Below are 72089 nucleotides of genomic sequence, written 5' to 3' on the forward strand. Positions count from 1 at the left end.
AGATCTCAAGCTGACTCATCCTCTCTCCAAACATCTATATATGGATCTCTCCTCCATGAGATCTAAGGGCTGGAATTTTGTTATTGCAAAGAATTGATGTTGGTTTAAGATTGGAATCATTGGGTGCTTAATGCTTTGAAGGGGGTGAAGATAAGAATTCCATTCACTGGGAAGGAGATGCTGGATTGGAGCCCTCTGGGTTGTATCTCTTCCTGAACCTTGTTATTCATCAATAAAGCTATCTTCACCCTCTTCCTGAACAAACTTATCACGAGCAGTGTTACTGTAGGGTTCAAGCTCATTAAAAAATAAACCCGCCATGAGCAGTGTTACCGCAGGGTTCAATCTCGTTAAAAAATAAACCTGCATTGAGCAGTTTTAACACATAGTTCATGCTCGTTAAAAAATAAACATAAGATCGAGCAAATGTTTCCACCAGCGTTTAAGCTCATTTTAAAATTAAAAATGAACCACTACCCGGTAAATAACCACTGTGAATGTAACCTTATCAGCCATTAAAGCCTTGGTCGTGTTTGCACCGTCACCTCCACTTTTCCATTGGCTGATCCTTCACCTCCATATGTTTGTTTACCCATTTTGAGGAACAGCTGCGAAGAGTGATTTCACTAGCCATCCTTGTGACACTGCCGTGATTGGAAAATTCGAACCTGTGCCTGGAATCAGTTGCTAACCTGTTTTATCACTCGTTCCTCAAAAGACGAGACTTCTTTAAGCTCTTTTCATCTGACTCGTAAAATATGAAAAGATTGCCGAGTCCTTGGCCTTCCAGCTCGTCAAAGGAACAGGAAGTGCTATCCCTCCTCTAGATTTTAATTTTTTAGACCTAAGGGATTATTGCACAAAAAGATCGAGCGCTTGTTTTATTCGGCTCGTTAAAACTATCGAAAACTCATCCCTTCTGTATTGTTTCATACTTTTTCGGACCTAAGGGATTAGATGACGAAAAAGGACTTTTGGAGTTAACTTTATGTACCTTTTCAGACTCTCTAAAAATGAAAAGGACCGAGTTATCCTTGTCTTTAGACTCGTTAAAATCATTAAATAGCGACAAACTTGTCTTTAGACGAGAACGAGTTTCACTATCGCTAGGCTCGTTAAAACATAGCGATGGGCTTGCCCGAAGGGCAGGTTATAGAACAAGCATATGCTATCCTCCTCAAGCTTGACAAAAATAAAGAGGTACTGGTCAGCAATGACTGGGCAAAAATTGGGAGAAACTCAACAAAACTTTGATGGTAGCAAGTCGCTCTTGAACATGACACTTTTCCTCCGTACCACAATCGGGTTGGGTTGTTTCATTCACCGGTCACATCCATGGTCTCGCCATACCATCCATATTTGGGGTAATGCTACTGATCCATCGCATCAGTGTCGCCATATGTTCAAGAGAAGTCGTTAAGAAAAGTCAACCGTGTCCCATCCACTGCCGTACATTACCTTTCATCCTTTCATGACCGCCACCCTGAGTCATATGTCACAGATCATTTTCACCTCCATCAAAATCATTAGCTCCGTTCCGTGTCACTGATGTGGGATTCATTAAGGCCCTCCTTTGACGGATCGCTTCTTGTCGACATCAACTCATTATCCAAGAAGTTGATCTAGGAACAACCCCTTCAGTACTTTGAAGCTTGCATGCCTCAATGGCAAGTTTCTCACTTCCGACGACAGGTATACATCAATGATCTTCGACCGAAAGATTTTGTGTGGTGTTCGACGCCAAGTCCTTTATTCACACCACGTGAATTGTACTGCGGTACCTTGAGGGTCATTATCATTATCGGTGATTCCTCTCGTGCTTGTTAACGGTTTACCTCATTGACCGGTAATCAAGCGATGTCTTTCCATGTTCGACTTCAGAACATTTCTCACATGGATCGACTTGTACTTAGAGTGAAGATCAAACGAGTTTGAAGACCTCGGATCTAGTTTCATCCATCCGGGCTGCGATATATATTCAGGAAAAATAAAGACATTGACATGTACATCATTGCAGCAGATAATCATCCTACCCAAAGGATGATAATTTCATCAAAATTATCAGTCTACCAACAGACGATTGTCTGTTCTATGTACAGGAAAATGAATTTATAAAGCTGAGCATGGGAATGCCCGCCTCAGCTAGATCATGAAAGCAGTATGAAAAATAATGTATTGTATTGTATCTTATTACAGGTCTCCGCCCAGCATTGGATGAACTTCGGATCCCCCTGATAAAGCATTTCACTCGATAAACGACCTCATACTTTAGGGGGAAACTGTTATATACATTTTTGTGCCTTACAGCATTGAGCATGAAATGTCCATAATCTAAGGGATCCAAAGTCCCTAAACATGTTGTTCCTACCCCTAGAGGAACAAGGCTAACAAACCACAACAATTCACAGAAGTTCTCCACCAGAAACTGCTCAAAAACAAGTCAATTCAGGATCAATTCAGTGGCTCCACTAGCTGTCTGCGCTGAATGTCAAAGCCAACACTGGCTACCTGCGCTGAATGTTAAAGCCAACACTGACTACCTACGCTGAGCGAGAGTTGACATGTGGCAAGTTCATTCCACGAGGTGTCAAAACCCAGGAAGCTCCCAAAATCTTCCTCAATGACACTTGCCTCAGGGAATTCGACTGGTGATGAGTAAGAGGTTCCTAATCTCCAAGTGGAAGCAAGAACCTCCAAGTGGAATCAAGAACTGACAGAGGGAGAGGACACTAGTCAGATCTCAAGCTGACTCATCCTCTCTCCAAACATCTATATATGGATCTCTCCTCCATGAGATCTAGGAGGCTGGAATTTTGTTATTGCAAAGAATTGTTGTTGGTTTGAGATTGGAATCATTGGGTGCTTAATGCTTTGAAGGGTGTGAAGATAGGAATTCCATTTGCTGGGAAGGGGATGCTGGATTGGAGCCCTCTGGGTTGTATCTCTTCCTGAACCTTGTTATTCATCAATAAAGCTATCTTGGTTTCCCCTATATACTGATGTGTTATTGATGTATGATTGCATTAGTATGTTTAGTTTATTTCTAATCCTGAACTAGTTATGAATATGAATCCATGTCTTGTGTAGTGTTCTCTTCTTGTGATCTTGCAGAAACCTCTTGAAGCTGGGCGAGCGAGAAGGCAAGTAGCTGGGAACTCTCCAAGAGAAGAGAAACCGGATCGAGGGACAAACGGAAGACACCGGTTAGTCCATCCATCTCTCTTCATTCTTAATTCATAAAGGAAGAATACTAGAATAGTTGTCTCTGTTTGTTGCTAAGGCACTGTCACACCTTAGGTGGATAGGATCATCCTGCATAAGCATTTTTCCCCACAACACTTTTGAAATCTTATTCAAATCTAAAACTGGTCTACCTCTTCCAAATTGGAGTACATTTGTTAGTGGTTTGCAAAGCCCAAATAGTCCTTTCTGTAAAACACCTTATCCTCTGTGTCTACTAGTCGTAGTGGTTCTCAAACTCCAGGAAATCCGCCTCATATCAATTCTGTTTCCTCTGTCCTTTCAATACCTGTTATCACTGTTCCTCTATTAACCATGGCCATACCCGCTAGGTATGCTCCATTAGCACTCCCTTCTGTTTTACATGACCTTCCTAGCAAATATGCTGCTAGAATTCCAACATGGGGTGGGGATGAAGAAATCACAGCCGAAGAACATGTACACATATTTAATGATTTTGTGGACAGAGAGGAAGTTGATGATGATGATGTGAAACTAAGATTGTTTGCACAAACCTTCATTGGAGAAGTTAGAAAATGGTTTAAAGCTCTTACAACCGGAAGCATTCACAGTTGGACAGAGTTTGAAGATAGTTTTCTAAGAAAATGGGGAAACAGAACTAATCCCGTCCAAGCTCTTACTGAATACAATAATCTTAGAAGAGCACCTGATGAAACCGTCCAAAACTTCTCCAAAAGGTTTAATAAAGTGTATAATTCCATCCCAACCCATTTGAAACCTCCTCAGGCCTTGGCACAACTGAGATACGCCGAATCATTTGATTTTGACTTCTCTCTGTTACTCAGAGAAAGAGATTCTGCTACTCTTGCTAGCATGAAAAATGATGCAATTAAAGTAGAGCTGAATATGATCACTACTAAAAAGTCAAAGATGGGAAAAGCCAAACTGAAAGAGGAAGAGAAACCTTCTTCTTCAGCTCCAGAAGATAAAATTGATTCAATGATGAAGACCATGGAGAAGCTAATGGATCGGTTGGCTCTTGGAAATACCTCTGCTCCTCTAGCACAGCAGGAGCCTTAGTTTAGAAATCATTAGTTCAAAAGACCTCAAAATCAACAAAGGCTAAGAGAGAATAGGAATCAACAGCCTGATCCTCCAGTAAGACCTCCTTTCCAGCAAAACTTAGTTGATGAAGAAAATGAGCCTGAAATTCCTGAAGAGTCCATCCATTGTCTTGATGAAGAGGAGTTAGGGATTTTCTTGACTAAGGAAGAACATGACGAATCCAGTATGAACAAACAAGGAGAGGAACCTTCAGACTATTTAAAGGGTTATCAGCACGCTATCTTTGAAATGCAAAAACAGTACAAACTAAGGAATAGAAATGTACCAATTATAGCAAGCAAAGCACATCCTAAGAAGGATGCTTCAAAGGGTGTTGAAGACAATAAGGACAACCTAAAGGTTGCTGAGGGTAAAGTTGATTCTCCATCTGGTAAAAGAGACATTCAAACTCCATCTCCTACTAAAGAAATTGAGAAAACTATGTTTTTTTTTAACCTTGAGAATGAAATTGCAAAATTCAAAATATCAATCCCCTTTAGTGAAATCCTCAAGGTAGATAAATACAGAAGTAAAATTGTTGAAATGCTTAATTCGCAACAAGGAGTAGCTGATATCTTAAATGTGCAAGAAGATAATGCTATTATTTACTTGGGTCCAAGACTTGAAGATGAACAGAATGAAGAGTTTCCTCCTTTCTACATAAGCATTAGCATTCATGATATGACCTTACATAATGCTATGTTAGACTTAGGGGCATCTCATAATCTTATGCCCAAGGTAATCATGGAAAGGTTGGGGTTGCAGGTGACCAGACCATATAAGGATTTATTTTCTTTCGATTCAAAAAGAGTTCAATGCATTGGTTTGATTAAAGATGTTGTTGTGGGGCTAACACAAATTCCAGCAAAGACAATTGTCATGGACATTGTTGTGGCCGACATTCCACCGAAGTTTGGGATGTTGCTTTCAAGATCATGGGCAGCAAAGATCAAAGGCACGATGCAGATGGATCTTACCTATGCTACTATTCATGTTTTTGGTGAGCAAAGGAGGTTGTATCGGGAAACCAGAATGGCTTATATGGTAAGCAGCAAAGACAAACCTCAAAATTTTCCTATTTATTCATTTGATACTGGCCTAGGATCAACCATTCTTTTCAATGAGTCAGTTGGAGATGAATCAGAGAAGAGGTTTTCAAAAAATCAATGCCAAAGAGATCAGCAAGAAGATGAAAAAGAGACAATAGGCTGGTGGTCATTATACTTTGATGGATCAGCAGGAAGAGAAGGGGTAGGAGCTGGGATTTGGATCACAAGTCCTAATAATGAAAGTAAGTTTCTCTCCTACAAACTAAATTTTGATTGCACTAATAATATGGCCGAGTACGAATCTCTGATTTTGGGCTTAGAAGCTTTGTTAAAGTTGAAGGCTAGAAACATTGCTGTTTGTGGAGATTCTGAATTGGTAATTAAACAAGTGGAAGGTGCTTATCAAACCAAGGATATAAGGATGAGGGCATATAGAAATTTAGTGTTGGATATGTTGGAAAAGTTTCAGGCTTATTCTTTTACTATCAAAACTAGAGACCAAAACTCTATTGCAGACTCTCTTGCTATTTCTGCCAGTCTTTTTATTATTCCTATGCACTCTTCTGAAAAGTATGAGGTGGAGGTTCGTCATCAACCAGTTATACCAGATAACATCACTAATTGGTAGGTCTTTGAGGATGATCAGCAGGTAAATAATTTCAATAAATTAAAGGAAGAATTTGAGAGCACTCAAATGGATTAGCAAAATATGTTTATGGAATCAAAGGAAAAGTCTGAAGTCTTACAATTAAAAAACAAATTAATTCCAAAGGGTCTCATTCCCCTTGAGAAATTGTTTGATCAAAATGATGTGTTCAAAGCTCCAAAATTACAAGCTGATGAGGAGGAAGTAGAAAGCTGCAATTTGGGGGATTCAGTTGTACCTAAGATGGTTAAGATTTCGAAATTTCTTTCAGCTAATATGAAGGCTAAATATGTTGAGATGATGAAAAGGTTCATTGATGTTTTTGCATGGAGCTATGCTCATTTGAAACAATATGATTCTTCTATTATTCAGCATACCATTCCTATTAAGGAGAATGAAAAACCTTTCAAGCTGAAGTTAAGAAAAATTAATCCTCTCCTTATGCCATTGATTGAAAAGGAAGTGAAAAAACTTTTCGATGCTAAAATTATTGTTCCAATCAGATTCTCAAATTGGCTTGCTAATTTGGTCCCAGTTAGAAAAAAGAATGGAGGGAGATCAGGATTTGTATAGACTTCAAAATTTTGAATAAAGCTTCATTGAAAGATAATTATCCTCTTCCCAAGATGGATTTAATTCTACAAAACATTGTTGGTTCACAAGGGATGTATATGCTTGATGGTTTCTCAGGGTACAATCAGATTCTTGTGCATCCAAATGGTCAAGAGAAGACAACCTTCACAACGCCATGGGGAACATTCATGTACGCCAAGATGCCTTTCGGTCTCATGAATGCAGGGGCCACTTTCCAAAGAGCAATGGATATTGCCTTTGCTAAGGAAAAGGACAAATCATTGGTTGTCTGTCATGGTGACATCACAGTTTTTTCAAAGAGAGAGGAAGATCATTTGAAACACCTTGAAAGAATTTTCCTGAAATGTAGAAGGTTTGGTATCTCTCTTAATCCCACTAAAAGTATTTTTGCTCTAACATCGGGAAAACTTCTTGGTCATATCATTTCTTAAGAAGGAATTAGGATTAATCCTAATAGAGTTATTGAAATTCAAAAGTTAGATCTGCCAAGAAGTAGGAAAGAGATTCAATCCTTTCTTGGAAAAGTTAACTTTGTTAGACACTTCATTCCTAACTTTCCTGAGCTTGTCAAGAATATAACAAAGATGTTGAAGAAGGGAGTGGACTTTAGGTGGACAGCTGAAGCAAAGAAATATTTTGAGGAGATCAAGAAGGCACTCACACAAGCACCAGTACTTATCAGCCCATATTTTACCAAGAAATTTCTTATTTTTAAATTTGCTTCTGAGGATACAATTGTTGGAGTTTTGCTGCAAAAGGGAAATCAAGGTACTAAACAACCTATTTCTTTCTTTAGTAAGACATTAGCAAATGCTGAACTGAAGTACAATATCCTAGAGAAGCAAGCTTATGCCTTGGTAAAAGCTATAAAGGATTTCAGAATCTATGTTTTGCATTCTCACATTGTTGCTTATGTTCCAAATGCTGTTATAAAGGATATCCTAACACAGGCTAATCCGGATGGAAAAAGGGGCAAGTGGATAGCAAAATTGTTACAGTATTACATTGACATCAAACCAACGAAATTGGTTAAGGGTCAAGGCTTAGCCAAGCTGCTGACACAGTCAAATTTGGACTGTCTTCACATTAACTTGAGTACAGAGATCTCAGAAATCTCTGAAAATGAAGAGGAGTTGGTCCAAATAAATGAAAAATTCTTGGTTTCAGAATGGTACATGGACGTAGCATTTGTTCTACAGCATAATAAAGCCCCTACCAATCTTTCAAAATCCAAAGCTCAGTTTGTCAAGTTGAAATCTTTAAGATACTTTGCATATGACCAAAATTTATTTTGGAAAGATGTAGGAGGGATATTGTTAAATTGTCTCCTTGAAGAAGAAGCTGATAAAGTAATCGATGAATTTCATAAAGGAGATTGTGGAGGACATCACTATTGGAAAGCTATTGCAAACAAGGTCCTAAGGGCTAGATATTTTTGGCCAACTATGTTCAGAGACATCTATAAAAAGGTAGCTACATGTCATGAATGCCAAATATTTGAAGGAAAGAGGAAGCTTGTGCCTTTGCCTTTGGTTCCTATATATGTTGAAGCGCCCTTCCAGCAATGGGGATTGGATTTTATAGGAGAAATTCATCCTCCTTCATCAGGTCAACATCGTTGGATTCTCACAGCCATCGATTACTTTACCAAATGGATAGAAGCAGCTCCAACAAGGAAAGCAAATGATTCAGTGATTATCTCTTTCCTAGAAAATAATATATTATCTAGATTTGGTTGCCCAATGAAGGTTATAACTAACAATGCACAAGCTTTTAAGTCCAAGAAAATGATCAATTTTTGTCACCAATATCACATTACTCTTGGGAATTCTACTGCTTATTATCTGCAAGGAAATGGCCTTGCTGAATCATCAAATAAAAGCATTGTAAGGATCATTAAGAAGCTATTGCAGGAAAACAAGAAAGCTTGGCATTTGAAATTGAAGTATGCTTTGTGGGCTGATAGGATTTGTACTAAGAGATCTATTGGGAACATCGCCATATGAGTTGGTATATGGTGCTAAATCTATATTTCCAACATCACTTGGAGTACGTGTAATGAAGCTAATTCAAGGATTAGAGGAGGAACCAAATGTTGTACAAAGGAGAATCAATCAACTGATAACCTTACAGGAGAAAAGAAATGAAGTGTATGACAGTCATCAACAAAGTCAGAACAGAATCAAGAGAACATTTGATAAGAAGATCAAGGAAGTTACTTTTTAGATCCATGACAGAGTGCTGAAATGGGAAGCCGGAATCGAAGAGAAAGGTAAGCACGATAAATTTGAAAATTTTTGGAAAGGCCAATATCAAATCGCTGCTTTTCATGGAAACAACATTTACATTTTGCAAGAAATTGATGGAGAACCATATGTTGGAGGACCTGTTAATGGCAGGGTCCTAAAGCATTATCATTGATTAAAATACTATCAGTTTCCCACAACATTGTATATACCCGTTTTTATCAGTTTTTCTTTTTTGTTGCAAATAATTAAAAGTTGAAACAGAAGGCTTAAGCCTAAGGTGAAGGCCCAAGAAGCTGTAAAGGGATGCTTGTCAAGAAAATCTTTGTTTTTCATAAAATGGAAAAAGCACTGGACCTATGAGTTCTTAGTGTACTACAGGAGCACACTATCCCAAGTGGAGCCACTGTTACCACTTAAGAAGCGATTACTAAATTGTTCACATCAGTTTGATTGTGAAGGTTAGGTATTAGTCCAAGTTCAGTTTTTCCATGTTCAATGTAGTGTCTAGGTCTTTAGAATCTTGGTGGTGTGGTTAAATAAAGGTCAATAATCCGTTCTAATTCATCACTAGTCCCACAACCTGCATAGATTCCTTGTATCAAGTTCGTTTTAAGGTTCTTATGTGTTACAAAGTAGTTTAGGTGTTTTCATAGTGTGGAAACAATTCTAGGTGTTTTCGTAGCGCAAAACCCAGATTTTACACTGGCTGCACTACGAAATCGAGGATTCGTGCGGATCCGTAGCAAATCTAGCTCAACTGTCATATCTATCAAGATCCGTTATGTTTACATCATCAATTGTCAATTTATACATTCTGTCTATCATGTCCAACCGCTTATCCTCATCATTAGAGTCGTTAGGCACCTTGGTACGCTCAAATTTCAAGTTTCAAGAAAAGCCAAGCACTCACAGTCATGATTTGTGGTTAGATTCATATGTAAGGAATAAATTGTCAAGCATTCAATTTGAATTCCTTGGAAATCAGGCGAGCCAGCTATCAGGCGAGGCAATTTTCAAGCAAGGCAGTGATAAAAGTGTGAGACAGTGCCAATCTTTCAAATTTTCATACTGCTGGAGTTTCATGGAGGGATCTACAGAGAAAAAAGAGCATAGGTCGGGCAGATGTTTGAGGAATGAACCTGAGGGTTTAGACAACATCCTAAAGAATGATGAAGTTGCACAAGCCTTCAAACAGGTTGGGTGTTGGAGGTTTTGCGAAAAACTTCAAGGAGGCCATATACAAGTGACTAAGGAGTTCGCTTTAAATTTCATATGATTGAATTCAAAGGTTGGGGTACTTGAGTTGCCAATCTCTCCAGAAGTTATATCGATAGTCACTAAGATTCCAAGGGGACATGAAAAATGGTTTAAAAACTTCAAGTTTGACATGGCCCCCTGCAAGGAATTTCTAAAACCGGAGTTCATCAATTCAGACTTAAACAAGTCCATGCCCAGAAGTTCTGTCAAAGATTCATATGCTAATTTGCTTACCTGCATACAGAGGTACTTCACCTGCGAAGGGAGGTATCATAAGGTGTGTCCTTATCACTTCAAGCTACTTATTCATTTCACTTTAAAGATCTCTATTGATTTACCCTTCTAGTTGTTTCGTAGCCTAGGAAAAATGTGTGATAAGGTCCAGTTAAAGAAGGAAGCCTGTGAGACCTCGTTATTTCATCACGGCTTAATCAAGTTGTTAATTCTGCATGAGCTCCAGAAAATAAATAAAGAATGGTCTGTGTTCATGTTTATGTCTGGCTTCAAGACTGAAACTGGTCTTAGCCCTCAGGCTACAAAAAGCTCTCCACCAGTAATCAGTCATCGTGCGGAAACAAGATCAAGAAGATTCACAACACTGAAGGAAAGGAAATAGGTAAAGGAGCCCACAACACCACTGGTAATCCAAGACACACCCCAGCAGTCCCAGAAACAGAATACCCAGCTCAAAGAGGGTGTACGTGAATCATCTATAGGTGAATCAATCCATAGAAGAATGACCAAGAGTCAATTAGCTAAAGGAAAAGGGAAGAGAGTAGCTGCTGAGCAAAGCCCACCTTCAAAGGGAAGTCTGAACGACTTGTTGCAAGCTATTGATATTGAAGAATCTCCCTTGGTTCGAGCAGACTTGATAGAATCAGGTAAGAACAAAACCAAAGGGATCAAAGCCTCGAAAAAGCTTAAATTTGATGATTAGGTGTCTAAGTTTGTCTTTAAACCAAGAAGACCTGTAATGAGGCATTCAAAGGAGATACCAGAGGAGTTGCGACAGTCAAGTGAAACAGAGGAGTTAGCCAAAGCTCATGAAGAACCTGTGAATACATCAGAAACACCATCTCAGCTGCATAAAAACGATAAAGGTAAGGCAATTATCCCTCAAGAGGAACATAGTGTTGAAGAGTTGAAAAAGAAGTTGAAATTAGCAAACCATGAAATTGCTAGGCTGAAGAAAACCTCAAGGGAACATGCGATCAAGGAAGCTCATTTTAACAAAATGGAGGCTCTGTGGGAAGACAAAACAATTCAAATACCTGAGGTGGTTGACTGTCATGCTTAATACTACACATGGTCAGTTCCCGCAATAAAAGAAGAAAAATTCATCAGAAGAGTTAATATGAAACTGAGAGTTGGGATCAGAGTTATGAAGTGGCAAATTGAGGATTTGAAGATACAGCTAAGCCAATAGGAAAGATTTCCTTAAGGAAATCAAACAGCAATTAAGGTTATATCCCAAGTTTTGAAGATTTACCTTGTTGCAAGTTTTTTGAAGAATGATACATCTCCATTCAGTTTTGAATAGCTTCAGGGCAGCTGAAAGGGACATTTCAATATAAAAGAGGCTCAAGACAGTCTAATTTTGGCATTTAAACTGTGTTTTTGTGAGTACACAGTAGTTTCGTAGCGCGCTACGAAACTGCTGTAGTTGCATAATTAAACTCAGTCGACCAATTTTGGGTAATCAAGGGGAAACCTTTTTGAAAAGGAATCTCTTCAAAGGATCATTTAAAGGGTGTCAACATTCAGCAAGAGCAAAACAAGTGGGGAAAACATATATATGAACTCTAAACCATTTGTTATAAAATGATCACAGTTACTATGGTTCATGATATTTCAAACAGCTTTGAAGAGGTTTTGTCTTCACACATGGGAACGGTCTACAGCACATAAAGAATGTGGCACTCCAACACATTTTTGTGTAATCAAAGAAGAACAACATGATTAATTGGTTTCGAATATCCTTGAGGAAACCAAAAGCAGAAAAACAGGGGCAATTTCCTACTTTCGAGCAGTAGTTGAGAAATGTGTCATTAAGGGCCAACAAGCAGCTTCAAACATCCATCAAAGTTAAACTGAAGGGAACCATTTATCAGAGAACGAGTTTTTATTGTAATAAATGCTATTATCAGCATGATGTGGAGTTAGACTCCTAATTGTCTTAGGTTTCTAAAAATTCCAGTTAGCAATTGTTGTATTAATAGTTAGTTAAAGTTTGAATAGGTGTCATAGCAAGCAGAATTCGAGTTCCCCTCATGCTGGAGGAGGAATCTTAGCCTTGTAAGGAATTCTATATATAGGAGAAAGAGCAATGTACTTGGGGTTGGAAATTTATTGAGAAAAGCTCTTATATTTGGCTTTATGTAAAAGACTCTGTTTTTAGTAATACAATATTGGCTTTGCTTCTCAGGAATCAGAAATAATTCAATGTGATGAATGTCTTGTGTTGTCTTTTCCTATTATCTACAGTGTTATGAATATGTGATTACTTAGAAATCACTAACATTGCTCTAATTTCCTTCATATGTTCGTAAACTGTGCTGGCCTTCTATGTGTTTGGTGTGTTCTACATATGTTGGATTATGAATGCCTTGACTTCTATGCAAAGCTAACCTTACTGTTACTACTGAAGCATATCTAACTCCATAAGCCCAATGGATACTTTCTAATTGTGTTTCAACCTCTTATAATTGTTCATTTTGTTTCATAGAGTTAGCCAACTTATTCATTATCCAAATCTTTAATCTTGTGAGAGATCCCTCTCAGGTTGAGGAGGCTAAGCCTCAGCCTAAAGTAGGTTTGAAAGAGTTACTTGAAGTCTACATGATCAGCAGGCTGTCAGGGTCTGGTTTTGAGATAACATGAGGAAAGGAAAAATTTTCATTTCAATGAAAGATAAACTAATCAAGGGAAGAAATTTCAATCAATAATGCATAAAACAAAATGCATCATGCAAAATGCCTTCTACTAACTTTCACTTTTGTCTTCCAAACACAACGCCAAAAGTAAAAATTATTTCCACTTCTGACTATCCTAAATGGAACTTTTTCAAAAGAAAAATGATTTTACTTTACAAAGATGCACTTATATGAATTACTCTTTTCTTTTCGTTTTGAATGATTTGATGCACTTAATACAAATTTTAGCTTTCAATCACTGAAAATGTGATCTATTTTCAATGATGAATCTAAAAAAATAACTTTTTAGTGCAAATAATCTAATGCATTTTCACGAAAAGTAAATTTTGAAAAACAAGCGAAAACAAATGCACAATGATGTTTTCAATGATTTCTACAGAAAACAACACACAATAAATTAGAAAAACCAACATCTCAATGATACCAACAAGCAACAAGCAATGACCAATTGACCAGAAACCCTAGAACTCAATCAGATTCCACTTTGAAGCCAATGAGACAAATTTTGCAAATTAATCAAGACAATAAATCAAAGAACTAACAAATCCAAGCATACAAGATGGGAAAGACCTCAGAGGCCAAGACACATTGGATTCTAAGGCATAAACCCTAAAAATTCACACATTCAAGGATCAACGCTACTTTATATACCAAAACCCGTGATGATTGGGTTATTAGTGCTACATTGCATAGCCAAACCCATGTTGGTTGAGGTCATCAGCACTACGTTATATAGAAATAGTTGTGATGATTTTCAACGTGAGAAAACAATGAAGAAAATTGTTTTTAGTGCGAATGTAAAGCTAAAAACAAGCACTGGAAGTGGGACTATCACTAGTAAAATGCACTTTGAGCGAGGAATATGGAAAAGACAAAAACAATTCCAAGAAACAATCTATACTTAGCACTCTAAGGGAGTAATCAGTGATTGTGTAGACCTATACTGACTCAATCTAACTAAGAACTGGACGATTGGTCAAACTAATCAAAGGATTAGATGGCAGGAATGAATGGAAAGGGTCATAGCTTCCCCAGTGGAGTCGCCATTTTGTTGTCTAGGAAAATCCTCTCTGTGGATAGAGATGATCCCTTTAGCCCAATGAGTGGGGCAAGCATCCTACGTGACAATTTACAAGACACATTCCTAAATTACAATCAAAATGAGAGAAGAGGAAGATGGCCTACCTTGCTCTGATGCTATAATGTCCTCCTTTGTTGAAGACCTCGAATCACTTATGCCTTAGGCTCAGTCCTATTGTTCACAGCATTTGAATGCCTACACAAGAACTCAAAGATACAACAAAACATATGAATACAAATAACATAATCAAAAGTAATCTACTTAACAGATCAAGGAGCATTAAGATAAATGATGCATTAACACACACATTTATGGAAAGTGAACTAGTAGTTGTATATATTAATAGAATAAAAGAGGAAGCATACAACCAAGCCTTGATTTCAATAATCTTTCCTTGAGTGAATGTCCAAGTCCAAGCTTAAGCTCTCCAAGCACTCCTTCTCTAAGACAAATGAGTAGCATGTAGGCACTATCTCAGCATAAGGGCGCAAATAGCCAAAGACCAATCGTATGAGAATGGGAGAGGATGAATAGATAGGCAGGGAAAGGGAGTTAGGATCTCTCCAAAGAGAGGAGAAGGCACTCATCTCAAGGAGGTAGATCATAGGAATAATACCAAAGGGCCAAGTTTAGAGAACTCAGTCTCATCCACACCGAACAACCTCCATCTCATCATTTTGGAAGCCTATAAATCACAAAGCTTCTTGTCTTCTTTGGGGAAATTTTCTTTTAGGGATCATCATGGGTATCCAAGCCAAAAGTGAACTGCATCACGAGGCTAGTATGGTGCAACTAGCAACTAGCACGGGTTCCTAGTGTCAGGGTCACGTTGGTCCTCAAATTAGGGTTTTAGAGCTTGGTTCTTTAGGGAAGGCTCAATACATGTTTCCATCAGTGTTTCTGGGAGGATCTGAGCTATACATCAAGATGGGTACACTGCATGACTTCTAAGTTTCAGGCACTTTGAGGTATGACACAAGAAAGTGCAGGAGGCATGACAAAGTAATGTATAACAAGGAGACAAGTCAGCCACTTAGACAACCTATCCCTAGGTCCCACTGTTGTTTGAGAGACTTAGGGCAGAATAATGCTCCCCAGAAACTACCTAGTTGAGTTAGTCTCTAAACTAATGCTCTATTTTGCTGGCATTATAGGATTTGAGCCACCTTTTTTGGCCCAAAGCCCGAGACACTACCCATAATGGAATGATCACTTAAAATTGGTAAGAATAAAAGGAAACAAAGATGCAAAACAAATAATCTAAACAAGACCATAACCAGAACCCTACTATCCATGAAAGAAATTTCATCAAACATATCATCAACATGTAACCTATAGGTGTAAACAACAGAATTAAGTGTAGTGATCTCATACTTATCTGAGAATCACTATGAACCATTTTTCCGTCATGCCATTTGCTACATTATCCTCCATTAATTCATAGACACATTATCCATTCACATACAAGTAAAAACATGTTGAGAGCCATACATAGTTGTTGTCATAAAATGTGCATATAACCAACATAATAGGAATACAAATACAATAAACATATTAGCCATCAAATCCTTCAATACATCAATACCTTTACACATGAAAATCAAGGGAATGGATTTCTCATTAATGAATGCAATGAACCAACCAGAGATGGGACTACCACATTCCACCCGACCGTAGAATGGTTGAGCCAAATCTCTCTTCAACCATTCACCCTCATGCCATATTCCAAACATGAATGTGGGATCTCATAGAACACATCAATCAAAACCCATCCAGGGATTCCAAAGGCCATCCACCTCAACCCATCAAATAGTGATTCCACATCATGGTTGGACATCATAAAACCATCATCAGATTGGTCTCTATCTCATCTTTCCGGGGCTCAATAGCATTTGTTCCAACCCGGCTCCCAGGACTAGTAACCCAACCCACGGTTGTCGTCGGGCTCCAGAGCATTTGTCCAACTAAGGCTTCTATGGATAGTAACTCAACCCACAACTTTTACCAGGTGTCTAGAGAATTTGTCCAACCAGGGCTTCCAAGACTAGTAACTCAACCAACCTAGGGCTTCTAGAGAGTTTGTCCAACAAAGGCTTCAAGGACTAGTAACTCAACCCAAATCGTTATAGGGCTTCCAGAGCACTTGTCCAACCAAGGCTACGGGACTAGTAACTCAACCCAAGCAGTTACAGGACTTCCAACCTAGGCTTCCAGGAACTAGTAGCTCAATCCAAGCTAAGGAAACATTAGAACCAACCAAACTAAACAACGCAATGAACCTACAATATCCATGGCTATCTACGAAATGGAAAGGCTACGCAAATCCACTTTCGATTCAGGGAATCCTCGATGCGAGTGACAAATCATCACCAAGAAACCACATGGATATGCCATGCATGCAAAAAATAGTGAGGAAAACATACATGCAACTCGGTACCTGCAAGAAAATTTGATGTAGCTTTTGATGTCGATGCCTTCTTGTGACTTCGGGCTCTTCCTTTTTCTTCTTGATCCAAGAATCGAAGTATGTCACACCCACCAAGAGTGCTCCAAGAAAACTCTAAGTCTCTAAGAGTATGAGAGAGAGAGAGAATAGTGAGAGAGGTCCAAAACTAAAGTGAAAAAAGGTTCACACTGCCCAAGCCTTGCTCACTGATCCTCAGAAGCCTTTTTATTAATGAGGCCTTTATTTTTTTCATTTGCCATTATTTTCCTTCAATTTCCTCCTCACATGCAACTTGTGACCTTTCACCTTCCTTTTCTCCTAATTTCCATTATTTTCATAAACAATTGTGCCAAAATACCTTTTCACCTATTTAATGCCTTAGCCATTGCCTTTTCCATTTTTCTTAGCCATAAAGAACCAAATGAACATGCCATAGGATGTCTTGCCCACCATTCATCTTGGAATACATGTCCCATCATCCATGGTATTTATATATTTTTACATGGAATTTTCACCAGGACTGGTACAGTATTGTTATACCCGCACCATTATTTTTAACATATGGTTCCTATCCAAAGTCATAGAAATTATGCAGTGTTCAACTCGTGGCATAACATTGAAATTTGGTTAAAACCATAACCGATGGTGACATACAAATAAAACTTATAACATATGGTTGGATTCCCGTGCAAACTTTGGTGTATGACAGTTGTCACATAATCAATACGTTGGTGGTGGTATGATTGGAACATTAATCTGGCGGCGGTATCAGTGCTAACCGTGATTTTACAACTGTTGTAACAAATGTTTAAACGTTATACTTGTGGTCAAATATGTGCACCATATTTGACATATGGATTATAACAAATGTCTCTAACATAGTATATATACTAAATCGACAGATATACATACTCCCCATGGCATCATATATGGTTTAACCATAACATTAAATTTGCGCCCTATTGGCATAACATTAACCAGGGGAATAACTTCAATACCCATGGCATTTGTTGTCAACTGTAACCCGACGGTGACCCCTGTCATATTTGTTACAACCACAAACCGTTGACAAATATCAATCCTTCATGATTTATGGAGGGGTTCCATGCCGACTATGGTGCCATATTACCATCGACACATGGTTTGACTACGCACCAAGTTGTAGACTCTACACTGTAACTATGGTGCTATCTTCAGTGTGCTAATTTTGTAGGTCGATAGCCTTTTAGCATTGGCACTAGTATTTGTTTAAATTAATCCACGAGTTTGGTGGACCAGATGATATGGCGGGCTCCACCAACCCATCCCCCATTATACAACATAAAAACTATTCAATTATAATAATGTGCCCATGTTATATAAAGCAATAGCTATGGGCTATTGGTAATGTTTTGTGATGTTGTTGTGGAGGTCATGGGTTTGACCCACACGTTGGAGGTTTGACCTTTTTTCTAAGATTAACTTTGAACTGCCATATGTGTTGACCCTACCACTTATCCTGTTCTTTGATTGCCACGTGTCTGGCTGAGAGACTTCCACTTGGCCTTCTCCCACACCTTTTTTTCTCTTGTTGGAGAAAAATTTCATAGTGCATTTTCTCCCTCATATAAAGGCCATTTTGGCAACCAAATATACCATTAGAATCAACATGATGAGATCTTCATCTTGGAACTGGTCTTGTGAGAATACGAGACTGTAAAATTATGAGCATGTCAAGAATTGTTGCTATTTATGACCATCTTGGTCTCAAACATTACATAGTCAACATGATTAGACTCAATCAAGATCCATCTTGGATCATTCCTCCCAACTAAAAGACTTTTGGTCCTCCAAAAGTTTATTACAATAAGGAATTTATTACATCAATCATTAGTACAAAAAATTGTAGACCTTATTACAAACTTCACTAGACTTACTAATGTGATGACAAATCATAGACACACAATTGACAATTTACACATAAGGCGTGAAATCTACCCAGTTCCAAGTAAGCGACTTTTTTGGAGACTTACATTCTTCCTTGCCAATTTTCTTTTCTTCCCCTTGTCTTGATTGTTCTACTGTCAATTCATGTGGTATCATTGGACATGTGATGTTCGAATTTCATTTCAACTTACATTGTGAACAAACCCTCTCTTCTAAGGCCACAACAATTGTCTTCTTGCTCAATTTCTTTGAGCTCTGTTTTGATGGTGTCGATTCCTTCGATGACTGTTTCAAAGTATTTCCTAGAATTTTCTTTATTTGTAGTGTTGTGTCATCCTTCCTCGAAATACTCCTTGTAGCATGTACTTTCTTACTGTAAACCTTCTGTTTCAAGCATTCAACTACACAATGGTTGTTACTTCCAAAGAAAGTACATGGATAAGTCTTTTTAATAACATTCATAATAGAATTTTATTTATAAGACTCACCTTCCTAATCACTGCTAGAATGAATTGTCTCCTTACCTTTATGATCATGTAACTTCTTCGGCATTTTCTTAGGATTTTAATGACCAAAAATGATATGCTATGCGACCTTTCTTTCTAGACTAGTCACATATTGAATGGTCGAATCCAAATCCTTTGTATTGGGGTCTTTCCTAAACTGATATTAGTTAGAGTCTACCTTGGCCATGCTTGCGAAGGACATTACCTAGCTGATATCCCATTCTATTCATTAGCTTAATACCAATTCCTTTGGTATGTTTCTTGAAAGCTATAATCTCATGTTCACTTGAAGCCTCTTCCTTCTCTATTTTTGAATCAATTTCCTGAGATGATGGTACATAAGAAAGCTCCTCAAAAGGTGAGGAAAAAGTACCAATCGCTTCTTCCACTGACTTTGATTTTGGAGAAGAAGATGGATATGAGCTTTCTTCATCTAACTGATGAAGTGGATATACTTCATTGTTTCCAATAATGGATGGAATTTGATCTGAGATACTTCCCCTCTTTCATTTTCCCTGCATGGATTCGACCTTCACTTGCAGTATTTGATTTTCTTTCTGCAATGCTTTCACCATGTGTAGCAATGTAGCATTCTCCTGTTGATATTGCTAATTGAATTCTTCTAATTCTTGAAACCGACGTTGCTTCACACTTTTATCGATCCTTGCAACCTAGTCAGAACCTGCTATGATACCAAAAATGATATGAAAATGTGTGATTGTCCTCTGACACTTTGAAAGATTTTAAAATTATGTCTTTAGTTCATAATTTATTTACCTATGAATAATCTAATTTTAATGAAATTAAAGATCCAAAATATTCAAAGCATAAATTGACATAAAGCAGGAGACTCAACTAGTTGATGACGTAGTTCACCCCTCCTAGGCTACGTCTCTAAGCCCTGCTCAAAAGGCTAGGTCACTTTATTGATCTTCCTGCAAAGTGAGTACATCCATAATCTTTGTATTTTAGAGTCAAGTTGATGATGGAGTGGAAATGTTTCCTGAAGGGAAACATCCTCTTATAGAGAACTCTCACCCTTGAACTGACTCAATTCTACAAAGAGGAAATTGCGCCAGGACAAGCAGGACTAAGCAACAATGATCCTCGTACTCAACACAAGATCAAAAATAAATATGTCTGCTTCGAAAAGTATCCTACATCAACTTCACCATTTTGGAACATGCTCATAGGGATCAATGGCTACTGTCAGAAGATAAGCCTCTGTTTCAGTTTTCCAATGCAACTTACAGTGTTCGAAAAGGCTCAGTATTAGCCAACTTATGCCTCCAAAGGCATACTAAAGGCATTATTCAAAATCAATTACAGAGCTTCACTTTCCAACTCTCTGACCAATGGCGCAATGGAAATACATTTTATAACCCACAAGCAGGTCTCAGTTAACACCCTTGGACCTCTCAGGATTCGGTTGACAAAACATGGCAATACGTAGCAACCAAATGGTAATACATAGCAATATTAAATTGTATTGTTATACTCGCACCATTATTTTTAACATATGGTTCCTATCCAAAGTCATAGAATCAGACCGATGGGTATGCATTGTTCGACCCGTGGCATAACATTAAAGTTTCGTTAAAACCATAACCGACGGTGATATACCAATACCATTTATAACATATGGTTGGAGTGTTATGCCAACTTTATTGTATGACTGTTGTCACATAATCAATACTCCAATGGTGGTATGACATTACAACCCGTGGCATGTAATTGGAATGTTAATCCGGTGGTGGAGTTGGCACTAAACGTGATTGTATGGTTGTTGTAACAAATGTTTAAACATTAGACTTGCAGCCATATCTACATGCCATATTTGACATATGGATTAAAAAAAATGTTTTTAACATAGTATATATACCGAACCAATGGATATACGTACTCCCCGTGGCATCATATATGTTTGAGCCATAACATTAACTCCACGCCTTGTTGGCACAACATTAACTGGCGGAATATCTTCAATTCCCGTGGCATTTCTTGTCAAGTGTAACTCAACGGTGGTATGAAAATTTGACCCCTATCATATTTTTTACAACCACAAATCGTTAACATACATTTATCTCGTATGATTTGCGGAGGGGCTCTGAATCGACCGTGGTTCCATATTACCGTTGACACGTGGTTTGACTACGTGCCGAGTTGGAGACTCTGTGTCATAACTGTGGTGCTATCTTCTATGTGGTAACTTTGGAGGTCGATAACTGTTTGGCATTGTTGCTTGTATTTGTTTAAACTGATCCACAGGTTTGGCGGACCGCCTGATATGGCGGGCTCCGCCAACCTGTTTCCCATTATAGAAAAGAACAACTATTCAATTATAATAATGTGCCCATGTTATATAAAGCATTTGCTGTGGGCTATTGGTAAATGGTTGTGATGTTTCTGTGGAAATCATGTGTTTGACCCACACCTTGGAGGTTTGACATTTTTGCTGAGTTTAACTTTGATTTGCAACATGTGTTTACCCTACCATGTGTCCTATTGTTTGACTGCCAAATGTCTTGCTGAGAGACTTCCACTTGGCCTACCTTACCATGCGTCCTATTGTTTGACTTCCAAATGTCTTACTGAGAGACTTCTACTTGGCCTACTCTAGGCCCTTTTTTTTCCTCTTGGAACAAAACTTCAGAGTGCATATTTCCCTCATATGAAGGCCATTTCGGAAACCGAATATACCATTAGAATCAGTGCGACGAGCTCTTCGACTTGGTGCTAGTCTCCTGAGCATATAAAACTATAAAATTATGAGAATGTCGGGAATTGTTGCTATCTATGACCATCTTGGTCTCAAACATTACATAGCCAACATGACTAGACTCACTCAAGATCCATCCTAGATCACCTCATCAGCCCATGAGTCAAACTTTCCATGATTTTTGTCATTCCTTTTGATAAAAAAAATTTCTCCCAGACATCTTAAAGTGTTTAACTGATGCAGGTATTCCCTTCCTGTTATAGACATTTTTGTGCCTTACAGCATGAAGCATGAAATGTCCATAATCTAAGGGATCCAAAGTCCCTAAACATGTTGTTCCTACCCCTAGAGGAACAAGGTCAGCAAACCACAACACTAAATATCAGTTCTCCACCTGAAAACACTCAAAAACAAGCTAATTCTGGATCATGTCAACTGCTCCACTGAGCATCTGCGCTGAATGTCAACTGCTCCACTGTGTACCTGCGCTGTATGTCAACTTCAAAGAAGGCTACCTGCGCTGGGCGAGTTTGGACAAGTGGCATAGTCATTCCTCAAGGTGTCAATGCCCAGGAAGCTTCCAAAATGACACTTGGATCAGGGAATTCGACTGGTGATGAGTAAGAGGGTCTAGATCTCCAAGTGGAAGCAAGAACCTCCAAGTGGACTCAAGAACTGAAGAATAACTGAAGTGAGAGAGGACACTAGTCAGCTTCATCCAGCCTCAAGCTGACTCATCCTTTCTCCAAAACTCCTATATATAGAGCTCTCTCATGAGGTCTAGGGAGGCTGGAATCTTGTGAATGTAAGGAAGTGCTGTTGTTTTGAGTATAGAACTATTGGGTGATTTGCTTTGAAGGAGGTGAAGAGGAGATTTCTTTCTGCTGGGAGGTGATGTTGGATTGGGCCTCTTATGGTTGTATCACTTCCTGAACTTTACTTCTTCCATTAATAAAGCATTTGAGGTTCTTCTATATGCATGTGTCTCAATGGTGTATTGTTATACTTGTGTATTTGATTTATTCTAATCCTTGAATCAATTATGAATGTATGCTTCTTGTAGTTTCCCTCTCTTGCCATTTTGCAGGATCTTGGTGTAGCTGGGCCAGTGAAAGAGCAAGGAGCTGGGAGCAAGCAGCAAGGAGAGAAGATTGGATCAATCATTAGCGAAAGACATCGGTTAGTGGATCTCTTTCTCCCCTCTTTTACATCTCATAAAGAAGTAATCTCAAATAGCTTTGCTTTGATTGTTGCTGAGGTACTATCACCCTTAGAGTGGGATAGGGTCATTTCGTATTGGATACTTTTCCCAACAACAAATTGGCGACTCCACTGGGGATCGTATCTTGTTGGTTGTTTGTGTTTTTTGCTATTCATTTCATAAACAAAGGGAGTACCGAATCGAACTGCATTTGAATCTTTCAAATGTAAAGTAGAGGGCAGCTACTCTAGCTCAGTTTCTGGGCATGTTTATGATTTGAAGAGCTGATCCACAAGGACTCTGAACAGCTCTTAGTGATAGCTTTTCATCCTCCTTTTCATCCCTTAGTGTGTACTTGATTGATAGCTTCTGATTTGGCCAAAAACTGTTGATTTTTGAGCAATCTGTAACCCGGAAACTGAGAAAAACGAAAGTTTATCTCTTCATTGCAGGCACTGTGAAGGCAGTCTGCATTTCAGCGCAGATCCCGAAGGGGCTACCTGCGCTGAATGTCAAACTGACAGTGTACTACCTACGCTGAACCAGTTTTGCCTTGTGCTACTGGGGTTCCCTGTTGTTTATTGCCCTGTTTTCATCCTTGTTTTTGCAGCCTGTTATCAGTCAATGTGCCTATCTGAAACCACCTTTCCTTGCCACTATTCCGCCTCGGTTGTATAAAGAAACTGTATTTGTTCTTTGTGTATTTCTTATATCATTTGCAGTTTCCCATAACGAAAGTGAACTAGTCTTGCTGTGACCTCTTAGATCTAGACCTGTGATAAGTGTCGTTCTGATCTTAAGAGTTAGTTTGTTTGCTGTTCATAGCTGATTGAGCTTTTGCTTTTGTCATATGGTTTGAATTTATACATTTCTAGTGTCGAAACAAGTAAATCTTAAGGTGTCTTTTGATTTTGGACAAGCTTGTTTGCTTTCACTTGAAATTGAATTCAAAATTATACAACAGCTTTCTTTTTGTATTACATCAACATTAAGAAAGAGAAAAGAAATACCTGCATTGTGCATGTGCATTTTGACAGCTTGTATGTTGATTTAGGAAAAAGTGCATTAGTGTGTGCTCTATGATCTGTGTGAAAAGATGATGTCTTTCTTTTCCCTCAGTAGTTAAGATTTTCAAAGTTGAAAGATTGAAAAGCTTGCTTATCATCTTAGACTGCATTTAGGAAGTTGTATTATACATCTCGTGGTGATCCATAAAGGAAAACTGCTAAACAAGATCAACATTAAAATAAATTGAATTTACATAACAACGCATTGAAACATAACGCAAACACATAGAGGTCTAAGCTAGAGACGTGTTCCGGCGTCGTTAAACGTGATATCTTAGCGTTGAGTGGTTGGGTGATTCCTCCACGGTGAAGCGATAAGTATCAATACGGACTTGTGCTCCCACATACCGTCGCGTATATATTGGGAGACCCCTATAGGAATAAAGCCTTTATCCTTAGGAAGCCGTGTCGGCCGCCCTACTGATCGCAATGCAGTGAACACAACATTCACGAAGATCGACCACCCGTACCGTAAAACGTATTCTGTGGTTTTGTGAAACGTTTGGCACACCCTCTGCCTAGAAATCCAGAGTAGTTTCTTTTGGCCTTTTTCAAACTCTATAACTGAAAAAGTCCATCCGAGCATTTGTCACTTCGGGCTCGTTAAAACATCGAAGGAGACTAGAGTCATCTTTAGCTTTTTCTCGACTCTTAAAAAGTGAAAAAGCAAGTTGTGTCTAAAGCGTCGTTATAAAATTTATTTTAAACGGAACATAATCACCTCCTATTCCTGCGTTGATCTGTAAGTTGAGAACATGGAACGCCCCAACCAAGGAATTCCACATGATGGAAATCCTAGTCCTTTCTCCTCTTGGGGAGAAGTTGGTGCGCCCCACATGGCCACATTGTCACTTCCAGGACTGACAATTGGCCTGCCAATTTGGCTATTATCAACCAATGTAGTTCAGAACACCATGGTTCCTGAACAGTAGAGTCAACAGTTAGATCAGTCTAGAGCTGCCCACCAGCCTTCTACTTCCTATAACTCTTCCTCCAATCCTTCATCTTCGCAAGGTAGAGCCGGCAAAAGCCAAGCTCCCATGGAGAAGAAGGAGAAGAAGAAGGGAGAAAAGAAGAAGAAGGAGCTTAAGGCAACTGGGGGCAAGCAAAAGACATCTGACAAAAATCCACACACAGCACAGACCGGGCCATAATCGCCATGTGTCATATGTAGAGGAGACCACTTCCATAGAGATTGTCCCTGTATTCCCCGGATACTAAGGGACTGGTCCCCTCGTTTGCACAATTCGGGAGCATCAACCTCTGATAGCCATGTTGATTGCTTACCGTCAACCAGCGAAAGTGAAGGTTCAAGACAAAGAAGGGGAGCAAGATCCCCCTGCAGACTGTGTGAAGGTGATCACGCCATCCACCGTTGTCCCTTCTTAGATGAAGCAAAGAGAGTTTTGGAAGATCGTCCGGTTTCACCGTTGAAACTTCCTCCTGGATACAAAAAACTCGTGCCAAGTCCTTCGTTGGTTGAGAATACAGCCGGCCCACTCAAGTGGTCAGCTGAAGCGTCAGTCATTGAAAATGAACCTACTGAATCCAGACCGGACGAAAGTCCAAAGGTCGAAACGGCAGTTGACCCGGTTCCGCCTTCAGAGGTTTCATCTTCAAATGACACCGTCACTGAAGATTCATCTTCAAATGACACCCTCACTGAAGAGAATAAGGATGACACCATCCAGATTCTTTTCATCAACACAGACTCTGATGAGCATCAGGGAAATGCGCCCATTCCTTTATCGCAGGGAGGAACATCATCAGGGTCGTATCCGGCCGTGTATTCGGTCCCACCACCAAGCAACCTGGTTGTGTCCTTTGATTGGAACCAACTAGGCAGACCCCGGTTACCAGCCAGTATACCATTCAGAATCATCGTCCAAATATACAGAATGGTAATGGCTGGGACTATCATTGATGAAGGGGCATCTGTGAGTATCCTTTCCACTATTGCTTGGAAAGCACTGGGTTCCCCGGCGCTTTTGCCTGAGATAAGAAATCTCTCGGGTTTCGATAAAGGAACCAGTCGACCATTAGGGATCCTCCCCAATGTGCCTGTTACATTGAAAGGGAAGACCGTTCAAATGAACGTGATGGTCGTTCAAGGACCCTTGGATTATAACCTACTCCTTGGATGAGACTATATATATTGCATGGGAGCAATAGTCTCCTCACTCTTTAGAGTAATGTGTTTTCCACACGAAGGAAGAATGGTCAAGCTCATAGACCAACTTTCATTTCCGGGATCACGCATCGCAAATAGTCACATACCAACCCTGAATGGTCTATTCAATCAAGAAATGTCTCCACCCCCAGTCCTCCTTCCCGATGAGTGCGAGTGATTCGGAAAGATGGGACTGGAACCCAGGGGGCATGCATCCTGGTCTGCTTCGGGCAGAGAAAACCTTGGGTATAAGATAGAATTTCCGCGAAAGAATATGACTAGTCCGTACCCCGTCCGTGGATGGAAGAGGGGTTGTTCTGGAATAGGATTCTTTTGTCAAGGTTACGTGTTTGACAAAGAGTCATTCACCCTTGTCTATTTCGGTAGACAGTGCCGAGGAAATGTTTTGTTTGAAAGATTAATGAAACAATCTTTGGGTAACCAGAAAGAGGCAAGCCTCACCCTTTAAAACAAATGTTTTGATGGATAAGTAGGGGCAGCCTTGAAATTGTATTTTATACCTGGGGGCATGCAAACCTTTTGGATTGCAAGCTAAGAGCGGTTATTTATCTATTTTTTGGATTAGCCGTTTCCGAACTTGCATAAAGAAAGGATATGGAGCATAGCTTCGTGAGATAAAGCTCCATAAAAAATAGCTATCTCACAGGAGACATTCTTATCTTATGACTGGTATAATCGAGCAGTTTTACCGCGGAATTTATGCTCGTTAAAAAATAGAAAAGCGAGATTCGAGCAGTTTTACCGCGGAATTTATGCTCGTTAAAAAATAGAAAAGCGAGATCCGAGCAGTTTTAGTACATAGTTCATGCTCGTTAAAAAATAAACATAAGATTGAGCAGTGTTTTGGCGCATTCAAGCTCTTTAAAATATGAACCCAGTACCGGTAAATAACCATTTGAGACCGAAATTCATCAGCCATAAAAGCCTTGGTCATGTTTGCACCTGCCACCTCCACCGTCATTTGGCCGATCGTTCACCTCCATATGATTGTTTACCCATTTTGAGGAACAACTGCGAAGAGTGATTTCACCTAGCCATCCTTGTGACACTGCCGTGATTGGAAAATTCCAACCTGTACCTGGAATCTGCTGCTATCCCTGTTTATCACTCGTTCCACAAAAGACGAGTCTTCTTTGAGCTCTTTTGAACTGACTCGTAAAATATGAAAAGTTTGCCGAGTTTTGGCCTTCCAGCTCGTTAAAAGGACCGGAAGAGCTATCCCTCCTCTATATTTTAATCTTTTTGGACCTGAGGGATTATTGCACAAAAAGGTCGAGCGCTTGTTTTATTCGGCTCGTTAAAGTTATCGAAAATTCATCCCTTCTGTATTGTTTTATACTTTTTCGGACTTAAGGGATTAGATGACGAAAAAGGAATTTTGGAGTTAACTTTCTGTACCTTTTTAGACTCTCTAAAAATGAAAAGGACCGAGTTTTCCTTGTCGTTAGACTCGTTAAAATGATTAAATAGCGACAAACTTGTCTTTAGACGAGAACGAGTTTCCCTATCACTAGGCTCGTTAAAACATAGCGATGGGCTTGCCCGAAGGGCAGGTTATAGAACAAGCATATGTTATCCTCCTCAAGCTTGACAAAAATAAAGAGGTACTGGTCAGAAATGACTGGGATAAAATTGGGAGAACCTCAAAGCTGTAATGGTAGCAAGTCGCTCTTGAACATGACACTTTTCCTCCGTATCACATCGGGTTGGGTTGTTTCATTCACCGGTCTCATCACCATGGTCTCGCCAAACCATCCACATTTGGGGTAATACTATCGATCCATCGCATCAGTGTCGTTATATGTTCAAGAGATGTTGTTCAGAAAGAGTCAACCGTGTCCCATCCACTGCCATACATTATCCTTCATCCATCCATGATCGCCACCCTGAATCATATGTCACAGATTGTTTTCACCTCCATTAAAAACATTAGCTCCGCTCCGTGTCACTGATGTGGGATTCATTAAGGCCCTCCTTTGATGGATCGCTTCTTGTCGACTTCAGCTCATTATCCAAGAAGTTGATCTAGGAACACCCCCCAGTACTTTGAAGCTTGCATGCCTCAATGGCAAGTTTCTCACTTCCGACGACAGGTATACATCAATGACCTTCGACCAGAAGATTTTGCGTGGTGTTCGATGCTAAGTCCTATATTCACACCACGTGAATTGTACTGCAATACCTTGAGGGTCATTATCATTATCGGTGATTCCTCTCGCGCTTGTTAACGGTTTACATCATTGACCGGTAATCAAGCGATGTCTTTCCATGTTCGACTTTAGCGCAATTCTCACATGGATCGACTTGTACTTAGAGTGAAGATCGAACGAGTCTGAAGACCCCGGATCTAGTTTCATCCATCTGGGCTGCGATATATATTCAGGAAATATAAAGACATTTGACATGTACATCATTGCAGCAGATGATCATCCTACTCAAAGGATGGTAATTTCAGCAGAGAATTATCAGTCTATCATCAGACGATCGTCTGTTCTATGTACCAAAATGAATTTATAAAGCTGAGCATGGGAATGCCCGCCTCAGCTAGATCATGAAAGCATAATGAATCATAATGTATTGTATTGTATTTTATTACAGGTCACCTCTCAGCGATTGAATGAACTTCAGATCCTCCTGATAAAGCATTTCACCCGATAAACGGCCTCACACTTTAGGGGGCAACTGTTATAGACATTTTTGTGCCTTACAGCATGAAGCATGAAATGTCCATAATCTAAGGGATCCAAAGTCCCTAAACATGTTGTTCCTACCCCTAGAGGAACAAGGTCAGCAAACCACAGCACTAAATATCAGTTCTCCACCTGAAAACACTCAAAAACAAGCTAATTCTGGATCATGTCAACTGCTCCACTGAGCATCTGCGCTGAATGTCAATTGCTCCACTGTGTACCTGCGCTGAATTTCAACTGCAAAGAAGGCTACCTGCGCTGGGCGAGTTTGGACAAGTGGCACAGTCATTCCTCAAGGTGTCAATGCTCAGGAAGCTTCCAAAATGACACTTGGATCAGGGAATTCGACTGGTGATGAGTAAGAGGGTCTAGATCTCCAAGTGGAAGCAAGAACCTCCAAGTGGACTCAAGAACTAAAGAATAACTGAAGTGAGAGAGGACACTAGTCAGCTTCATCCAGCCTCAAGCTGACTCATCCTTTCTCCGAAACTCCTATATATAGAGCTCTCTCATGAGGTCTAGGGAGGCTGGAATCTTGTGAATGTAAGGAAGTGCTGTTGGTTTGAGTATAGAACTATTGGGTGATTTTCTTTGAAGGAGGTGAAGAGGAGATTTCTTTCTGCTGGGAGGTGATGTTGGATTGGGCCTCTTATGGTTGTATCACTTCCTGAACTTTACTTCTTCCATTAATAAATCATTTGAGGTTCTTCTATATGCATGTGTCTCAATGGTGTATTGTTATACTTGTGTATTTGATTTATTCTAATCCTTGAATCAATTATGAATGTATGCTTCTTGTAGTTTCCCTCTCTTGCCATTTTGCAGGATCTTGGTGTAGCTGGGCCAATGAAAGAGCAAGGAGCTGGGAGCAAGCAGCAAGGAGAGAAGATTGGATCAATCATTAGCGAAAGACATCGGTTAGTGGATCTCTTTCTCCCCTCTTTTACATCTCATAAAGAAGTAATCTCAAATAGCTTTGCTTTGATTGTTGCTGAGGTACTATCACCCTTAGAGTGGGATAGGGTCATTCCGTATTGGATACTTTTCCCAACAACACTTCCAGAAATCATAGGGAGTTTTATTACTATTAGGCATGAGTTGAGTTCTATTTGATAGGTACACTGATTTTTGTGTTGCCTCTCCCCAAAAGATATGGGATACATCTACTTCATCCAACATTGCTCTGGCCATTTCCTAGATTATTCTGTTTTTTCTCTCAAATACTCATTTTGTATTGAAGTTGTAGCAACTGAAAATATTGCATCCTAATGCCATGCTCTTCACATAATTCTTCAAACTCTCTTGAAGTGTATTCTCCTCCTCTCTTTAATCTTAAGCATTTGATCTTTAATTCTTTTTCATTTTCTACTCGAGCTTTAAATTTTTTAAATTGCTGAAATGCTTATGATTTTCTTTTAAGAGCACGATCCAACTGGCCCTAGTAAAATCATCAATGAGCAACATAAAATACATTTCCCCTTTGAGGTTTTTTCTCTAGTTGGGCCACAAATATTTGTGTGAATTAGATCTAGTGGTCTAGATGAAGAGAACTCTTTTCACTTGAAGTGATTCCTAGTATGGTTTCCAAATTGACATGATTTACAGATTGAATTATTAGGCCTTGACAATCTTGGAAAACCTCTCACTGCTCCCATCTTTCTGGGTCTTATCAAACTGTCAAAATTCATATAACCAATTCTTTTGTGCCACAATCATGATTCATTTGTTTTTCATAAATAACAGTTTACTCTAGGGTCATTAAACACATGTACACTATTGTGAGTTTTGATTTATTTTCCCACCAGATTTCCATCTTTCTCATTTCAAATCTCACATTCCTTAGATTGAAAGATCACGTCATAGCCATTATCACACATATGGCTTACACTAATAAAGTATTTCTAGAGACCTTCCATGTACGATTCATTTTGAGCTTTCATCTTTTGAACCAGACTGACTATGCTTTTACCCTTGATTCTTTCTGGGGCATAGCTCCCAATTGTGACATTGTTCCCTCTATCTTTTTCTTTTAGCGACATAAATTTGTTCTTGTCCCCAGTCATATTCTTGGAACAACCACTATCCTCATGCCATTTGTTCTTTGGGTTATGTGCATATAAAGAAAGTCCACATTGCATCCTCTTTTCAGTTTTTCATTTCCCATTATCCTTATCTCTTTGAGAATTTGGCTACCAAATAATGTGGGACTTAGATAGGTACTCAAACATGATTCTGCACTCACTTTCCTTGTGCCCAAAATTAATACATTTGAAACACTCAACATCACTTAACATGAGAGAGAAGGCATTTTAATCTCTGAGAGGAGAGTTTTGAGATTTAAAATTATGATACTTATCATATCTAGAATTTTCATCTCTTTCAACTTTGGTCCTTCTAAAATAAACAACCTTATGTCCAAAGAAGTGGCACTTATAATAATAACTGTGAAATAAATAGTTGTACCTATTGTTGGAATATTTACGAGTTTGTGCATGTAGTTACCTCTTTTTTCTAGGTGATTGATTCATTCTCCATTGGTGTGGCTCCTTGGGGTGGATGGAGTTATTATTCCAGTGATGATATCCTCTTTGCCTTGCTGCCCTTTTGTTTTCATTGATTATTTCTTGAATTTTCTTTGCATAGCTTTGCAGTTTCTCAAATCATACGGACCTGAAGTTTATCTTTTCCATAGGAGATTCCTATGGTTTTTAGTATCCTAGACCTATTTTGTTCTTCAAAGGCCTTTTACTGTTTAGAATTATAGATAGCTTTCTTGTGCCTTTTGCAAATTTTTCATTTAAACCTTTCCCGATCTCCAGTCTCTCAAGATCCATTCTCAAGGAGACGACCTCTGTCTTGAGACTCTGATAATTTTCTTCCCATTATTGGATCAAGTCAAGAAGAACTTATTTATTTCATTTAGCTTCCTTTAATTTGAATTTCAAGGACATAATTTCATCTTTGCATGTTTTTTTTTATTGTTTCCTTCTACACCTTGAACAACTCTTGTTTTAAGTGCTTGTTCTCTTCTTCTAGTCTCTCACATGTTCCCTATTTTTATTCTAGTAGAAGAGCTAAACTATCTTTGCTTTTATTGGTTTGTCCAAGTTCTCCTTTTTGATTAAAAAATATTCATTGTCTGAGTTGTACATACCTTCTTCGGCACAATGCAACTATTCTTTTATCTCTCTATTATTTTTCCTGGCCTTTTTTAACTCATCAAGAGCCTGATGAGTTTCCCTTCAAAGTCCACTAATCCTTCTTCTTCTTTCTCTTCAGAATCAATAATATTTTGTTTCTTGGAGTCTGCTCCAAATGCCATAAGCAAGTATTTTTCTATATCATCTTCTGAAGAGTTTTTGTTGTTTGACTCTGGTGTTGAACTATGCTCTTTGGCATAGAGCCCCTTTTACTTATAGAACTTCTTCTTTTGTTATTCTAAGATTTGTTTCTAAATTTCTTATCATCTTCCTTTTTATCCCTTTCTTTGTAATGACATTTGGACGTGAAATGTATGAATCTCCCACAATAAAAGCATTTAAAGGGAAACATCCCTTTATATTTTCCTGAGCCATGCTTTAGTTTCCTGGAAAATTGAGTCATCTCCTGATCATATTCACAGCTGGAGCAATCTTGATGATCTTTGTCGTCCTTAGCCTTCTTAGACACTTTGAACGCTACCTCCTTAGGTTCAAACTTCTCTCTTCCTACTCTCATCTCATATGATGTGAGAGTAAAAAGAAATTGGTCCATCTTGAGATCCTTTAAATTAGCCATTTCTTCAATAGCTGAGACTTTGGCATTAAATCTCATGGGTAGCGATCTTAATACTTTTTTAACAATCATATCCTCCTTGAATTCTTCACCAAGTTCCATAATCATATTGGTTACTTCATCAAATCTGAGGAATTATTCTACTATGCTTTCTTCTCACTCATTTTTAAACTTTCAAAGCTCATTCTAAAAGTTTGAAGTTTGGCCTACTTGACTTTGTCATCTCCTTCATGACTCTGATTGAGCTTCACCGACACCTCCTTGGTAGGCTTCTAGTCCATAAAATTTATGAGTTCGAATTGACTAAGGCCAAAGAGAATGTCATTCATGGCTTTATCATTATTTCCATAAAAAAATTTACCATCTGCAGCAGCGGGAGGGACATCAGGGATATCATAATCTACTAGTACAGAGCTCCAAACATCTACCCCTAGGGGCATAAGATAAGCTTCCATCCTAACTTTCTAGAAGGCATAGTTTGTCCCATCAAAGACATGTATTTTTCTTGAATAAGCTTCTTGATTCTCTTTCCTAGACATAATTCCTTATGGATCTACCTTCCAGTGGTTAGACTAATCCTAAAGGAACTTTCCTCTAATACCAATAGTTGGAATAAGGAATTACTAAGGGAGGGGGTGAATCGGTAATAGTGACATTATTAAATTTTTTTATGAATATATATTTATTTATTTCGTCTACTGTCTGTTACGTATGAGAGAATTCATACATAATGAAAATGATCAGTAAGATAAGACATTCATATGTACATACAATCCCTGACATGAGAAACATACACGTATTGACACCCGTATTTTCATGTGGAAACCCAAAGGGAAAAAACCACCAATGTGTTTGTTGTTATTATGTAAATTAAGCACCTACTTAATTACATCAATTTGTTTGTGAGCACCCACTCACAGGAGGAATCAATCCCTCTTAGGATACCAAGAACCTACTTTCCAAGAGGCACTAGCCTCTAGTTAATTCTAGCCACCACCTGCTCTTTCCACTATTATAATTTTCATACAATTTTCAAACTGAAAACAAAGGCCAAGACATATACATACAAATGCCAATCTAGTTTTACTGTAGAAACTTTTTCTCTCGGTTCTCTACTACTTGGCAAGCTCTGTCAGCCTCACACAACAACACACTGTCCTCTACTCACAACCGCATATAATTTTCTCTCAGCCTTCTCTCGCATAGCCTCTTTGTAGCACTTTTCTTCAGTTCAACAATTGGCCCAATTATTCATCTCGACACTCTACAACACATACACAACAATACTCTCTTCCCCACTTTTCTCAATGGAAATAACTAGTTTTATTCATATACTACACACTACTCAATGCTTTCGTTGCTAGTTGTTTCCACACTTCTCGAGTGTACCTCTGTATAGCTCCTCCATGTTGATGTTGTGTTTGATGCTACAATTTTACTACTACATTAAACACGAGGATGGTATCTTGAGCACTTTATTGGCTTTCTATGTGATTCTCCATGTTTAGAATTCAATCTTAGCCCACATGCACACTTCATTAAGGGCATCCATACTTATTCATGGCTCTTAGAGCTTGAGTGTACCTCAGAATGGTTTCTCTATTCTTCATTTAATACACTGAGGCATGTGTCAACTCATGAGAGGCCCAACACTTCATCTTGTGAAACTTTTGTCCTCTCTGTTAGGGTCCAACCCTAACCCCTTTATTTATGTAATAGGTTTGAGTCATAGCTATAGTTAGTTAAAGAGTCAATAAAGCTCGTATTAATAATTGTAAGTGGTTGATCCACATTTAAGAAAGGGACCACAATTACTTACAAATGGGCCATGGTATTAGATAGATGGTATTGAGAGAACCATGGTAATGACCGATGGTATGCTATGTATGGATCTTATATAAATAATGGAGACTCCCCATTGAGAAATATCGAGTCTTATTTTGTAATCAAGCTCTGCTCTACTGGAGGTTGCCCCCTCGAAGAGGCAAATGAACATTGCTTTCATCTCTGAATAATAAAATACTTGTTGTTTTTCTCATTTTGTTCTATGTTTTGGGTTATACTTCTTCGCATATTGGGTATTCTAGAATTTTTCACAGGTCAAGAGCATAACACTCTCTATCATGGTCTCCTACCTTCAATAATCACCATTGATTCCATCGAACATTGACAATATCTATTTACTCCTATAACCAACTTCATTGTGCACAAATTTACTCTGTTTCTGACCCATTGATCCTCTAAAAGCTCTGTGTTGCACCATCAGAGCTCCACTCATCGTAACTTTTATTAAAACAATGTCATGATATTACAATATTCTAATGCATTTAGCTCCTTATTTATTATCCCATTTTCCTATTTCCCCTCCACAGGACCATTGCCTCTGACCAGTGGCTTCATACTCCATCATGCTGCAATTTTGGGGATTCAACATTTCATAACTTTTATTAAAAGAGATGTTACAAAATTGCGGGGTTTCGATTGGCCTTTGGCCCCTTCTTCTTAGCCCCTTATCACGTTTTCACCATAGGACTGGGAGTCATGACAAACGACATAAAGTTTAGGTGCTAAGCCCTTTAGGACTTGTTGGGGGTATATCTCCTTGTATTCTAGCATTGTGCCCTTGGTTCTCCTTGTATCAAGACTTCCTCTTGATTCAATTTCGTAGAACTTCTGAAATTTCAAACTCCGAAATACTCATAGAACTTAGGTTCTAGACCTACTCTACACCCTTAGTTCTCTGAACTTTCATTACCATGTGGCAATCCAAATCAAATCCCCTTTCATCGGTTTGAAACATTTATTTAAAACAATTAGACATGAGTTACAAAACTCCAACCTATGATATGCCAACCTTCAAAATGACATCATGTTGTGGTCGCCTTTGCCATGTGGCATCTTCTTAGTGGTCACACTTTTCTCCAAAATGTTCCTCATTAGGCCACCTCAATGTTGCTGAATCTGGCTACCATGTGTCCTACGAACTGCGACATCATGCTGAAATCATCCACCTCATCATCTCTTGAGGGTCCAATGAATTGTTGCAATTTGTCCTAAAGAGGAGAGAGAAAAGGCCCTCTTGGTCCTTAGTTTTTCAATGAGTTCCTTTATAATTATCATTTCCCTCATTCCTCGGTTCTTTCAAAATAATTCCATGAATAAGGACTTACGAGGTTTTGACCTCTAATATTCCAAGGTTTTGAGGTTCCTCTGGCCCCAACCTTTCGAAAATCGATTCCCGATGTTCTCCTGCTTCGATTAATTGAGGCTCCAACCTCTGATATTGTGACTTGCTATGACATTTTAGGTTCAAAAATCTCTAGGCTCTCAAGGTTCCGATATCGGGTCCTGATGTTCTCCTACTCAGGTATTGGATTATAACTTTTCTCAAAAGGAATTATAAAGGAGTTACAAAATTTTGATATGTTGATCCTCTGATCCTTCTGATATTGGGCTTCGATATGTTTCTTTCCTTCGATATTCGAAGTTCTAAGCTTCAACCTTCCCTTTGAAGTCCTGGACTTGATTCTAATATTTGGCCATCTGAAATTTGGCTGCCAATATTTTACCTACTTCAAAGGACCTCAAGATCCTAATTTTGGTAATCCATAAATTTTGATCTAGGAGGCCATTTTCAGGCTTCCATACACCATTGGAAATATAATTCATAGAAATTTTCAATGTAGAGGGTCCAATGTAGGCTTTGAGCCCATCTTCTACGTGAGAAATGGTTGCAAATATCTTTTCCTCAATGTTAGTCTGGTTGACATCAATGCCATCATACTAATGTTATAATCTGACAATGTCAATTGGCCAACAAGATGAGATTTCATTGAATCTAGTGAGCCCATGTTTATCATTGAAAATTTGGGTACTTGAATTTGTTGGCCCATTCCCTCATAGATTAAAAAATGGGTGAAGTACATGATAATGTTGCTAACTAATTAACAAAGTTGACAAAAGTATAACTAGTCAAATCCTAAACAAAGGAAGTTGTTGCCAAATTTAATTATCAGAGTAATATCACAACATTTTGTGGTCCCCTGATAGTTATCAATGACCAACGGACTCATTTTGTAAATGGTACATTTAATGAAATGAAAAGTAAATTTATAATCAACCGTATAATAACATTAGTCTATCATCCCTAGGTAAATGAAGTAGTTGAATTATTTAACAAAACCTTTGATAAAGGATTGAAAAAAGTGTGTGGGATTGACCATGATGATTGAGATGATAAGATCACAGTAATACCATGGGCATATAGGATAACATTGACATGATTAACTGGACATACAACATTTAAATTAGTATATGGCTAGGAAGCAGTAGTTCCACTACATTTTTGGACCATGCTATAAAGGTGTTTTCTTTCCTAGGATATTGAAAATGAAAAAAAATGAAAAAAAAGGCATGTCATGACCATCATACAAAAAATAAGGATATAGAGTAAGGGTATCTAGTTCTACTATATGACAATCAAACAAAAAGGAAACCAAGGAAATTAGAAACTATGTCGCTTGCTCCATTTTTCATAGAGGAAATATGGCTATCTAAAATAGTTCAACTAAGAACATTACTATTAAAATTGTTTAACGTGATTTTCAATGGAACCCACATAAAAAAATACCACATGTAATAAGATTGAACATGTCTAATGGTGAAAACCTCCTTATGGATGCCATTAGACTTGCACTTGGATGAAAACCAGTTGAGCTGTAGTTAATTTTTTGTAATTTAGTTAATTTTAAAATATATCCATATAATAATAAATAGTAATAAAGTTGGTTATGAGAAGTCATATAAAAAAATACCTCAAGGAAGTAATTCAAAACCGAATGAGACTGATAATAAGCACAATTGTTCCATTGTATGAAAGAATAAATGGACAATGAGCAAAGTTTTTGGAAGGCACAAAGACCATAGACATTAATAAGAGAAAAGTTCACAGAATTTATAACACCCAAAAAATAATCATAGCCTCTTGAGAAATATTTGTATCAATACTTAAACAATAATGTGATGGAAATTTGTAAAAAAGAATTAAGTATGATCCTAGTAAGTCAAGGGAACAAGATCAAAAGGATAAGCAAAACATGAAAATAATATAAGATAACATAATAGACAATAATAAATGGATAATGCTAGACAATAATAGAAGACATGCATGAAGGGTCAATTAGAAAAAGAAAACCAAATGAGTTGGTGGACTTGGCCAAGTAAGAAAAACCATCTAGATGGTCTGGCTCGACATGAATAAAGAAATTGATCATGTTTAAATACTTGACTAATATAAGGAACTCAACCAAGTTAGTGGGATGGACCAACATACAAATATTAACTCGACCATTCCTCAATCTAACCAGTTGGATGGAAAAGACTTGGTGGTTCCACGACACCTCCAAACAAAATTTCATTAAAATTTATTATAAACATTAGAGATTCCAACTAAACATTCCACTACAACAATTTATTGCACCTCAGTAGACAAATTTATAAATAGGGAGGACACATATGCATGGAAAATTTTAGGGGCTAATGTTCGGCCAGTGGGCTAATATTCCATGATATTTCCACAAAAAATATTTTCCAAATTCCAATTTTTATAACAGGCGATCCTCCCAAATTTTAGAATAAAAAATTATTTTACCTTAAAAATCGCCAACATTATATAGAGACTATATATAAAATCAATATAAATTTGAGTAATTTTACAAATATATCAATAAACATTTTATAGTTTGCATATTAAGGATTAGTGAGATTCGCAAATGTTTTTAAACTTCAAGAAAATTTTCCATCCTTAAAATTTTCCTTGCACATATGACTTTGTCACATTGTTTTTGCACTCAACAAATAAAAAACCAAGTTAATAAACCATATCTCGATCATGCAATGTATAAAAATGTATAGTCATATTTAAATTTGAACCAAGAGGCAACCACAATGATGCCAAGAATGGGGGGACAAAGTAACACCACTAAAACCTTAGTATATCCCTACACAAACCACAAATTTGACAAAGCTAGTGCCATACAGCTAGAAGTTTTACTGCACAATATCGATCAAGCATGAATGGAGGAGATTCCATCGTCTAACTACTAGAATAAATTCATATATTGGATATAATAATTTGGATTAGAAGCTAAAGCCATAGAAAAAGCCTAGATTAAAATTTACTCACCTCCACCCCCAATCGATGACTTTGGGTTTTAGAAAGAGGAATTAATTAATTTTATAGTGAGTGAGTTACATGGTGGATGCCTATGGATAGAACTACCACTACCATGGTAAGTTTAATTCATCATATTACAAAGATTCCTCCCAAAGGGGACAAAATCCCCTCCCCCCTAAAAGAATTATCCTAGCTCCTAAATTGAGAGATTGACAAGGTTGACTTCTATGAAAACTTCAAAGGGATCAATCTTTAGAAAACGGATAGAGTAGGAAATAAAATGGGCCTATATCATAGTTTCATTATGTGTTACCATAGCATATCAAACATTTGATGTCAAACATATGATGCTAGAAGTAGTTTTTGAAAACATTGAAGAGGGAAAGGTGTCTAGGTAGGAAAAACACCTAGTAGACATTGTACAATTAAACTACAAAGAATGCCAAAATGCATCCAATGACATTAGGTTTCCATAGCCATTAATATGGTTGGAAATCAGTGAAGTGAGTATCATTAGGGAGGCCATTTTTACAAAAAACAAAATTCATAATAATGCAAATTTATTAATGTTTTGTTGTCATGGCACTAGGATAAGCTGACTCCATCCTCTAGAAGGAAATATTCAAACAACGTGTTCAAAATTTAAAGAATATATCCCATAAGTGGAGGGTTTTGATAGGGTTCATCGAGAACTCCCCAACTCATCACAAATATAACCTAATCTGACGACACTAAAGTATGGTATGCTAGCCAAAGTCCTAGCATATCAGCGGACCTATGAAAAAATATTTGCAAAGATATAGAGGTAGTCAAATACTACATTCCCCATTCCATAATCAACATTAAATGAAACAACATAATTAATTATATTATTGATAGACACAAGACTTGAAGAGGAGAAGGAGACCAAGATTTATTCTACACCATATATAGATGCTCTCAATGATCTAGTGGGTTCACCATCAAAGAAAAAACCAAAAAGAAATAGGAAAGGAATAACTGTTGCAGAGCCAAAACATGAGGAATTCGATTGGGACCTCGATGAAATATTCATTATTTATAGGGAATAAACTTGGACAACCTACAAATGAAGTGCATGATATAAGAGTTTGAAAAAATATTACATAGAAAAAAACGAGAAGTAGAAGTTGGAATGATGGGAGTTTTCCAAAACACAAAAAATGTTGGGGTTAAGTTTCAAACCATCCTACACTTAATCCATGCCACTCACAAATGAAAACATCATTGAAGCCATGAAGACCAAAGAAAAATTGAAGAAGAAAGTAAAGGGAAAAGCGAAGAAAACATAGATGTAGGAATATAAACATGAATATATTAATACTAGGACTCTAACGAAGCCAAGGTCGAAAATCAATCGTATCCCAAAGAGGCTTAGGAAAATATAGCCAGGTCTAATAGACTTAAATAAAAAATCACCCCTTTATAGTTGACTCCTGTCGAGCATGAAATTTCTTCTAACAAGTCAAAACAATCCTATAAGAAATCCTTATCAAATGAACCTGGACCAATTATATAGGAGAATATTATAGAAAAATAATAGGAGCATAGTAACATAGAATCAACACATTTGAAGTCAAGTAATTAAACTGAATGTCATCACTCTATTGAACAATTATAGGATCAGAATGGCGATCATGACCCAATACAATAAGATAACCTAAAACCATTCATTCAATAAGAAGAAGATCAATAGTAATGAACACCTAATAGACTAATAGGGAAACCGCAATATAACCATCTAGTTGATGGTGACATGGAAAAAATTAAGGAGGAATAATGAGAAATATAAAACAAACTAGTGAAGAAAATGATGCCAATGCGAATAGAATTGACAAAAAAATTGACCTCATGCACATAGTAGTTGACCTAGCAATTGTCACATAAGTCGATTTAGAAATTGAATCTAGCAAAATGATGGCAGAAATAGCTCCATATATATCCCAACAGAATCAAACAACAAAAAACCAAGGAAAAGCTTGAAGAAGCAATTGGGAAAAATGAAAAATGGCTTGAGAAACAAAAGGAACCTAAGGCATACACAATATCTTGACCTACTAATGAGTCGAAACAACTAATAAATGTTATTTTTGATCCAGTCATAGTGTTATGCAAATAAAATTTTGAATTATATAATGAAATTAATAATGAATCTACTATAATGAAAAGTGAAGGCAGAGTTAAGGAAATGAAGAATTAAAAAAAGGAATATCTAGAAACAATGTGTGGAATTAACATATGAGAAATTGCAAATAATATTGCCTAGTTTGGAAAAATACTGACTAGCTTCCATCCAAAACATATTTCATTAAATTTTTGATTCAAATATTCATTGTAAGAGGAAAATATAGAGTTGTAGTAAGAAAGTAAAAATGTCAACTTTGACTAGAATTATACAATTTTGCAAGAATAATTCAATAAATTCAAGAAAACTCGAGATTCAGTAGAATCAATTATGTAACATGCCACAATAATGTTCACTATATTAAATAATTGGAGGACATACTATTCCTCTACATGCAGCTGACTAAAAGTAAACAAGGCCTTGTAAAGGACCTAGTTAACAGGGAGAAAATTGCCCTTGACTTCAAAGCTCAACAAGGATTATTAACACAAATAACTGCAGAAACAGAGGTTAAGGAAGAATTGGTTCAAGAATAGAGAAAATGGTTTTGAGAAGGGAAAATATCTCATATGGAATAAGAAATTCTCTAAAACACCTCAATAAGTAGTGCAATAGATGCAACGCCTTGACAATTAATACAACCTCAACTTGTAGGAAATACATGATGCTGCATCCACAAAGAAACTAGAATGTTTAGCACAAATAACATCCTTGAGGGTGCAAGATTAATTTGTTATTGATGAATAGATACATTTTGATTAGAAAACACAACAACTTGCACCCACATTTACATAATCATAGTTTGTTAGGTTTAAGATCAACCATAGTCACGACCTCACATTTATCCATATTCGGTTTGACTGTGTTTCTAATTTTTCACTCCAAGAATGTAGGAATCAATCATTCAATATACAAGGAAATATTTAGAAACAATAGAGATGGAGGCAAAAGGTTACCACTAGATGACTCGATATTGACAAGAAATAGGGGTTAATTAATTGAGCAAAGAAACACCCCTATGCCTAGAAACAATTTTGAAATAATTACACTCTACACCAAAGATAACATCTCCTCAGAATTAAGTAGTCACATTAGAAGGAAAAGAATACCCTCTAGTTCATCAAGCATTAGACACATAACCATAACAACGACAAAATTAAGCAAGCATACTTCTCCAAGTTTTATCAAATTTTGTAGTAAGAAAATCACATGATCTTTATTAAATTTTATAATGTAAATTCACATCTCCCTATTGTTGGGGATGAGGAGGGATTTAAGGTGGGGGAGATGCTATAAGGGATAGTGAACTCTATCATATAGACTTTACAATCAACCTAAGTTGAAATACAATTGGTTTTCTAGTCAAAAGTGTAAGTCAATTAACCGCGAAGTTGAGTCAACAAAATTTAGTAGTTAGAAAGTTAGACGTACCTTGTAATTGAACAATGAATTTAAATATGCATCAACATAACAAAGATTGTAGATAAGTGTATTGAAGTGCTTCTGCTATATCAATAAAGTATACATTGTTGATCTCCCATTACTTGTGTTATGTTCTCCTTTCTCTCATATAGATGTATGTGTGTATCATAGTTTGCATACTTTTATCTATTGCTCTAATGAAATACTACTTGTAATGGTTCTACAAACCCATAAATTACAACAACTATGTCAATAACTCTTCAATAAAATCAATATTATTTGTTTCTTAACATATTTTAAGTTATTACTGCTATTTTATTTTTATTATAGACTATAATATATGTTTCCTTTTATTTGCCTTCAATATTTCATGTTTAGGCTTTCTTCATTTTTAGGAGCCAATTTATCTTTCTCTCTTCTATCTGGAGTCTTAAAATGTAATTAATAAAATGTAAGTTCTCTATATTTGACTCATTGCCTTGAAGACGAATCCTGCTTCTATTTTGAAACATCAACCTACAAGAAATAAACACTGTGGATTACTCTCCAATATATTTGAACTCTAATGATACCAACCACATAAATGTTAAATCTCGAATGGTGGCTAAGTTGGAAAAGTGGTGGTGTTATATGTGGTATGTAATTGGTGGATGAATGATCCATAAACTACCATGGATATTCCATTCAAAAATTTGTCACCACAAATCTACTAAAATATATTAGAAAATATGAAATGTATATTGTGAGGGATAATTTCTCCTTAGATTTATGGATCTTTTAATTAATATTTATAAAATATTCATATAAATAATAATTATGCAAAAAAATAGAGAAAAAATAAATAAATACTCTCAAACCACAATTGACAGAAGATATATTGGGAAACTCTTTTGGGAGAAAACTCAACTAGAAGGTGAGGTTGTTGTCGTCTCTTTCTCTAAATAGAAAATGCATACAAGTAAAAATAAGTAAGGCCTATGGAACACGGGATACTACAGTGCATATATCCTCTTCATATGTTCTCTCCCTTTCCTTCTTAGCTACTATTGCAATTTATGGAACAAAATGCACTTGAAAAGTATGGAGCCACTTTTCTTCTTAGTGGTTGAGTTATAACACAACCTGGTAGCCTACTAGTGATTAAGTTTGAATCCTTCAACTCTTAACTAGAGTTAAAATATTAACTCTTTGAGTCTTATTCATCATGGCCTCATGGATATACCCTTTTCCATTAGTAATAGGGGATGATGTGGCATCCTCTCGAATTATGGTGGTAAATAATGCAAGGTCAAGTTCCAAGTGGCATAATTTTTGCATACAGACTTTGATTCAAGTGATTCTTGTGTAGTTGCAAAGGTACATGTGTCTATAATAAGAGAGAATATTTACCCCTAAAAAGTGTCATTTAATGCCTCAAACTTCTCTCGGAACGTTTTAGACCCCAGTTTGCCAAATTGGGCCCCACTGGTAAAAATGGTCCCATGCGTTGATTCCTCCACTTTTTCCACTCTGAAAGTGTCAATATGTATGGAAAACAAAATAAGGATCCAAAGAGGATCAATGAAGATGGTGGAACATATAGTTAGGTGACTCAATATTGTACAAAATTCATACAAATAACAATGATATGGGTGTAAATATTGGTGACAACAATATAGAAATAATAAGATGACATATTCAGAATGACAAAGGTTGGGATCTTATAGATTATCATTGTACAACTTTTGTGGTGTTTGTATAGTAGTTTATTTATTTATTGTATATATAACAACAACTTTATGGCAAGTTGATACGTGGAAGTAACCCACAAAGCAACAAGAGTTGGTTATGATGCCAAATGGAATAAGTAGCATTTATTTGTTACTAATTTTACAAAGTATTTCTACAAGTATATAAATATATATTAAATAATACATGATTGACATATGAATTAATAATAATCATGATTTATAATGAGCCTTGTGGGAATATACTTATATGCATTGATTGGTCACAAGATTAAAGGCTATGTCTTTTCTCCTTTCATTAACAATTTTATTTATTATGTATTACTTATTAGTATTATTTTTATTATTATTTATCTTTGATACATGCACAATTTTAATTTTTATGATTTCTAGTGGAAATTAACAATAATGTTGTAGCTAGCTAGGGAAGATTTCCTATGGGGAACACTTAAGCAATATTGCTTAGAGTGATAGAGTGTTGATGATAGAAAAAACCTAACCAATAGTTTCACTTACTATTGAAGCTTGGATTGATGTGTTTTTTCGTGAATATTGTACACAAGAATTGACTCTAAATCTCAACAAATAGATACTTTTTTATTGGACATCAACCATAATGATATTAGGCATGATAATTGATATATACATCTTAGAGATTAGGAATAGACTCCACATGAAGTTTGTTTATCCACACAACAATTTAGAGAATGTAGTTGACATTCACAACAATGAGTAGTTAAAAAAATTATTCCATGAAAATTATAACAAAACACAAATCCTACATAGGATAAAAAAGAACACCTAAACCCAAATCAGATCAAAAACTAGTTCTAATGCCAATTAGGAGTATTAAAACCACTCAAGTAAGAGTTTTAAAACAAACTGTAAATACAATTCTTTGACTATTTTTCATGAAGAAAACATAGGCTTAAATAGCTTTGCATCAAAAAACTACGATGCTTATAATAATGTGTAAGTCAACAAGCTTGGAGAGAAAATATAGAAAAACTACTAAAACTGGTAACATATTACAATATTAGATCTAGTTAGAGGCAAGACCTCAAGTAACTATGCTTATAGGAAATAAACTGGTATTTCCACAAAAAACTATGATATTAATCTCCCATGTGCATATAATGTGAATCATTATTTGAAAAACCAAATACTAACATATGCTAAGAATCCTTCTTAGTTGGTTTAAAGGAAAATCTATGTCTCTTACGTTTTTATGCAAGGAAACCCATCGGTGGAGGAACACAAAACAATAATCAAAATATAAAAATCTTCTATGAACTTGCTAATTTTATTTCACAATTCAATATTATTTTCGAGTTACATTATCTTGAAAATAAATATTGAGAATATGGTTACAATCTTATCGTAAAAAATATAGATTCACAAGGGTTGTGTTTCACTATGCATTTTCTTTTGGAAGATAAAGACAAACATGCACTTGCAATATATTTGATTTATGTATAAACATCTCTACTATTGTTGAGAGGAATGGTAAACAAACATCATGAACAGGGACTCAAATAACAATAAAATATGCATGTTTGAACATTATGATGAGATGAATTATAAGGACATCTCAAGAAAATTTCATGTTATGATTAAATAGTTAATACAACATTTATATGTTTAAACATTGAGCTTGGTTAGTGATAAAAAAATGTGAACAAAAACAACCACTTAGCTCTTGTTTATGCCATTTCTAATGAATAAAATATATAATATTATATTCAAATATTCGAGGCATGGAAAACACGGTTAATATATTACAACAAATGGGGCTTTGGTGGGGGGTGCAGCTTGGGGAAGTTACAAGTAATAGGGTGAAAAGGGTATCTAGTAAAAATAAGGGTTGTCATGTAAAAATAGGGGTTCTTAATTAGAAAGATCTATTGTAAGGGAGGGTTAAACAAAAGGGTTTTTGGAGGTATTTTTCAATAACTAGAGAAATTAGAGGCATTCTTTAATATCCATGAATGCACATGTGATGTCATAGATTCATTCAAGGAAGACCCTATGTTTGTGAATATCTGACAAAACTTGGTTAGGGAACCCAAGGACAATTCAACTAGAGGGGAGTCAACTTTCTTAGAAAATTAAATAACATATTAGAACCCACAAGTGGTCGATTTGTAGGTCAATCAATTAGACACATGGAAATTGATGAATAATTTAAATATAAAATGATGGTAGATAAAAATCAACATGCATCAAAAAATTAAAAAGAAGATGAACTTAGGAATAAATTATTGATCATGTTTTCACATAACAAAGCAACTACGAATATCATCAACTAATAAATAAGTAAGACATCAAAAGATGAAAATTGACCCCATAAATAAACTATGGTGTAAATGATAAGCCTCTATAGCTACTACTACATTAAGTTCATGAGGATAGACCACATGGTTCTTCATGAAGGTTTCCAAATTCCCTAAGAACCTTATCAAAAGATCATAAACCAAGAATATTGGTTTGCAACTTAATGGCCAATTTAAAGTACTATGTAAACTTTGTGATCAAATTTTATTTGTTATGATTACAATGCCCCTCATTATATTATAAATTATCCTTATGCTCAATTGCAACAAATAAAGATATAGTTTTTCTAGGAAAAAGGGGTTTCCTCATTTACAATGGACCTCCCTATAAGGTGGATTTCTCTTAAAGGTGGCCACAAAAAAAATCATGAAGTCCCCTTGCTCAAAATTTGTGGATAATGACTCTCATGCTACAAAGATTTTTCCTTTGGTATGATTTTCGCCTTTGTATGAAGGATGTATTAGTTTATGGGATGCATGCTTTAATAGAAATTATGCTAAGACAGATTGAAAACAATTTCATTGATACAACATACCTTTATTTTAGACCTTAAGTGACTTGTCATAGAGTTACTAGTTTTCCTTGTGATGTAATGCATGTTACAACAAATGAATGGATTAATGGTAACATACATTGCATGAGGATAGGGATGGAAGACCGCCCCAATGGATCCACTCACATAACACTTAAAATATGGAACAAGAGCACAATGGAGACAACACTCGATTTTATGGCTAAAACAGGTAATCCTGGGGTAACAGAAGAAAAAGTTAAGAAGATAGGGAAGAACACTATCTTGATTGAGATATTAGGATGTTGTTAATGTTGATTTGTGGCTTTAAGTGATTAGGGTAATTCACTTTCATTTCAAATTTAGTTATACTAACAAATTAGATGAGGAAGGAGAGACAACTAACTAGAGTTAAAGTGTGAATTAAAGAAGGCTAGTTCAAACAATCTTCCAAAATGGTTTTGTTTTCCTTATTTTCCTTGATAATGAAATGAAACTAATAAAAATATGATTCCCATTTCATGTTCCTATCTTCTTCAACTTGTTTTTGGGATTGAATAAATTTGAAAGGTAAATGATTAGTATGCATAATAGTTTCTTTTATCATAAGATTATGCCTTTGATATCTAATACCTTGAACCAATTCACATAACCTTCATCATAACTTGGAGTAGTTTATATGGCTTCTAAAATTGTTTCTAAATGATAAACCATTTGTTGACCAATTTGCATCAAAACTACTTCAAGTGCAAATTGTGAAGCACTAGACTCAATTTCAAAAGGTTGTGAAATAAGGTAATACAAGTGTATGTGAAAGCGATAAATTTTCTTTCAAGGTTTTGAAAACATGAGAAATTATGATCCTTTGTCCACTAAAAAGGTAATATTTTCCTTTTTCGATTAGTGCAAAGGAAATTAATTTTTATAAAATCCAATGATGAATTTATGAAAAAAATTCAAAAGATCAAGAAAACTCCTTAACTCGCTGAAAGTGGAAGGAATAAGCCAATTGAATAGAGGTTTGAACTTAGAAACATTTAGCCCAATTTGAGGCACATAAATGATACAACCAATATAAGAGATTGATGTTTGAGAAAAATGAAACTTATAGAGATGAACATATAATTGATTTTGTTGAAATTTATGAAGAACTTATTCCAAGTGTTGGAGATGTGCCTTCCATGTTTTAGATTAAAAATAATATTGTCTAAATGGATGATAACAATTGATCATGACATTCTATAAAAATATCATCCCTTAATCTCATAAAGGTAATTGTCAAATATGAACTTTATATAAATGAATTATGTTGGAATTTAGAAATATCCCAATGTTTCATGTGTCCACTCAAAACATTGGAATGTTTCTTAAGTTAGAGCACAATTCATTTCCAATATGATCAATTTTCTTAATTATGGTCAATTGTGGAAATATACATACTCAAATATCATAAAGGTAGTTGAGGCCTTGGTAAGTGCAAAAGGCATCACAAGACACCTAAGGGGACACATCATGGTTTTAAAATTTGTTTCAAAGTATCATCTACTTTAACATTGATATAATCCAAAGTTAAGATTAATTTTAGTAAATAATCATGCATCTTGAATTTTATCAAGAAAGTCATCATTGTGAGGTAGTGGATATAGATTCTTGATGGTGATCTTATTTAATGCCCTAAAATAAACACAAATATGTTAAGTTTAATCTTTATTAATTGCAAGCAATGCTAGTATTGGATAAGGAGATACACTTTCCTTTATGAAACCTTTAGACATGTTGTAGCGGCTACAATCACCCTCCATAATTTTTCCCATGATTTGTTTTGGAGCCTCCCTTATAAATCACAATAGATCATCTTACACCGATCCAAGTACTTATTCTTTGATTGAGCCTCATATTTTTCATCTTGGCTTGTGTTTTCTTACTTGTTTTACTATCTAACCCAAAAGCCAATCTCTTGACTTGGTTTCCATCCAGTTTTGGGCTTGCCTTAGAGAACTGTGCAACCCTTGAGGGAAACCAACCTTTCTATAAGGAATTACGCAGTATAAGATGACAGTAAGCCTTGAGCTCAAGAATTGTGTAGTGCCAGTTAACAGTCAGGCTTAAACTAGGAAATTGCATAGAGCATCATAGGCAACCTAGATCCACTCAACCCAGAAATTGTGCATAAGCCTATTTCTCGGAACATGCTCAGTGCATGGGCTATGGAGTTTCCCAATTCTCCCCAGACCTGCATATTCTCTCCAGGAAATGCATGGTATATTTTCTCACAAGATAAAAAAGTAACAAGAAAAGAAGGATCACTTGAAAATAGGAATCTACTTTTAGCATCTTAGAGGAGGCACTTGAGTTATTTTGGAAACTAACACCAAGTGTCATTTTTTTCCTTGAATTTTGGCCTTCATGTCATAAACCCTAAATTGACTAAATATATTTAATCAACATTGCTAGAGCTCATTTTCACATTCATTCTTTGAGATATGGCATTCTCGATGAGATCAAGGAACCTTTGATGCGACCATCGTCGCTTTTTTGGGTGAGTCTTGCTTTTCTATTCTTTTGTCACTTTCTTGTCACTTTTGCTTGTTTAGATTGTGAGAGTTTTGTTGAATGACGACTGGCATTTTAACTTGGTTTAGCTTGTAGAAGTGTTGTTTCAAGCTTTTCATTTCCTTTCCCAAGTGTCACATGCATTACCCCATTTTTTCACTAACGGTCTTCGTTGAAACGACTCTCTTCACATTCTTCATTTTCCTTCAATTTGATTGATACTGCACTTGTTTCACTTGCATGCATAATCACTCAGTCAAATATACACTCAATATCACACCATCTTTCAGATCGGCTTGATTTCACACTCCCCTTGGGAAGATCTGGGCTGCCCTTGCCCATATCTCACTTTCCCTTGCATGCACTATGCCTTCTGGGAGCACAAGGCCTCTGCCTTGGATTTTTTAATTGTGAAGAGGCTTCCCTATGTTGGCTTAAACTACGCACTGTGAAATTATAGGAGCCATCTTCCTAGTCTTGGCCACTGAGACTATGTAATGCGTAGTCTCTTCTCGATGGTACATAGAATAAAATAAACATTGCATAGATCTAGTCAGAAATCTTCCCCCATTAACTGTTGGGACTGGATAATGCGCAACTCCAACAGGAAGCTAGTAGCCACCATGAACCAAAATTATGCAGTCTATACCAGCATTAGCTCAGTTTGTTGCTTGGTCTTGTATTGAAGTTTCTTTTGGTTTTAAGCTAACATTTTCCTGCCATGAGTGTCCTCTCTGTCTCTAGGTTCGATAATTGTTGAGAATATCTCTAGTAGTTATAGTTAACATGGCCTCCAAGAGAGTTGCATCAAAGGAAATTGTCGATAGAAGTACTAGGGAAGAAGTTGAGGTGACGTCAATTAGTCTACCATTTTATGCTGACACTCAATTGTTAATAGAGAAGGGCATCAAGATGAAATGGCAACAAATCGAGGATACTTTTGTAGACGACTTCAAGGAAGACTTAGAGGATCGGAAGGTATATATCAGTATCTGGCAGTCAGGCTTATACAAGTTTGTATGTAGGTACCCCACCTTCCTATGTGAGGACATTATTAGTTGGATTGTCTCACACACAGATCCAGAGACTATGTCATTGAGTAGTGCCAGCGGGATAGAGATTTCCACCTTCATGGCAAAGAAATTTCAACATATGTATCTTTTACCTCAGTCGGTGAGGTGCATAGACACACTTTTCTATGCCACCCATAGCCAGGTGAACACGAGAGATATTGTCAAGCATTGGGTGAAAGAGCCATAAATGTTCAAACAAACACCCAATCATGTTTACAAGAAAAAGTATCTCAAGAAGGCAAACCAGTTCTTGATCATATTTTGATGCGGAATATACGGTCAAGAGAGCACAAAGGCCTTTCCTGAAGGTGGGATAGTTGTATTGGACCAATTGGTGAGTGATGGAAGGCCATTTAACTAGTTGGAATTGTTGGCTCATCAGTTGAAAATCCATGTGACCAACACCTAGAATCTGATCAAGGATGAGCAACTGAGATTCTACATGTCCACATACTTACTGGATGCAATCTTTGCCCATCAACAGTTTCCTAGCATGAGCTAAACATGGACATCGATTGAGACTGCCGTCAACATTTATTGAAAATTGCTTTTCGACAACAACTATTGAGGGCTGATGGAAAGGTTGACTAACCATTTCATCATCCCATTGTATAAGCTTATCTATGAGCAAGATCCACCTTGCATGTCTCGAGAAGAAATGGAGGTGATACTTAACATTACAGATTGGTATGCCTCACTTGGTGGCAAATTCATTGGAGTGTTTGGTGGAGAGAAGCCTCTGCATGTTCTACCAAGGTATGCCATAGATAAGCTGGTCATGCAGTAAGTTTAATATCACCTCTCCACAAGGTTATCAACAGGATTACATAGGAAAAGTAAAGCAACATGGACTACTCTTCCTTCACGGATCGGATTATACGAGATTAAGAAATTGAAATATGCAGATGCCAAAGTTAAGGAGATATTAAAGTTCAAGTTTGACACCAAATACTTTAATTCATATGATCCCCATGATATTTGCAAGAAACATTGTGTGAAGGTATACAATTTGGGGATCCACGGGACATTTCACTAGCATGAGGAGGACCCTTGGAGGTATTTTTACAATGAATCCAAGCTCCACGAGCTAGTCAATATAGCCACAACTTGGAATGCTGCTCTGCATGCAGCAGTAGTGTAGGAAGAAACAAAAGAAAAATAATAAGGAGAAATCCAACGTAGGACAAGGGTAAAAGGAATATTTTCAAGAACCTAGAGGCAGAGAAAATTTGCAAGATGAGAGCAGATCCTATCACGGAGAAATCATCTTTGGTAGTGGAGGCAAAGAGGGAGCAACGGATAAATAGAGAAGAGTGATGGAAGAGAGAAAAGGAAAGGCTTCAGGAACTAGAACTAAAGTTACAGGAAACAAATAATAAGTTGAAGGAAGACTAGGAGCTAAGAAGGAGAGAAAGAGAAGAAAAGAAAAAACAATACTAACAAGAAAGGAAAGGCATGATGATAAAGAAAACAACACCCATACAGGTCTAGGAATCGGAACAACTGACAACTAAAGAAGAGGGTGAACAGATGCCGTATTAGGAGCTTTCTTAGCAAATTAAGATACTGATTGAAGTGATGGACATGGAGTGGGGACATGAGCCACAAAATGAATACATTAATGTTATGCTGAGAGTTTCAGAGGTCATCTCTCAGTCTCCACCACCTCCAGTGTCAGAACTAGTTCTGAGCAAGCAAGTATAGGTTATTCTCCTTCATGATGATCCAGTCATGGATGTGTACAATATTTCATTCAACACGTTGGAGAAGAATATTTAACATGCATGGAGGAAGCACTTTTTGGATGATCACGCATCACCTACATTCATGAAGGAAAGGGTGATAGTGCTAGACATCAGAAAGAATCCAGATGCCCTTGTGGATGCCACCTTGGCCAATGTAGGAGAAATGATCTCAAATGTTAGGTTCTTGGTGGCCAAGAATGAACAAATGACAAAGAATCTGGAGGCTTCTAGGAAAGAGGTAGAAAAAATTCAACAATAGAGTGCAGTTTCCACAATGGTAGGGATGAGGAAAGTGATACTTGATGAAGTATCAACACTTGAGACTACCATGTGGAAGCTCTATGATCAATTAGTCACCATGCATAAAGTAGTTTTCCATGTACATTGCTTACATCAGCGAAGGAAATAGTTTTTAAAAACTCTCCAGAACATACACTCTACCATCGCCCATGTGAAAGAGTGGAAAATGTAGTACTAAGGGGACCCGCTTCACTTTCCAAAGAAGATGAAGCCACAGACAGAGCTGGAGAAATAAAAGGTATGAATGTTAATTCGGAACTATGATAAGCTTGCCCCATTCGTCAGCAACGTACAAGCCTCATATGCACAGTTGTATAAGATTTTGGATGTCATGGTGAGAACCTACATGATCCCATCAATCGGTTCCCTCATCGAGGATATACCCAAGAACCCATTCTGGCGAGAGATCGATGGGTACATGGAGAAACTAAGGTGAGAGGCCACCAAGGATGACTTGGAGCTCAGTGCAAAAAACATCCAAAAGTACATTGGTGGTCCTGTCATGGTTAACACCATGATGCACATGCTTAAGGATGAGTTGGCTACATGTTTCAAGACCATATACCCAAATGTGATGGAGGCAAGCATCCGCCATCAGAAGGACACCATCAGGAAATTTAGGGACATCAATATCAAGCTTGACATCAATATGTGACCGAGAAGAATCAAACGTAGGTCACCGAGTTGGCCTTTCTCCAAACTTTGGAGTCATAGTGTTTCATCTTGTTGGGATATCTCTAGCCTATTTTGTCTTACATGGGTACATGTGGAAAATGTAATATTATTTGTAAATACGTTGGAAGTGAAATTCCAAGTGTCATTAGTGGAATGTGAAAGATCGTCATGTTATGGAATGAGTTATTTGTAAAGGAGTTGAAGAGTCATGAGGGTAGTCAAAGAGTCACAAAGAGGAATGTCAAGAGTCACCCCACCCTTTGTTATAAATCGAACCTCATAACTCATAGAACGAGCTTTTGGGAGCCAATATTTTGGCTAGTCTTAGGCTTAGAAAAGGCTTGGGAGTATTGTGATGATCCTTGGCTTCTCCACAATGTAGAGCAAGTATACTTCTTTGGAGGAGAAAGTGTTCTTGATTGTAATGTTCCACTATTTAGCCTAGTGGTAGTAAATGGTGTATGTATGGATTGAAATTTCACTTATAATAATAATATCAGAGCCAACATGCTTTGATGCATATGTTGTTATTGTAGTTGGGCTATTCTGGTTTCTTTAGCAATGTATGTTGTTTAACTGACACATTTTCTTATGAACTACTTTGTATGAAATTATACAAATCTTGTTGGATACGTGTTGTTGGATTAACCCATCACTTTAATTTGTGGACTATTATGCATTTTATCTTGTGATGTCATTCCACTTCTGTGTTCCGTTCAAGTTGCGTACTATTACATGATTCTAATGGGCACACTTCCTTTTCCCCTCTTTGTGTTAGAACCTTCATGCATCACACTTGACTCTACATAGGCTGACACACTTACTCTCATTGAAAGTTATCTTACCTACATCTGCATGCCACCACAGTCAAGGCATTACACTACCACCCACTACTGGGACTCCTACTCCAAACAATTTGAGGTCTAGTTGGGTCTTCTTATTGGGGATATCCCCTAAATGTTGGTGGGTCTAGCATGGTCAACATTTCTGGCACTAGAAGTAGGCTAGATGACAAGCTAAGCCATTGAAGTTTGTTTTGAATTTCTACACATATTTCATGACTTTTGTCCTCATCACAACCTCGACATGTTTCTCTCACACTATTGATTTTGAAGTGCCGGTGAGCGTTATAGATGACTTGTCCAAATATAAGTTCAATTGAGACAATGGAACTCCCTTGTTCGGGCCCACAGTTGTCTTTATTAGTTTCTGTGATAGGCATGATGTCCCCTCGGATGACATTGTGTGTGGGTTGTTCACTTTCACATTTGAAGGGTGCGCAAAGCAATGGTGTCACACATTGCCCGCAACCTCTATAAAATCTTTCAATCACATGTTCACATAATTATGTCAAGATTTCGTTCTTTATGAATGCAAAGCACTCAATCAAAAAATTTAAAATTGTGAAAATCACCTCACAAATCTCTTGAGAATTTTCACAATTGTTTTCTCCATTATTGTTATGAATTTCCTAAAGATGAATTTGACTGGAAATTTTTGGAGGGAGGATTTCAATATCTTTTTCACATCTCTAAGAATCTACACGAGTTAGAGTATTTTGACTCTCTCCCACCATACTTCTATGTTAGATTTAAAAATATGAGATGCACAAGGTTGCTATCCCAAGTGACCCTCCGTACCCTTCTCATCAAACAACTATAGCTCCACAGGACGAGGTGGGAGAAGTTGTACATCCACCTATTGATTTGTCACCATCTCCTCCTACTCCACCTTCTTAGAATTTCTTCTCATATTTTGACTGCAAGCTTGATGGTTATCATGTGGTCTTATCATCTCAGTATCTCTCCTTTGGTTCCTTTGGTCCTTCGGATTTTGGTGTGTTGTGTACATCCATTCTAGATTCCACATGTGATGTTCACGAGGATCAAGTTTTGGATGGAGTTTGTGTTGAACAACCAACCTACACTATTGGTTTTGAAGAGTATGTGTGGGATTCTAAACAAGAATTTGTGGTGAAGGATGACCTTCTTTTATTTGCACCTCATCCACGTTATCTTGACATCTTCCATGATTCTTCCATTTCTGTTCCATCTTGTGAAAATTCATTTCAGGATGTTTCTAGTTTTGATCATTCACAGAACACATGGGGTGTCATTCTTTCATTTGATTGTGGAGAGGACAAATCTATCTTCCCTCATCCACCCAATATCTCATATTACCTATTTGGAAACTTAGAGGGTGAAAATTGTTGTTTCTCATTAACCCCTCTTTATGATTTCTCAGATCATGAGGATGACACTGTCCATGATTTTGACTTGTTTGATCATGGATGTCATGATATTTTCATTCATTCATCTCATCACGATTCTAATTTTTCTATTTTCGGTCTTTGACGATCCATCTCCTGATGAATTGGAAACTCCTCAAGCTGTCGAGTAATTTCAGCCCAAGCTGATGGTTATATCAGGTTCTCGCATCCTTGTGGTTAGTCCCACTTCTAATCATAAATATGTTGAATCTCCCTAGGGTCCTCATCACTCTATTGTTTACACTGAAAATCAATCTATTTCATAGTTTTCTCATCCTCCATGAGAATCACATGATCATATCACTCATACATTAGAGGCATCATATGTAGCAGGCATTGTTACAAAGCGGAAGTTTTATTCTTTCTTTATGTTTTCTCGTTTTTCAAGTTCAAAGGTGTGCACATGCTTGTCTTCCATGCGTAATGTGACAGGACACCATGATACATCTACAGAGTGCCTTTCATGTGCTTTCAATTTTTTCTTTTTTGTGCATACATTGAAGCTTTGAACGTATTGGTTTGCATTTTTTTATCTTTCTTGTATCTTGGTATGCTTGAATATATTTTTAGTCAGTTATGTTGTCGCCTACATGGGCCAACCAATGCTTTGATGGATGCATTGAAAGTATCACTTCAAGTGAGTTGGCCTATGCTCTACTTAGGTTAGGAGCACGGGTAGATTTTTCTTTCTTGTTTTGTTTCTTGATTTGCTTACCCTTTTTTTTCTTTGTCTTCCTCCTTTTCTTTTCTTTTCTTGTTTGCCTTTGCACCTATAGGTTAGTTTCTGCATGAAACTATGTTTGGTTTCTTAGATAAGTAGGGTGAAATCCAAGGGGAACATGTACAACTATCAACACTTGGTAATCTATCTATTACCTCTCGTTATCAGAATCTTTCATTTCTTATAGTCGATGATACCTTGATGGAGTATATGTTCCTTTAAGAGAGAGTCATGGTGAAATCACAATGTTGTCACTCTTAACTACTACTGCCTACTCTAATCATTTTTCTATATTCGCTTAACCCTTGTCAAATCATTCAAGTAGAGTAAGGAGAGGGGGAAAATCTTAACAAGTATGTCAGAGGTGTATAAAAGTATCCTTCTCTGAAGGGAAAACCTCTTCTTCTCTCAATAAGTCGGGATCCCTCTTTTTCCTCATGAAATAAATAAGTGCCAATGCACAGTTCTTTGAGAAATAAAAAAAATGAAAAAAATAAATAAAGGTGAAAGAAGAGAAAGGATTCCTTCATGGAGAGGTGAAGCAAGTAACTTTGTTGGGGTACTGCCTAGGTTTACAGATAGTGGATAAATTCTTGTGTTCCTAAAGTGACTCCGTTGGAGTACTCTCTAGGCCTGTCGGCAGTGGAGCAACACCAGAGATGAAACTAAAAATCTAACAGTCCATATTACTTGTGCATTTATATAACCCTCATCCCTAATTGAAACAACTTAGTTTGACTTGGCTTCGTATGTGTGTTTCTGATAAAGAGAATGGTAGGGACTACAACTTCAACTCAAGCTAAGTGAAGAAGCTACGATGATAGAAGAATCAAAAAAGACTTCTGGAGGAGTTAGACATGCTTTGTGTTGGGAAAGATACAGAGGGGAGTGTTAGAGTCGGTCTGGTCATCCCTCCATCAGAGATCAAAACTATTTTTTCATTTCATGTTTAGGTGTCCCATCGCTTTCGATCAGTTGCATTTCGTTAGGAGCATGCCATAAATCTGATCGAAGGGATTTTGTCATTCATCCCCCTCATGCTTTGCACTGCTAGCTCAGGTCTGTCCATCAAAATCGAAATCTTAAAGTCATTTGCAGTCCTGTTGCAGTTTCTAAGTCATAACAGTCATTTAGTCATTAGGTCTAGGGTTAGTCAATTTGGTTTTCGACAAAGTCTAATAAAGCCAGCAGGCCAGAGGGAGGCCCTTGATAAGTTGTTATTTCAAAAGATTCTTATCATCATATGGATGGATTATGACTTTTCTTCAAAACTCTGTTTTGAAGATAAGTCGACATTTCATTTTATTTGTAATAATTTTTCAAAATTTTCAGTTCTTGAATTCTCTAGGCACAGCCCTGGTCTCCTTTTCCAAATTCAATGTCAGCTATCCTTGCAAAAAATTGTCAAGAAATTCATCATTTCAACCAAAAATCAAGGAGGAAACAAAAAGGTCAGAGTTCAATTAATTGTGAAAAAGTGTCAATTGCAAAACATTACAAAATGGGTTTTGGAGAGACAAAAATCAAATTGATGTCTATATAAAGGTTTTTCCATGAAGATGAAGGTCATTTTTCATGCCAAGGTTGGAGAAAAGCATTTCAAGGTGAATTTGTGAGAGCAATGTGTGTTTTGGAGAGAACTGGCTTGCAGCTAACCGGCGTGGTGCTCTGGAAGCACGCGGCGCACTGGGGATTTCCGCCCAGTGTAAATTTGAACGGGTGCGACACACATAGAGAGTGCGGCGCACTAGGTTTTGAGCACAATGCATATAGCCTCAAGCCCGAAAATTGCTGGAAACTTCACCAAATTTCTCATACTTTTCCTAGATTGGCCAGGTAGGCCTGCTATCTTTCTATTGAATCAAATTTTATGATAAGAGACAGTGGTTTATGGGTGATAGTGGTTGCAATAAAAATTCTCAAAACCTACTTCTATAGATCCTCAAGCCAATTGCTGCTAGGGTTTAAAACTCACTGTTTTGCCACCAAGATTTTGTCTCCCTCCCATTGTTCCCTTATTTTCACTAATCCATAATTCCCTATCACCTAAATTCATTACTCCCTTCTCCTACATACTTTATCCCAAATCCTCTAACCTGACACCTCAAAACCTATACAACTAATCCCAAACCCTAAATCCTATTCCCATACATCAATCCCTCAAACCCTCTCCCATATTTCCCTATTAAATTTCTCCCAATAATTCCCATTCCTCGATATTGTTTCCCCTTCCTAACAATCCATAACAGTCCCTGTTGCATTTGTTTTTTTGCCTTGGTGGCAGAAATTGAAATACAACACCAAAAAGAGTAGTTCAAGTATAGTTCATACACAACAGTCATCTTGTCTTCAAGGTTTTTTGTATAGCTGTCATGGCATCTGAGCATTCGTCGGACTACGAGGTGGAAACCCAAAGTGATTCTCCCTTGGAAGAACAGGCACCCCGGAGACCTCATAAAAGTGGCAGACATGTTAGGGAAGAATAGACCACCCTTACAGAATTGCAGGCCTGCTCTCTTGCTATGTAGTGTTTTCAGCATCAGTCATGCTATGAGTTTTGTCAAAAGGTGGCTAGTGTCCAATTCCATCATGAGTTGGCTTGTCTTTTTGTGTTGCACTTGCACAAAGATCAAGCTATCTTGGCTGGTGTCACCTTCACGCTTACACCAGAATCTATCTCATTAGCAACCAGTATACTGAATATTGGTGAACCATGGCACAAGAAACAAAAGATTGATCCGCAGCATTATGAGCCATACATTAAAACCAGTTGCTTGAGGTAACTCAAGGGAGTGTTCCCGTTCCGGTATCTGAAAGATGAATATGCTCCACTAATGAGATTGTTCATGAAATATTTCAGGTGTGAGGGACGATCCTCTCGTCTTTATGCATATCACATCAGGTTTCTCATGCATTTCACCAGGGTACGGATCATGAACATTCCGTATTTCATTTGCCGGAACATAGAGAGGATGACCACCTTTATACAGTGTAAAACTCCTCAGCAACAGCTTAACAATGTATATCATTTTGCTCTTATTAAGATTTTGGTGGTTCATCATCTTGGATTGCAGGGCATCACTTGGGATGATTTCATCTCTCGTGACTTCTTCAGAGCTTCACGGGGAGTATCAGAGGTTAAGCATGAGGGAAAACCTTCTCATCAGTATGAGTGCCATGAGACTGCTAGTGTGCCGATTTTCATCACATATCAGAGAGGCACCAGACATTTGTTTGCAGCGGAAAAGTGAGTGTTATCTCCACCCTGGGTGGAAGAGGCCTCACTTCCTCCATCAGCATCACAGGTACAGGAAAAAGGCAAGGAGCCAATGGAGGTTGAGGGGCCTTCAGGTGAACCATCAGGTGAACGAGAGACTGAGTTCATTCTCCTTCATGATGATGATACAGATATGGGCCCACAAAGTGCCAAACTTAGAGAGATCATCCAGGAGCAGCAATCAGAGATTGAAGCCTTATCCCATGACTTGGAGAGGGCTAAGTGGACCATGAAATACTTGGAGCAGAGGAACAAATAGCTTGAAGATCAGCAAGCGATCATGGATCTACAAAACATTCGTGAGCATCGCCAAGCTGTACAAAGAAGAAGAGTTGAGCTCACATCATTGGAGCAAGAAATTAATGAGGATCGGGAGGCCAATCTGAGAGAGTGAACATGCACTTAGAGAGGATATTGGACAAGGCTGAAAAAGACCATGCACTGGTAAGACAGATGGCTTTTCACTACATGGCGCGCAACAAAGTGTGCAAGGCCCGAATCAGGAATTAGAAGGCAAAATTGAGGAGGGCAATCAAGAAGCAAAAGAGGCAAAGGGAGCTCGATCGTCTTTAGATATTGGCCGAGGCCTCTTTAGCCCAGCATAACACTTGATAAGGGAGCTCCAGTCCAAATTTCAAGAAATTCGGGGCATTTTTGGTATTTTTGGAAATTTTTGTGCAAAAAACAGGGTTTTTCTCCCTGTGCGCCGCGCCATGTGGTGCGCACTTACAATAGGAGGCTCCAAATGCAAATTTTTTTATAGTTTTAGATTTTTCATGGAAAATAATGATTGTTGGTTCTTGGCCAAGAGGTTTGGGCAAGTTCAAAAACACTCAAAAAATGACCTCACTGCCCCTATTTTGACACACAGGAAGCAGTCTTGGGAGATTGAAGTTTTGGAGGGTAAAATGGGCACCAAATTCAAAAATTCTACTTGGGTTGGAAAGTAGATAGGTAGGGCTTTCCAACAAGCACATTTGGGCTCAATTTGGACTTCAGGAAGTGCCTCAAACTCAGCCTCAAAGTGGCATGATGCACAGAGAAATTGGCGCGACGCATAGAGAATTTTGGCTTGTTTTTCACTGTTCAGCTCAACAATTCGCCCAGTTTTGACCAGTTTTGCTTCTTGAAGTTATTCTTGACTTTTCATGATGTAATTTTACAACCATGATGTAATATTGGCACATTTTTACTTGTTCTAGAAGATTCATTCACCAAAAGGTGAAATGTGAGTGAATGAATCAGTTTCCTAGCATATAGGGGTAAGTTGTTTGACTACCTAGTTTTCAGTTCCTTGTTTAGAATTAGTTCAAACAGCTCCTAGAATGATGAGATCGACCCCTAGATGCAAGGGAATAGGTTTGTCTTATCTATATTATGTAATTTCTAAGTCATTTTCATGGTTGGACTCTTGGGAAAAGTTTGGCACTCTATTGTACATTCATTTCTGCATTTTTGGCAAAAGAAAGACCAGGGTTTTGCAACACTGTTTGGGATCCATGTGGCTTTATGTTTTGATGGTGTGCCTCTCTGAGTAATTGTAAGTTTATCTAGTGTTATTTGTATGATTTTCTTGTTTCTTCTTCTGAATATGAAACAAATAAGTGATGGAATCCATAACTGTTATGCTCTGCCTTTGAATTTGTTTAAATTTACATGTTTTCTTCAGGAGAATTCTTGAGACTCTCTTGCTCTCCTTAGCTCCTCACCTGTATGATGTATCCATCTCACTTGCTTTAAAGAATCAAAACAATTTCCTTCCTTGCCCCAATCAGACCTCTGCAGAAACTGTGCCTAATCCCCGAGCCCAAATTTGCCTTTCCTATTTTTTCAACAAAACCCTCAAAAAACCAAATCAAATCCCTGCACTTAATACCTAGCCTAAAATCAGTTGCTAAATCAGTCATCTCGAGCCCCATCGCTTGTCTTTTTCCGAGATTGACCCGGAGAGAGCCCTCTCCTGTCCTCGTAGGTCTAGCTACGAAGCTGAGCGTGGTTTTATGTGGACCTAGAACCTTGTCTTTTCAGCCTAAGACAAATATAGGCCCTAACATAGTGGCGACCATACTGGGGAAGAAAATGGTTTGCTTGTTGATGTCATTTGTTTTATAAGCTACAGACGGAGCCTGAAGTCATGCCAGGTAGCCTTTGAAACGATTTTGCTTTGCATTAGCAGAAGTAGATAAACTTTGCTTCAGTCAATCTCCGGTCTAGCTTGTAAATGTGACACCTAACTTGTTAATTGTCCCAGTACATGTATCAAGTTTAGATCTGATTGTTGATGGTGGACAACGATCAGGCATAAGAAGGCTGAAATCATTCACCAGGCGACTTCATTCACTGAAAAATCTAGAGATCAATGCTTCATGGTGACTCCAATGTAGGAAGATTAGTAGCTTTGAGCTTTTCAAGATGGATTTGGTTGCAAGAAGATACACTTCCATGAGCCGAGATCACATTCCAGGCTTTCCAAATAAGATTCTGAAGGTAGACTGGTCAAGGAATTTGCCTACATTTAAATATGATGGTGGGAAGGATGCTGCTTTACATCTGGTTAGATTTCACATGCATATTCGCAAATTGAAAGTTGATTTTACCGCAGATTTCTTGATGAAAATATTCCTAGCCACTCTGGAAGGTGAAGCCCAATCTTGGTATGAAAGTTTGCCGCCTGCTTGTATTTACTGTTTGAAAGATTTTCATACCATGTTCTTTGAAAGGTATAAAGAATCTTATCCATCATTAATTCATTATTGTTGCAAGCATGCTTATGGTTTTATTGAAAGCCTTGAGAAATATTATGAGGATGATAATTTCATGGATGATGAGATCATGGAGGCCCTGTATGAAAATCTGTTTCAGCAGAAAAAGATGATCATGAAAAGTTGCAGCAGGATCAAGATCTTAGTACGGTGGAAGTTGAAGGAATTTTGCATCTTGACAGTCAACAGGAATTACATGAAATAGATCAGCAGGCTGAAGATTTCCATATGGTTGAAAGTGATGAAATAGAAAATGTCGTTTTAGATCTGTCCATAGAAGAAGACAGCATGCAAGTAACGTAGGAAACTAATGTTCCAATCTCAGAAAGTGATGATGATAAATCAGATCGAGAGACAGATTGTGATGAGGAAAAGCATGTTGTTCTAAATCTCATAGAAGAGAATTGCATTGTTGGAGCCGCCTCAAATGAAGAAGGCAGAGTTATAGACCTAACTGCCCTCATCTGATCAGAACACAAGCTTCATAATGAGGTAATCCAGTCAGTTCATGAAAAACAAGATGAAATCTTTGTTCAAGTAAGTGAAAAGTTTCTTTGGATGCATCGTTGGTAGATGATATAAATGATAGTGTTGGGTTTCACGAAACATCTGAAGTTTATTTTCTTATGATTGATGAATGTAATGAGAATCTGGTTGTCATATCATATGAAGATGATCTACAAATTATTCAGACTACCGAAGATTAGACCATTTAGGATTCCCTTTCAGATTCTTCTTCATATGTTTCATGTTTAGAAATGCTCTTTGAAAAGGAAATCTGCTCGAGGGAAAATTTTAAGAACCCCCCTAAATTTATAAATATAATAAATGGGTGAATCTCCATGGTATATAGGAAAAATGGAAGGCGATTTTATCAATAATATGATATGTATATATAATTTTTTGGCGAATCTCTCACCAGGCATGGCGAATATTTTACTCAATTATAAAATCTCGTAAGATCTTGGCGAGTCTTTCACTAAATAATAAAACTTTGTAAAGTCCTAGTGAATCTTAGCATAGGCTACATGCTGGTTTAATTCCCCCATTTAAATAGGCTACATTCCAGGTGAATACCATGGGTCAATACCATGTGCCATTTTGGTGAATACCATGGGTCAATACCATGTGCCATTTTTATTTTTATTAGAATATTTTACTCAATTATAAAATCTTGTAAGATCTTGGCGAGTCTTTCACTAAATAATAAAGCTTTGTAAAGTCCTAGTGAATCTTAGCATAGGCTACATGCTGGTTTAATTCCCCCATTTAAATAGGCTACATTCCAGGTGAATACCATGGGTCAATACCATGTGCCATTTTGGTGAATACCATGGGTCAATACCATGTGCCATTTTTATTTTTATTAATTCTAATATTAGCGTTAATAATGGTTTTTTGCATGGTATTAATAACAATCTAGTCCATGGTATTTGTCCCATAGTATTTTGGCCATAGGTTTCACCTAAATATAACCCATTTTTTGAGTGTTCGTAAATATAAGGTGACTTATGGAGTAAATATAAAAAAATGTTTTATTTGTTTACCATACCTCTCGTTTATTTATATTTTTATTAATTTACCATACCTCTTTTACAAATATGGTATTTGGCCCATAGGATTCACTTAAATAAAACCTCTTTCTTGAGCCTTGATAAATAGAACGAGGGTTATGGACTAAATATAAAAAGAGGTTTTATTTATTTAAGATACGTCTAGTTTATTTATATTTTTATTTATTTACCATACCTTTTGAGTAAGTATAAAAAGATGTTTTATCTATTTACCATACCTCCACTTTACTTATATTTTTATTTGTTTACACCCTTACATGTATATAAGGTGACTTATGGAGTAAATATAAAAAATGTTTTATTTATTTACCATACCTCTCATTTATTTATATTTTTATTAATTTACCATACCTCTTTTATAAACATGGTAATTGGCCCATAGGATTCACTTAAATAAAACCTATTCTTGAAAATGGGCGAATGGATTCACTTAAATAAAACCTATTCTTGAAAATGGGCGAATGGAAGGTTGTAAGCCCTAATTTCAAGGGCTAAATTTACCTTTTTTACCCTCTCCCTTAAAATAAGGTGGGCTATTTGAGGTGATTTGTAAAAATGTACTATGATACAAAATATTCGCCCACTAAAAATTTAAACCCCCTTAATTTCACCAAAAGGCGAACATTCGCCCCTAAAATTATCCTTGATCTGCTCATCTACCTGTTCAAAATTTTTTGAGGAACAGGAACATACTTTTACTGAAGTACATGATGAAGGAAGATCAGAATAAAAAGAAAAAGACATATTGTTTTCTCAGCAGGAGGTGGCAATGGAAAATTTACTGCACTCAGCAGTGAAGGTGATTATTGCAGTGTTTAGTGATGAAGGAGATCATGGTCAATTATGTTTCTAGATACCCAGTTACAAGTATCTATTGTTGACCAGAAGATCTAATCAGGAGAATCAATCAAGAAGGCATCTGCTTGATTAGTTGCGTTGGCATTTTGATATAGTTTGATGGTATATTGTTTTGTAAGAAACACAGGTGGCTGCCATCATGATTTCAAATCTTGATGGGCTTCTTGCTTCTTCAAAAGCTTTTGTTTTAAGTCAGTCATAAGTCATTTACCTTTGGTCTATTAAGTCAAGTATTTCAGTCATTTCAGTTTCAAAATTTAGTCATATTTTCGGTCAAATAAATGAGTCAGAAGTCTTGTATTGTTTATCGAAATAATGACTCCATAGCCCAATGGACAAAGGCACTGTCTAGCTCTTCCAGAGATCTGCCGTTCTTGGCACCTCCAAGGAGCTACCATCCCCATTGGAGCCAATGTTAGATTCATTCTAGTCATCCCTCCGTCAGAGATCAAAACGCTTTTTGCATTTCATGTTTAGGTGTCCCATCGCTTTCGATCAGTTGCATTTCGTTAGGAGCATGCCATAAATCTGACGGAAGGGATTTTGTCATTCATCCCCCTCATGCTTTGCACTGCTGGCTCAAGTCTGTCCATCAAAATCGAAATCTTAAAGTCATTTGCAGTCCTGTTGCAGTTTCTAAGTCATAACAATCATTTAGTCATTAGGTCTAGGGTTAGTCAATTTGGTTTTTGACAAAGTCTAATAAATCCAGCAGGCTAGAGGGAGGCCCTTGATAAGTTGTTATTTCAAAAGATTCTTATCGTCATATGGATGGATTATGACTTTTCTTCAAAACTCTATTTTGAAGATAAGTTGATATTTCGTTTTATTTGTAATAATTTTTCAAAATTTTCAGTTCTTGAATTCTCCAGGCGCAACCCTGGTCTCCTTTGCGAAATTTAGTGTCAGCTACCCCTGCAAAAAATTGTCAAGAAATTCATCATTTCAACCAAAAATCAAGGAGGAAACAAAAAGGTCAGAGTTCTATTAATTGTGAAAAAGTGTCAATTGCAAAACATTACAAAATGGGTTTTGGAGAGACAAAAATCAAATTGATGTCTATATAAAGGTTTTTCCATGAAGATGAAGGTCATTTTGCATGCCAAGGTTGGAGAAAAGCATTTCAAGGTGAATTTGTGAGAGCAGTGCATGTTTTGGAGAGAAATGGCTTGCAGCTAACCGGCGTGGCACATATAACAGGCGGTGCGACGCACTGGAAGCACACGGCGCACTGGGATTTCCGCCCAGTGTAAATTTGAATGGGCATGACGCACATAGACAGTGCGGCACACTGGGTTTTGAGTGCGGCGCATATAGCCTCAAGCCCGGAAATTGCTGGAAACTTCATCAAATTGCTCATACTTTGCCTAGATTTGCGAGGTAGGCTTGCTATCTTGCTATTGCATCAAATTTTATGATAAGATATGGTGGTTTATGGGTGATAGTGGTTACAACAAAAATTCTCAAAACCTACTTCTATAGATCCTCAAGCCAATTGCTGCCAGGGTTTAAAACTGACTGTTTTGCCACCAAGATTTTGTCTCCCTCCCATTGTTCCCTTATTTTCAGTAATCCCTAATTCCCTGTCACCTAAATTCATTACTCCCTTCTCCTACATACTTTATCCCAAATCCTCTAACCTCAAACCTCAAAACCTATACAACTAATCCCAAACCCTAAACCCTATTCCCATACATCAATCCCTCAAACCCTCTCCCATATTTCCCTATTAAATTTCTCCCAATAATTCCCATTCCTCAATATTGTTTCCCCTTCCTAACAATCCCTAACAGTCCCTGTTGCATTTGTTTTTCCCTTGGTGGCAGAAATTTAAATACAACACCAAAAAGAGTAGTTCAAGTATAGTTCATACACAACAGTCATCTTGTCTTCAAGGTTTTTTGTATAGCAGTCATGGCATCTGAGCATTCGTCGGACTATGAGGTGGAAACCCAAAGTGATTCTCCCTTGGAAGAACAGGCACCCCGGAGACCTCATAAAAGTGGCAGACATGTTAGGGAAGAACCGACCACCCTTACAGAATTGCAGGCCTGCTCTCTTGCTATGCAGTGTTTTCAGCATCAGTCATGCTATGAGTTTTGTCAAAAGGTGGCTAGTGTCCAATTTCATCATGAGTTGGCTCGTATTTTTGTGTTGCAGTTGCACGGAGATCAAGCTATCTTGGCTGGTGTCACCTTCACGCTTACACGAGAATCTGTCTCATTAGAAACCAGTATACCAAATATTGGTGAACCATGGTACAAGAAACAAAAGATTGATCGACAGCATTATGAGCCATACATTAAAACTAGTTGCTTGAGGCAGCTCAAGAGAGTGTTCCCGTTCTGGTATCTGAAAGATGAATATGCTCCACTAATGAGATTGATCATGAAATATTTCAGCTGTGAGGGACGATTCTCTCGTCTTTATGCATATCACATCACGTTGCTCATGCATTTCACTAGGGTACGGATGATGAACATTCCGCATTTCATTTGCTGGAACACAGAGAGGATGACCACCTTTATACAGCGTAAAACTCCTCAGCAGCAGCTTAACAGTGTATATCATTTTGCTCTTATTAATATTTTGGTGGTTCATGAGCTTGGATTGCAGGGCATCACTTGGGATGATTTCATCTCTCGTGACTTCTTCAGAGCTTCACAGGGAGTATCAGAGGTTAATCATTAGGGTGACCCTTCTCATCAGTATGAGTGGCATGAGATTGCTAGTGTGCCGGTTTTCATCACATATCAGAGAGGCACCAGACATTTGTTTGCAGCGGCAAAGCAAGTGTTATCTCCACCTGGGGTGGAAGGGGCCTCGCTTCCTCCATCAGCATCACAGGTACAGGACAAAGGCAAGGATCCAATGCAGGATGAGGGGCCTTCAGGTGAACCATCAAGTGAATGAGAGACTAAGTTCATTCTCCTTCATGATGATGATATAGATACGGGTCCACAAAGCGCCAAACTTAGAGAGATCATCTAAGAGCAGGAATCAGAGATTGAAGCTTTATCCCTTGACTTGGAGAGGGCTAAGTGGACCATGAAATACTTGGAGGAGAGGGAAAAATAGCTTGAGGATCAGCAAGCGATCATGGAGCTACAAAACATTCGTGAGCATCGCCAAGCTGCACAAAGGAGAAGAGTTGAGCTCACATCACTGGAGCAAGAAATTAATGAGGATCGGGAGGCCAATCTTGAGAGAGTGAACATGCACTTAGAGAGGCTGTTGGATAAGGCATAAAAAGACCATGCACTGCTGAGACACATGGCTTTTCACTACATGGCGCGCAACAAAGTGTGCAAGGCCAGTATCAGGAATTTGAAGGCGAAATTGAGGAAGGCAATCAAGAAGCGAAAGAGTGTAAGGGAGCTCGATCATCTTCAGATATTGGCTGAGGCCTCTTTAGCCCAGAATAGCACTTGATAAGGGAGCTCCAGCCCAAATTTCAACAAATTTGGGGAATTTTTGGTATTTTTGGAAAATTTTGTGCAAAAAACAGGGTTTTTCTCCCTGTGCGCCGCGCCATGTGGCGTGCGCCTACAATAGGAGGCTCCAAATGAGAAAACGTTTATAGTTTTGGATTTTTCTTGGAAAATCATGACTTTTGGTGCTTGTCTAAGAAGTTTGGGCAAGTTTTGAGTCCTCAGGAGGTCAAAAACAGTCAAAAAATGACCTCACTGCCCCTATTTTGACACACAGGAAGCAATCTTGGGAGATTGATGTTTTGGAGGGGAAAATGGGCACCAAATCCAGAATTCCACTTGGGTTGGAAATTAGATAGGAAGGGCTTTCAAAAAAGCACACTTGGGCTCAATTTGGACTTCAGGAAGTGCCTCAAACTCAACCTCAAAGTGGCGTGACACACAGAGAAGTTGGCACGATGCACAGAGAATTTTGGCTTGTTTTTCACTGTTCAGCTCAGTAATTCACCCAGTTTTGACCAATTTTGCTTCTTGAAGTTATTCTTGACTTTTCATGATGTAATTTTACAACCATGATGTAATATCGGCACATTTTTACTTGTTCTAGAAGATTCATTCACCAAAATGTGAAATGTGAGTGAATGAATCAGTTTCCTAGCATATAGGGGTAAGTTGTTTGACTACCTAGTTTTCAGTTCCTTGTTTAGAATTAGTTCAAACAGCTCCTAGAATGATGAGATCGACCCCTAGAGGCAAGGGAATAGTTTTGGCTTATCTATATTATGTAATTTCTAAGTCATTTTCATGGTTGGACTCTTGGGAAAAGTTTGGCACTCTATTGTACATTCATTTCTGCATTTTTGGCAAAGGAAAGACCAGGGTTTTGCAGCACTGTTTGGGATCCATGTGGCTTTATGTTTCGATGGTGTGCCTCTCTAAGTAATTGTAAGTTTATCTAGTGTTATGTGTATCATTTTCTTGTTCCTTATTTTGAATTTGAAACAAATGAGTGATTAAGGTGGAATCCATAACTATTATGCTCTGCCTTTGAATTTGTTTAAATTTACATGTTTTCTTCAATTTAAGGAGAATTCTTGAGACTCTCTTTCTCTCCTTAGCTCCTCACCTGTATGATGTATCCATCTCACTTGCTTTAAAGCATCAAAACAATTGCCTTCCTTGCCCCAATAAAACCTCTGCAGAAACTGTGCCTCATCCTCGAGCCCAAATTTGCCTTTCCTATTTTTTCAACAAAACCTTCAAAAAACAAAATCAAATCCCTGCACTTAATACCTAGCCTAAAATCAGTTGCTAAATCAGTCATCTCGAGCCCCATCGCTTGTATTTTCCGAGATTGACCCAGAGAGAGCCCTCTCCTGTCCTCGTAGGGCTAGCTACGAGGATGAGCGGCGTTTGATGTGGACCTAGAACCTTGTCTTTTCAACCTGAAACAAATCTAGGCCCTAAGAGGGGGGTGAATAAGTATTTACAAATCAATAAATTTTTACATTTCATATTCATATTTCTATACGTGACTTTACTAAATTGAACCTGTGTGTGCACACGACTGTTCTTAAGACAATTAGCATATATCCAAAGAACTTATAATTCAATTAATCCATCATATGTTTATCTTCAACTAGTGCATTAGTACTTTATTAACCATTAGATAAACATTAACTAGGTGTTGTAATAAATAAACAATCACACATAAGAAACACACATGAAAACAAAGATTTTAGGTGGAAACCAAATGGGGGAGAAAAACCACCTGTTTTTTTTTGTCTTTGTCTTCTTTTTCATATAAAGAATAAGTTGTTTAGAATCTTGTACTGGTGCAAACTCATACTAGTACACAGGAACCCACCTACAGAAGGCTACAACCTTCTCTCGTTCTCTAGCTTCTACTAGAAGGAATCTCCAACCCCTTTATCTAATCATCAACTACTACTGGCAGGAACATTCAACTTCCTCACTGAAGGCTCCAACCCTCAATATCCTCTAGGGACCATGTTTCATAGATTTTTACACTATATACTCCTGGTACTCAACAACACAATATGTAGGCCACGTTTCATCAAATTTTCATATTGAAGATCAAAAATCAATCACCACTGCAATATAACCATCAAATACATCTTCATCAACCAATCACTGAAACCCTATCATCAATCTCTGAATCAACCACAACTGAATTAATTAATCAATGAAACTTAATCAATCGAAACTTAATCAAAATTAAACCAATCAACTGAAACAAGCATATATAGATCTAAACCCAGAACACTACATCAACAACTAGAACCAATTTGAACCTCAAAAATCATGTCAGAATGTATACACTACAGTGAAACCAACCTGCATGTATACACTACTTCCTTTAACTAAACTTGCGTATACCACTAAAGATACTGAATCATAAAACCTATGAACCAACTAGTGACATTCTGAAGATCTAATATCAAATTACAGAGTTCTAAATAGATAGAAGCAAAGATCACCCTTCTTACTCAATCAATCAATCAACCATACTCAATTACCTTATACAATTAGTTTTACTTAAAGATCGAAAGAAGACATCATTGACAAAAATAGTAAACCAAGAGCACTGATAAGATAGACTAGTCATCTCTGAACAACAATCTTTTCTTCTGCATACGCTACTTAGAAGTGTCGAGACAATGTGTATACACGCCTTCACCAAGGTGAACTAGTGTATAGATCTACAAATAATAACTTATAACTTCACAGTTATTCCAGAAATCAGATATACCCATGTCATAGCATTTAAAGGAAAACAAATTTGGTAATGCTCAGATCTAGCCCAACAATTATGATATCATACAATGATAAGTCATTCCAAGTCTCATGATCCTAATCGAACATTGTATCCAAAGGTGCACTAGATATTTCAGATCATATCATAAACATAGCCCTTTCAACATAAAATATACTTCAAATAGAAGTATTCATGAAAAACCCTTTCACTTGCACACTTAGCCCTTTGATCTTCTCCTCATATAGTTTTAGCCTTTCTCAATACCTCAGACCAAAACAACACTTAGAACCTGTGGTATTCTTAGACGTGATCAAGTAACCATTATTATGCTCAATATTTTGGGCTAATACCATGATATGGACCCTTGGTATTATTTAACTTTAATTTTCCCTAATTTTCCATCCCATATGAAATTTTCCTCTTGTGAAAGTGCATGCATATGTATACGCGCTTTTTGTTCAGCGGATCTGCTTGAATATGCTACTTGGACTAGGTGAACAAGCATATACAACTTAATACAACTGAAAACATTCTTTTTCTTCAATTTCTTAATTCTGATTTGTAATCCTTTGTTCCATCATCCCGTTCTTCTGTGTCATTACTCTGTTACCTCTGAACAATGTGAGTTGTCATCATACATCACTTTTGAAATGGTTCCTCTAAACTATCCTGCATTTTGTCACAACTGTAAACACAACTGCCATGTATTCTTTCACATCTTGTTTATACCTTCATCGAGTAGTCCATTCATCAAGTAGGTTGTCATCAAGGACAACACTAACACAATCTTCCTGCATCAAACCTGTAACCATTATTCTGTTCCATCATTTTTTCACCTCTGATATCTTTGTGTTCCATCGTTCTGTCACCTCTGATATCTTTTTGTTCCATCATTCTGTCATCTATGATATAAGTCTTATAGATTCATCTAGTTACCATATACAAGTGAGCTGTTCTACTACAAGTGAGTATCCATCAAGGACAAGACATGCATCATAATGCCAACAATCTCCCCCTTTGTACTTGATGGCATCTACTTTGGTGTTTGGTCACCACAACCTGTAAATAACATCAAGACAAGTAGAAAGTTGTTCTAAACATCAAGCTACTCTCCAAACACCAAGCT

This window comes from Pinus tabuliformis, chromosome 2_2 (genome assembly GCF_031772625.1).
Source record: "Pinus tabuliformis cultivar Carrire ecotype Pingquan chromosome 2_2, CPIR1, whole genome shotgun sequence".
NCBI lineage: Eukaryota > Viridiplantae > Streptophyta > Pinopsida > Pinales > Pinaceae > Pinus > Pinus tabuliformis.